At 43.0% G+C, this 72,089-nt stretch overlaps 1 protein-coding gene and 1 pseudogene across 5 annotated transcripts; one reads left to right on the top strand and one right to left on the bottom strand.

The window, feature by feature from the left end:
- Positions 1 to 17,777: 17,777 nt before the first annotated feature.
- On the top strand, positions 17,778 to 30,041 carry Arl14ep (ADP-ribosylation factor like GTPase 14 effector protein). 5 transcript variants are annotated; one of them, XR_005501868.2, is made up of 5 exons: positions 17,778 to 17,973; positions 22,115 to 22,601; positions 24,452 to 24,579; positions 24,709 to 24,805; positions 26,791 to 26,926. XR_005501868.2 is itself a non-coding variant. In XM_039104930.2 (5 exons), exons 2-5 carry the CDS (start codon positions 22,179 to 22,181, stop codon positions 27,693 to 27,695), a joined length of 924 nt encoding a protein of 307 aa, XP_038960858.1. In that variant the 5' UTR covers positions 17,778 to 17,973; positions 22,115 to 22,178; the 3' UTR covers positions 27,696 to 30,041.
- Hint1-ps4 (histidine triad nucleotide binding protein 1, pseudogene 4) lies at positions 29,020 to 57,421 on the bottom strand (annotated as a pseudogene).
- Between the last annotated feature and the right edge of the window lie 14,668 nt (positions 57,422 to 72,089).

Here is a 72,089-nt window from a genome sequence, read left to right as displayed (position 1 = left end):
AAAGTTATGAGACTGAAGAATAAAACAGCAGATTTCTATGCTGTTTAAACCTTGCACACTGAGTTATGAACTTTGTTAATTGTTGCCTGTATTCAATGCTTCCCTTTGCCATCCCCTAAAGCCCCCAATGTATTCAATATATGTTCAACCACACAATCCACCTCCTTCTCGGTACCTTTTATTGTCCTCCTGTTTTTTCCCATTTCCACATTATATTTGCCAATTTGAGGGGTTTTTTTCCTAACTCTGCCTTCCAATACTGCAGTTCTTATTTTAGCTCTGACCTACCTATTCTTTGACCATTCCATTGAATTTTAATTTCAATGACTTCATTTCAAGGAGTTCTTTTCCATTTTTTTATATTTATATATTCTGCTGCATAATATCTGACTCTCTTCTGGCAGTGTTTACCTCTTCAACTGTGGCTGTGAGGAAGCTAAGCATGGCTACCCCCAACATCTTTCAGGCTCTTCTATTTTCCTGAGCTGTTAACATTCCAGTATTCCTCCTCTCTGTCTCTTTAAGCTCTGCTTGCAAAATTGCTTTCTTCTCTGATTTATACACCTAATTGCAAGCTTTGTTTGGGAATGCCTCATTATCCTACGTTGCTGCATATGTACCTATAAAATGTTTGCTTCCAGAAGACCATAGGATGTCTTGAAAGATTGGGATCCAAACTAAAGCTCAAATAAGGATGTTCACCTAAGACTTACATTTGAATACTGAAAAATCTTAGCTCTTTCATTTCTGAGATCATTAGTTTTTAGGTTTTAGATTTGATGTTTTGTATTTTTGGTTTGTTTTTGTTGTTGTTGTTTTGTTTTGTTTTGTTTTGTTTTTTTGATTCCCTTGTCGGTTAGAGACAGCAAGTCAATGATCTAGCCTTCATACAGGACCAACTTTCTGCCTACAAGTCAAACCTTCGTCCCTCATACCTGGAGGCCTCTCTCTCCAGTCTCACCTACCCCACCTCAGACACTGAGTCATCGGGTGGTACGAGTAACTCTTTGGCTTTAGCCTTCTTTTGTTTTGTTTTGTTGGGGCGGGGGGGTTGTGTTTGTGTGTTTACTTTGGCACACTGTGTGTTATGGCTGGGATCGGGTGTTATCTTGGAATGATTGACTGTGGGTGGTATCACACTTGGGCATCTTGGAATGATCTAGAATCATCTAGGAAAAACTTCCTCTGGGAAACTCCTTTGATGGTTTACCCAGACTGGGCAACCCCTGGGCATGCCTGTAAGGGATTTTCTAGATAAAGTCAACTCAAGCAGGCACTCACCTGTAGGTGGCACTGTTCCATAGGATGGGTCCTGAGCTTAGGAAGGACAGGCAGGCTGAGCACTAGCCTTCTCTCTGTTTCCGGCTGCAGATGCAATATGACTAGTCCACTCAAGCTCCGGAGACCATGTTCAGCCATAATGAACTGTATTGTGTCCGACCCTCCTGGGCCCCCTCAGTATTTACCCCCTGTTGAGCCTTGCTGATGCATGTGAAAACCTTTGTTCTTTAGAAAGGAACATCCTGGCCTTTTCTGTTTGGCGGATGGGCTGGGCGCTAACACCCAGTCAGTTACTGTTTTTTGGTTCCTGTTTTTTCCTGAGGGTGTAAACTGTGCTTCCTGGATTTTTCCAACCTGTGGACTTGGGGTATATATTCTGTGAACCTCAGTAAAGCTTTGGCATTCTCATAACACGAATAACCAGAATCTGTGTCTTTTCTTAAATCCCCCAAGCCTATGCCCAGTTCTTGGTACCATGGCGGCCCAGGTGTCGTCAGTATTTGACAACTGTAGGCCCAAATAAGGCTCCTTCCTTCCTTGAGTTGTTTTTGTCTGGCATTTTGTTCCAACAATGAAAAATGTAACTAGTGCACTGTGACAACTGTCTCATAGTTTATAATTTTTGGTATTTTTTGTCTGTAATTTCTGTTATTCTGGAAAATAGACAAGTCTTCTGTGAATTACCCACAACAATCAGACAACTATGATATCTGCATTTTATTATAGCATGTCTTTTTTTTTTCCATTAGTGTCTTTGGAAGAACAAAAGTTTTTTTTTTCTTTTTTGCCTTTTCGATGAGATAAAATTTTTTAATGATACAGAGCACAATGAAAACCACAGAAAATAAGAACTTGCATTCCTAATGTCATGTAAAATGTTCTACTGCTTAGAGTACTGATGACAGAAGCAGTATTGGACACACAGGTTTTATTTAATTCTTTTAAAAGTCCATACATGTATACAATCTATCCTGGTCATATTTACCACACATTCCCTCCCTCCAACAACTCCCAAGTCTCCTCCAACACATCTGCTTCCCCAGTTCATGTTCTCTTTTTTATTTTTATTTTTTTATAACTCACTGGGACCAATTAATGATTTCAATATACACATGAGTATGAAATCACTCATAGGGTGTGGTTACTTATCAATGTCTAAGAAAAGGGGGGAGGACCCTTTCTCCACAGTAAACTACCAACAGCACCTCAGCTAGGCATTCGGCAATGGGGGGAGGGGGTGTCCCTTTCCCTACTTGCTATGATTTTTAACCGTCTTGACCGTCTATAACTCTTGGGTGGACAACTACAGCCCCTGGGAGTTCACCTACACGATAGACATGCAATTCAGAAGATGACATTTCATGGCACAGCTCTCCATCTTCTAGATCTTGTGTTCTCTCTGCCCCACATCTTCTGTGATGTTCCCTGAGCCTTGAGGGCAGGGTGTTGCTATAGATGCTATACAGGAAGCATCTGCAAGGACCAGCATGTGAGTGCTTCACTGCTGGGATTCTACTGTGGTAAGGCCCATGGAGACCCCCTGGATTCTACTGTGGCAAGATGGCAAGACCTACAGAAACCCTTCCCACTTGGCAAGGACCTGTGGAGAATTTGGTGTCCTCTGTGCTTATTTCCATATCGCACGTTCTACAGGTTCTCCCTGCTTTGGCTATGCTCTATACTCATAGCATTTAGTTTCACTTCATTAGTTCTGGGCAAGACCAGGATCATGCAGGCTGAAATCCCTGGGGTTGATTCTATGTTTTCCTCAATACTCTTTCGAGGAATAAAAGCTTCCTCTCCTCTTTTTACCTCTATCGATCTTCCAGATGTGACCATTAATCCTGGGAATTTGGGGACATGTAATCATAATGCCCCTAAAGAAGCAGATGCAGTCACACTGAGTAACCCTGTGGCAGCTGTGGAGGGCAGCGGGTCGGCCGTGCTTGCATAACTGCTCTGAGGAGACTATGTCTGATCCACAGAGACTGAACATGAGGAATATACGTCAGATCAACAGAGGCTTAGAAAATAGGAAATCTATGTTTGAGCAATGGAGACTTAAAAATGGTTCTTGGAATGATGACATCAGGAATTGATAGGTACCTGTCAGGAAAGGTTGCTTGGTACAATGAGCTTGTCTCTACCGGCAATTAAAAAGTGTTATGATGTAGGGGTGCTATTTGATGACCGGACTTATACCCATAAGTGTTTAATGTGTCACTCACTTTCCATAACTGTGTAACCACATTTGCTACCAGCCGGGTGTGTGCTCATGTCTACATGACATGCCTGGCTAGACATTTATTGTTGGCTTGCTGAAATTGTGCAGTTAGGGGGTGATAGGCCCAGTGGGAGCGGGGAAGGGGGAAGGGAAACTATTGGGGGCTTTTTATAATGATGGGGTTTTTATAAAGCTAATGTTATGCTTTGTTTTAATACAATGACTAATGGTGTCACTGCTCTAGCAAGCAGGACTGTGAGTGTATACATAAAGATGGCTTTGGCTCTTCTGGGCCATTTGCCTGAAAGTCCACAGGTGGTCAGTGTCTTCACTTTCTCCAACATCACACATCTGTAGTCAGGTTTGAGAACTCCGCAGGAGCTGGACTCAGGCAGATGCTCCGGCTGTAGCTTGGTACTCACTCACAGTAAATTATCCCCATCACTTTAACGAGTTTCTGCTGTAACCACCACCTTTAGAGGAAGAAGCCTGTCTCTGACCAAACTTCTACTCGTAATGAGATCCACTGTGTCTTTTTATTTTTTAAGGTTCATTTTTTTTTTTGGTTTTGTTTCCCGTTGCTATGACAAAATGTCTTTACAAAGCCAATCTAAGGAGAGAGGAGTCTGGAGGGTGTTTCCGATGGAAGAGAGACTGGCCCCTTAAGGGCTGATCTTACTCTGGACACTTCCCTCTCCCTTCACTGAGGACATTGCAACTGTCCCAGCCCCAGCTGGAAAAGGCGATGACGGATCCTAGAGCAGTTACTAGGCAGGGTCGGTCAGGAAGAAGAGGAAGTCCAGAGGAGAGAGGAGCCCTGGGATTGTGTGGGTGGGAGCCCTTTGTCTGTTCTAATAAAGTTTGCAGGTTTCACTCTACTTCCTTTTTCTTAATCCCCACTGAGGCCGGTGCTCCTCCGGTCCCTCCATAGTCTATAACTTAGTTTCACGCTGTCGGCTGCCCTCAGACCTATAACTGGGATTTTCTGGGACCCTCAAGATCACCATATTGCTCCTGGCAGGTAGTCGCTTCCTGCCACCTTGGCATCCCTCCGCACATCTGTAACTATTACTCTAGGACCCTCAGGACTTCTATTTTAACTCTCTGGGGACTGCCACTTTGGCATCTCCACCTGATCTCTAGCTGTTACTTTCTTTGGAAACTCTTCGTGGTCTTCACTCTCTCAGTCTCCAATAGCTTCCTGCTTTAGGGTTTCCTGCCATAGACAATGGCTGTCAATCTCCCAGGGGCTCCTTTCTCCTTCACTTTCCTGTCTAAGTTGGTTTTCTTTTCAGGATGTGCAGTTTTTTTTGTTCCTACTGCCAAACAAATGAACGAATGTGACCGTACTCCTAGACAACCACCCTTCACAGGACTCACTTGATTCACAATTCCAGGCTGCAGTCCATCATCGTTGGAGCACCAAAGCAGTGGGAACTTACTCGCTTAGTCTCATTCCATCCAGTCAAGGACAGAAAAGAATGAACTACTGCATGCATGCTAGTGCTGTGCTCACCTTGTCCACTCACACAAATTAAGATCCCCTGCCTAGGGAACTGTATCGCCCGCATTGGGCAAAGATTCCACCTCAATTGAAGAATTAAGATAGTATGCCACAGAACTCCCCACAGGTTATAGACCATACCTGATTAGTACTCCTTGGGCCAGATGTGGTAGCACACACCATTAACTCTAGCACTCTAGAGGCAGAGTTGGGTAAATCTCTGTGAGTCTAAGATCAACCTAGTCTATATGGTAAGTTCCTGATTAGCCAGACTCTATCTCATAAAAGACAAAAGACTCCTTTGCTAGATGATTCCAGATTATGTTAACAACATTAAGCTGATCACAGTGCTTTCTGGTCCTATCTAAGAAACCAGATTGTCTAATTTACAATCACAAAGAACAGCTTATATACTTCCTTACATCATCCTTATAGTTTAAATCTTGGGTCGTGGTTGACTTTTGACAAATATTTAACTGTTTTTGGTATTATTTTGCCAAAGTCTGTATGTGCTGCTGTAACAAGGTACTATGAATGTGTGGTTCATAAACAAACAATTATTATATCTAGAGGTGAGAGTTAAACAAATAGATTGGTATATGGAGAATATCTACTTCCTGGTTGGCAGACAGCTCACAGGGTCTGTTCAAGGTAGAAATCTTGCCTGTTTGGCTTCCTATAATCTCATTCATGAGGTTCCTACTTTCATGATCAAATCACCTCCAAAAGTCCCCAACTCCTACAGCAATCACGTGGGGCCTAGGTTTCAGGACTTGAATTTAAAGAGGATATATTCAGCCTATAGCATTTTGACCCATTAATAATCTAGGAAAATTATTAAATGACAATTTTATGGTCCAACCCACTACTTAATCTTTCCAAGCTTCCCTTCTGCCCCTGGGAAATGGGGAAAGGCATGATACACATTCTATTCAGAGGATGCTGTTAAAGGTCAGCTAAGGAGGGACAAGCAAAGTACTCAGGCTCCTGTTTCCCACACTCCTAACACAGCTTGGACTGATCTGCTGGTTCATCACTCTGCATTTACCCTTTATTAATTTAACACATTTGCACGAAATAACCACTTAATAAGTTGAACAGTAGCTGTTCACTGATGAAAGTAGATACGGCGCTTAACAGTGGTACTGTTAGGTCAGAGGAGGGGAAGACGGTTAAGCAACAATTAAAAGGCAAGTGGCCAAAAGTCACCAGTTAAACTTTGATCACATTGATAGAATAAATTTCCCATGTCCCATCTGCTTTCTCAGGGTCCAAGTGATGAACCTAGAGATGAGAAAGAGCTTGTTAAGGTGGTATGTGAGTGTGTAACTGGCTGTGTAAACACTCTAGGGCTCTTCATTTACTTTAAAGAAACTCATCTGAATGGCATCCCCTACTCCTCATCCATCAGCGCTCTCTCCCTCTCTCTCTCCCTCTCCCTCTCCCTCTCCCTCTTCCTCTCTCTCTTGTCATATTGCAGCAGAACAGAACTAATTACATTTATCTGCACATGCTATGTTGTTCCTGTCCCTGATCCTTCTCTCATGTAGCCCATGAAATGTCCTCTATCCTCCCTGGGTTTGTAGCCATTCACATCAGCTAGAATTCTTATACCTACAAAGGAAAGAAAACCATCTCAAGCTAGCTTGAGAAAACAAAATAGAAAGCTTTATTATCAGAGTACCTGATATGTTTCTCAAATAGAACAGGGAGGTGGCTGTGCTTGTACCAGAGGTAACGATGGAACGCATTCCCTGGGAAATGGCAGGGGACACATTTTCCTCACAGCTCGTCCCCCCTCCTCCCACTGTGTGTGTATTAGTCCAACTCACATTGTCTTATTATTGTTTTTCCTCTCCAAATGACCAAAACCCAAAGCAGCAAGGCAGACCCATGCTGAAAAATTCCAGAGGAAGGCAGATCAGCCCAGCACATTTCAGGCGCCTGGGTATGGGTTGAATAGTTGTAGTCCCGAAATGTAATGCTTTAATGTGCTGGGGGTCTGCGCTCGTCTCTATAACTGGACCCGTGAAGGAAGCACAAAGGAAAGCAGGAAGGGCAGGGAAGACAAAGGATCGTACTGCATAGAAGGTATTTCTCTCTCTCAACTCAGTCCAGCCTGTGCTTCATCCCCCATTAGTTATGTTCAATGCCTGTGTTGCATGCACGTTCATGCCCACTAACTTGTCTAGCACTGGATAAAAAGTTGTAATAACCTGTTTCTGTGCCTGTCTCTTACGAACTCTCTGAGGGCTAGCGCCAATCAGACTCGGTTTTTCCCTCAATTTCTGGAGATGCAAACAGCAAAACAAGCAAAAAATAATGTGAGAATGTATTGAAGACCCAAGGGGAAATGAGTAGGTGCTTTTCAAGTAACTGACACTTTATTTTTTAATTTGTGTGTATATGTGTGTGTACATGTGTACATTTGCATATGGAGGTCAAATGCCAGTGTCTGTTTTGATGGCACTGTTTTGAAGTAGGGTCTCTTCCTGAAGACGAAGCTCACTAATTCAGCCACCCTAGCTTACTAGCAAGCTCCAGAGACTTTTTTTTCCACTGTGCCTAGCACATACATGGGTGCCAGGGATCCAAACTCAGGACCTTGTGCTTTCATGGAAGGTACCTTTCCTGCTAAGTCATCTCCATAACCTCTGGTCCTAAAAACTGTAATGAGAAAAATCTAGTATTTTAAATTTTCTTTGGAGTCAGTAAACAAATGGCCAAAAAACCGCAAAGTAGTAGAGGGAAAAAAAAAAGGCAAGAAATCAAATGATTCCAAATCTTATTGTTAGTGTTACATTTTCTTAGAAGTAATTATTAAAGATGAGATGATCTATTTAAGAATTTTATTTAGGACATTGGTGGTGTCTACCTTTAATCCCAGCACTCTGGAGACAGAGGTAGGATCTCAGATACCAAGACCACTCTGATCTGTGGAACAAGTTCCAAGACAGCAGGGCTTAACAAAGAAATACTGTCAGAAAGGAAGGAAGGAAGGAAGGAAGGAAGGAAGGAAGGAAAGAAGGAAAGAAGGAAGGAAGGAAGGAAGGAGGAAAGAAGGAAGGAAGGGAGGGAGGGGGAGAGAGAGAGAGAAGAAAGAAAGAAAGAAATTTGATTTAATTCTATGTAAAAATAGATAATATTGAGAATCATTTTAACTACTTCTTTAAGAGATGTGGAGGCTCCAACCTAAGCCCTGCATATGAAAGGCAAGCGCTGTACCCACTCGACTACATCTGCAGGCCTCAAATCACTTAATTATCACAATACTATGGGGGAAAGCATGTGAAAGCATACAGACTCAAAGGGTGCTAAGGAACCATTCAAGCTAGCTTATTGACCGCTGAGTTAAATAAAACCTCCATGGTAGAAGCATTTCCTGCTCCCCCAAATTCAGGAAAGGATAATGTTCTCTTTGCCACTGTCACAGAGTTTAATAAGACCTAGGGAGAAACTATAGTAGAACCAGGACAAACTTGCCGAAAATGAAAAAGTAATGTTCTGTTCTCCCTCTGCTGGTTTTCCCATGCTATAGCCCTCCAACGTCCTGCAGAGAAGCCCAAATAAAACTCATTCCTGGAATCCCAGAGATGGTTAGAATGGTTCAGTCTTTCAGCCAAACAAGCCAGAGCGCCTGACCAACGCCACCTGCAACCTGTATCCTCACTGTTAATGATAATGTCTAACATGAGAGAAAGAGAACAAGTAGAAGTTCGTGGCTCTACTAATTATCTAAATGTGGCAAAGGGGAAATGGCTGCATTTGGAGTCAGATGACTCGAGTGTTTCCTATTAATTACCAGGTACAAGCTCTTTACACATTTGTTGTCACTTAAGTATCGGTTGTGTAACACGAGTGTTCCTGGAATGGAGTTCTATCAATCCCAAGATAAAGACACTCCATACAACAGAACTGTGGGGTCTATTTCTGTTTCTAATATTTTATAATTCCGAGTGCTGTTGAGGGATAAAATGTTAATGATTTATTTCTGCTGCTCCTTTACAGCATTCAGGTCACTCTCAGACAGAAGCCAAATGGTTGAAACCATAACTAAAATCATCCATGTCCTCCCTTGATGTAATGCCAGATACACTGTGGATGCCCAGATGAATTATAATTGATACAATAATTATTAGGGTGGCATGAAGAGCTTTGGAATTTTAATTTCAGCCAAATCCACTTGGTTATATGGCTAATATTTTGAGTAGCAGATGTGAGAAGATATGTATTTCCTTCCCCACGCCACCCCCACAACAGTCTAAAGTCTTCAAATGAGAAAAATCAAATGCTAAAAATGTAGTGCCAATTTGTCCTGCTGTCCAGCCACCAGTTAAGTCCCCTTATGTTACAGTGTTTTAAAATCAAGTAACTCCTGCCCACCTTTATTCTTTTCTATGTGTTGGGGTGGACGCCATGGGCATACACGTGCTAAACAAGTACTCTAATAAACCAACTCTGAAGCACTATGGTTAGAAATGAAGGGATAGATGAACACACACACTCATTTAGTCCCCACAACAATCCTATAATATTCTCATTTTTATGGGTAAGAACTTGGAGCTAAGAGAATGCGATGGCTGTTCTTGGTTATCAACTTGACCATATCTGGAATGAACTACAACACGCAAGATGGAGGCGACCTGTCCAAACACCTCTACTTCTCAACTTAATTGAATAACTAATATTGAAAGGTAGAAGGCCACAGTTCAAAGAACATGTGGGAGCTGGTGGTCCAGTGTTTCTAGAGTCAACTTCAGGTTCACATTCAGCAGAAATAATTACAAATACTAGCCATTGAAATCTTACTGTGGGCCCAATACTAGGCCAAATTGTTCATAAAACACTTGGAAAGGTGTCTTACACACATACATGAGCATACACACCCATTTCATTTACTCCCCGCATTAATCCTGTAAGTATTCTCACTTTTGCTAGTAACTAGTAGAGCTGAGAGAAAGTGTTGGCTGTTCTTGGTTGTCAACTTGACTATATCTGAAATGCACTGTAATCTAGAAATGAAGGGCACATCTGTGATCCAGATCTTGAGGCTGGAAGACTCAGGCTTTTGATCCAGATCTTAAGGTGGGAAGACACATCTTTCATCTAGACTGCACCTTCTGCTGGAAGCCTATCTAAGGACATGGAAGAAGGAAGGTTTTGCTCTTTGCCTGCTTGCCCTTACCGTGCTAGCACACCTATTTCTTCACTAGCGCTGGAGCCTGCTTCTTTGGGATTCTAGTATACACAGACGATGAACTGGAACATCCAGCCTTGTGGGACTGAGCAACTACTAGACTCTTGGACTTTCCATTCACAGTCAGCCATTACTGGATTCATTAGATTAAAGTTTGTAAGTCATTTCAATAAATACATGCATCTAGAAATTCATTCCATGAGTGCTGTGACTCTAGAGAACCCTGACTGACAGATACAGAGAATTACACTAATTAGCCTGGTTATCTAACTATCTCCTAGCTAGTCAGGAATGGAATCAGATTTTCTCATTCTAGTTTTGGTTTGCATCATTTAGACATTGTAGCAACTTACCTTCAGCAACTAACTACTTCCACACTGTGGTGGTTTGAATGGGTTTGGCCCCCATAGACTCATGTGTTCCAAAGTGTGGCCATAGGGAGTGGCACTTTTAGGAGGCCTTATTGGAGTAGATGTGGCCATGTTGGAGGAAGTGTGTCACTATATAGGCAGGCTTTGAGGCCACTATGCTCAAGCTCCTCCCAGTACAGAATTCCAATCCCCCTCCTGGCTGCCTGGCAAAGACAGTCTCCTCCTGGCTGCCTCAGATCAAGATGTACAATTCTTGGTTCTTCCAGCCCCACGTCTGCCTGCATGCTGCCTTGATTCTCACCGTGACAATAGTGGACTAAACCTCTGAATTGTAAGCCAGCCCCAATTAAATGTTTTCCTTTATAAGAGTTGCCTTGGTCATGGTGTCTCTTCACATCAATAAAACCCTAAGACACATACCTTTCAGAAAAACAACTGATCCAACAAAATGGTTCAGTGGGTTACACCACTTGATAAGTCTGATGACCTAAATTTGATGCCCAGAACACATACGATACAAGAAGAAAACTGACTCCCGAAAGCTGTGCCCTGACCTCTATACATAAATACACACAGTAAGTAATAAAGTAAATAAATACATAAATTTACATAAATAAATACATAGATGTTTTTAAAAAGAATACCCATAATGGGACCAGCAAGATGGCTCAGTGGGCCAAGGAGCATATCATGCAATCAAATGATCTAAGATCAATCCATCCCTTGAGCCCAGGTGAAGTTAAAAGAAACATCCATGCCATGATACACATATTTGCACACATATACATCCTGCACACACACACACACACAGAGAGAGAGAGAGAGAGAGAGAGAGACAGAAAGATTAATATTGAAATAATACAATTTGAAAAACTAAAATAACTATAATGCAAATAAACAATAACTTATATTAGGTTTGACATCAACACTTGAGTCTTGGTAAACATGTTTCAGCGAACAAATTCATTTTACAAAGAATGTGAGTTGATTTAACCACTTTGGAAAACTCTGTCAGTGTTTACTGCAATTGAACATACACACTGTCTATAAACCAAGAATCCCACTCCCCTCTACAACTCTAAATGAAAATGTGAATGAATGTATGGAAACCAAAAAGACACAGTGTGAATGGACTATGGATACACTCTTAATCTCAGGAGGCTGAAGCAGGAGAACTGTGAGCTTGAAGTCAGCCTGGCTGGGTTACGTAGTGACTTTAAGGCCAGGTTGGGCTACATAAAAAAGAAATGACTGCGGATAGAGGTAGAATTTCATAGTAGCATTGAAAGAGTTGAAAGTTGAATGAACCAATTTTTTTCTTAATCATTGGTGTGATGGTTTGTATATGCTTGGCCCAGGGAGTGGCACTATTAGGAAGTGTAGCCTTTTTAGAGTAGGTGTGTCACTGTGAGTGTGGGCTTTAATACCCTTGTCCTAGCTGCCTGGAAGTCAGTATTTTTCCTAGCAGTCTCCAGATGAAGATGTAGAACTCTCAGCTCCTCCTGCACCTTGCCTGCCTGGATGCTGCCATGTTCCTGATAGTGGACTGAACCTCTGAACCTATAAGCCAGTTTCAATTAAATGTTCTTATAGCAGTTGTCTTGGTCATGGTGTCTGTTCACAGCAGTAAAAATCTAACTAAGACAGAAATTGGTACCAGGGCCTGGGGTATTGCTGTGATAGGCCTGCTCATGCTTTTGTTTAGAAGAATGTGAATTTAGGGATTTTGGATTTGGAAATTAGTGGAATGCTTTAAGTGGGGCTTAATAATTCATCCTAGTTGGAATATGGAAAAGTTTGTTGCTGAGAGTGATTTGAACTGTTCAGACATGGTCCAAGAGGTTTCAGCAGAGAAAAATTTTATGATGTGGCCTACAGACTGTTTTTGGAGTATTTTGGCAAAGAATGTGGCTGCTCTTTGCACTTGTCTGAAGAGTCTTCCTGAGGCTAAGGTGAAGAGATTCATATTAATTACATTGTCAAAGGAAGTCTCAGAAAATCCCAGCAGAGACTTTGTTCTTCAGTTAAGACTCATGAAGAGTATTTTAAACAAGCATAGCAAGCTGAGAAAGGAAAAATATAAAATATATGGTTCAGGTATTAAAGGGGCACCAGGAAGGGAAATGGAGCTGAATCCTGTGTTCAAGGAGATTAAATGAATTAAGGGAGTGATCTTGGGGCAAGATCCAACCCAGCTCAATTTAAGTCCAGGCACGTGGTACACACCTTTAATCCCAGAACACAGGTATGCCAATCTCTTGTTCAAGGTGGGAGCAGGCAGGCTTGGTGCAGGAGGAGCTGAGAGTGAATCTTTCTCTGGAGGCAGCTAAGACAAAGGTACTCAAGCCCACACCCACAATGACACACCTACTCCAACAAGGCTACGCTTCCTAATAGTGTCACTCCCTGGGCCAAGCATCTACAAGCCATCACAATTAGTGAAATTCTTAGAATAAAATTTTACCAAGAAATACAAGGAAGTGTCAGTACATACATTATGAGTAAATTTTGGAAATAAGTTTTAAGCACAAGAAGCCAAGTCCGGAAAACCACATGTCATACAGTTGCAAAGTTCAAATAACGGCCAAATTAGTCTATGGTAAATGGCGTTAGAGTAGTGGTTACCTGGGTAACAAGGAATGGTAACTGGGGTGCAGTGTCATGTAAGTGTTGGGGACACTGATGATTTCTGGACCTTGAACTATAGCAAGGAATTTGATTCTATATTGGGTAATATAGAATCAAGAATTCATAAAGTCATAGATAGGCAGGCCTCAAACTCTTCTCTGTGATCTGTAAAAATTCAATAGGAAAGTTTACAAAACTGAAACACAATGAACTAAATTGACCCCTTTTATCTGTCCATGGATCCTTCCAAGGCCATCTCTCTCTAAGCCTTTGCCCCATGTCTGCCCTGACCTCAGTTCCTTTCCACATCCTTAGATGAAGAGGATCTTAGTCAGGTCTTACAGAAAACTGTTCCACCTGCCAATACCTTAATCCCCGGCTGTGCTCTGAACACACGTGTGTATTCCCACCGTGATCCTGACACTAAACACAGCAAATGGGCCTAAAGGTGTTCTGTGTGTGCCTGTCACCTCTGTGTGTGGTTTTTGTTTTGTTTGTTTAAATCTGGCTTCACTGAAGGGGAGAGCAACCCCATAGGAAGACCATCAGTCTCAACTAACCCAGACCCCAGGGAGCTCCCAGAGATGAGACACCAACCAGGAATATACATGGGTCAGTCTGAGGCCCCTGGCACAAATAGAGCAGAGGACTGCCTGGTCAGGCCTTGGTGGGAGAAAATGAGCTTAATTCTCAAGAGACTTGAGGCCTCAGGGAAGGGGGAAGCTGGGGATGGGGAGGGGAAGTGAGGGAGGGGGCCCTCTCAGAAGCAAGGGGGAGGAGGTCTGGGATGAGGAGCTGTGGGAGGGGGCACTGAAAAAGGGTCAAGACAGGAAAGTAAATAAATAAAATAATAACAATTGAAAAAATCTGGCTTTAATTCCCATCACTTCTCGAGAAGGGTCTTATCGTACCTGCTATGAAGGCCTCATCACCACAGTGAGGGCTTGTATCATTTACTTTGTTCTTTGTAGTTTCTTTTCTCCCCAGTTTCCTCCTTCTTCTGCATTTACACTTCTGCAGCGGTGCTGATTTGTTTGGCTCCTGAAATGTGTCTAGCACAAACTGGCAAATGTTCAAGGTATAAAACATTAGATTTTCAGGTATTAATGCGAAGGAAAAACAGCACACCTCACATATTTATGTTAAGTACTTCATAAAATGCTTCAGATAGGTTGGGTTGAACAATATGTATCTTTTCTCCTTGAGCGTTTTGTTTGGTTTGGCTTGGTGTGTCTGGGGGATGCTTTATTTTGTTTTTCTCACAGCCTCTCACATTGTATCTTAAGTTACCCTAAGATGTGCAACAATCCTTCTGTCCAGGTCTCTGGGTTGCAGAAATTACAGACGTGACCCCACCACGCCTGTAAACAATAAAGTTCTAAAGTTAATTTTGCTGCTTCTTTTCACCTTTGCACATCACTGCTAGAAAACGTGAGATTCCGTACTGACTCCCACTATACCTGTGAATATTATGAGATGGTCAGTTCTGCCTGCAGCAGCTATTTCTGCCTTGCTCGCGGTGCTCTCCTGGGGGTTGTGGGAACTCTGCCTTTGTAGTTTTCTTGTTGCCTCACTGCCTGCTCCTTCTCAGACAGCTCTTCTAATACCACCATCTATTGTTCTCAAACTTCATTATGCTTCAAAACCACAGAAGGGTGTTTGCAGCACATCATATTCCTGGGCCTTTTATGTAGATTCTGATTTAGGAAAACAAATGAGGGCCTAGAATTCCAGCCTCCTTTTCAGCGCTGTTTCTCAGTTTATACCATGCATTCATTGGCTAGCTTGTTTCTGCCCTTACTCACCTCATCCTTGCATCCCGAAGGATGTAGCAGTAATGACAGACTGGCATTTCCACAACCCTCATCTTACAGCTTAGAGTCCTCTCATCCTGACGCTCTCCGACCTGTGCTTCTTCACCTGCTGCCACAAACACAGTTCCTGCAACCCCGGAGGCCTTCGCTGCACTCAATCTTTCTGGCTTACTCTTCCATCTGCACTCCAGCTGTGCAAGCCAAAACCATCTTCCTCTTCCCACTGTCGCCATTAATCAGCTAGAAAATCCCAGTGCTTCTTCTTGACCAGCCCTTGACCAGACTGTGCCCTCCTCATCCTTTTAGGTTAGGGTTTTAAACGCTTGAAATATTGAGTCAGTCGGTGATTGCAGGGACCATCTTGTAGTTATAGGTTCCTCAGCAGTTTCCAATCCTGACTCTCCTAAGGACCAGTTAGTACCCCCTAGAGGAGAGAACCCAAGGCCTCAGGATGTTTAGGTTGTGGAACCAGGAGGAAGGAAGCTCTCTTACCACAGCCCCATTAACCCCATAGAGACACAGCCTTATTTGAGGCACTGACATCAGCCTAAGAGATTCTGGGTCATGATTCGTCCTTTATTCCACACTCCTTTTTAAAAAGTTCTACAGTTTTCATCAGGATAAAACACTGTAGCTAATCCAGCATGAAAAGGACACCATTTGTCTCCTCTCTAACGATGCTGAGTGCCTTTGCAGCTTAATTAAGGATGGATGAAATTCATCAGAAGTGGTAACTGTAGCCAGTAAGTATGCGAGTAGCTTAGGAGATAAATGCAAAGCCCGTGGGATGTTTTAAATTTAGGATATGAGTAAGTGTGCACTTTGTGAAACATAGGCAGAATTGTGTTAAATATATGTAGTAAGTTAGTAAACTCTAAGGCATGCCAAAGTTAAAATAAATAGAAAAAATGGTGGGACCGAGGGTCACTTGCAGTCAAAAACAGAAGAGAAAAACTGTTATGAAAAATCACTGTATGTCTAAACTGACAATTTTGTCAGCCCTAATTCAGTCACATTTCTGGAGACACCTAAAATAGTCTCATATGTTTTCTACCCTGTGCCAGGTATGAGTTCCCCCTCTTCAGTTTGTTGGCCAGAACGTGGAGGCGGGGTGGAGCACCTTATAGATTTCCAAACCAACAAACCCATTTGGAATGCAGGGTGCAGTAAAACCATTGGACTGCACCACTCTACAAGGTAGTTGACATTTGGGTAAGGGAGGTTCCTGACTTTAGGCTTCTATGCACCTGGCCAGGGTCATTCTGTTTAGAACACTGTCATCAGCACCGCCTTTTCGAGGGGCCACATTGGACCTAACAGAGAGTTTCCCATGAAATGCCACTTTTAGATGAGGAGCTTTTATGTTTGATAGCTATTGGTGAAGAGTCCGTTTTCTTCACTGAAGTGTCTCCTGATTTCCTTCCATGAATAGCCTCACACAGTAAATACTGACAGCACTGAATGTACCTGACTTTGGGTGGGAGGAACAGTGGGGAGAATTGGAGATAAGGGAGTGGAGTCTGTGTCTAGCTGTGGGCATGCCTTCTCTTAAGGTCTAATTCAATGGGGCAGGTCTGAGGCTAGCTGGGAGACCTCTACTAGGAAGGCAGACTCAGCTTAAGAACATGTTTTCTCTTCCCAGACTCCTAAAGCCCTGTGCAGTCCTAAGAGCAGAACCTTGGTTAGGTTTGGCTGGCCTGGCTGGGTCTGATGTGCTTTCTGAGGCCTGACTCAAAACTGTGTAACTATTTATTGTTCTTTTCCCTCTTTCTTCTTCAAATGCTAGCCAGAGCTCCCTAACTTAGTGTTAGACTTCCTTAGTCTTTTTCAGAAGCTCTACCTTCTGCCCTAAGGCTGCCTGCCCATGGTGGCTGACGTGTTTATAGTCTCCATCTTCCTCTTCGGGGCAACTTTGAGATTAACAAATTGCCTGCCCTAGGTTTTTCTTCTTAAACTCTAATAAGTTCTCCTTGAGTTTCTGTTTGAGTTTATTCTTTTATTAATAAAACTAAGATCCCCAGGAAGGGACTCAAAATCTTAGGTTATTACATGTTGACTCTGCAGGGACACCCCAAATCGTTGGGTAATGCTTGCCTCCTTTCTAATTCTTTAGCTGACAAAGAGAATGAACCCATTCCTGCACTCCTAGATGGCATCAGTGGAGGTGGAGTTGATCCAAACACATCAGATGCATCAAATTCTCAAAAACAAGAAACCATTGCATTCATAGCCTCGTGGACTACATGTACAGTTCTAGGGTCCAGCCTCAACTACCTGGCTGAAACTTTGTCCCCAAAACAAAAACTCACCGCACCTCAAAACCACAATGTTTGTGTCTCTTCTTTCCACCCCAAAAATGTAAAAGTTCGTTTCCTGGGGCCTTCTTTTACTCAAAGAACTAGCCATCTTTATAATGTATAATAGAAGAAAGGGTTTCAGAATATATTTAGTTGAAATGAAGCAAAAAATAAGGTGTGAGACTTTAAATACGGTCCATTCCTTGAGTTGCATTTAACTCACTCTTCTCCAGGATGAACGATATCTAGGTGCATTCGTTTGGTAGGACAACAAACAGAACAGATTTGCAAACGAAGTAAAGGAAACTTAGGTTCGCTAAGGCCCTCCAGGAGCCTCCCAATTCCACAACCTAGGGACAGTATACATTCCCCAGGGCGGGCAAGCATCTGAAGTAACTCTTGCTTTGGATTGAGTCATCCCCTCTTCCCCTCCCCCAGTCTTTCCGCCTCCGGAGGCCTCCCGGCTGGCTTCCGCTCTAGGCACCTCCAGGCTCCTCTTTATGGTGCACGCGGTCTCTCTAGCCGCATTCGCCGTCCTCTCGGTGTCTACGCGGGGCAGGCGATAGTGTGGAGTACCGAGCTTGGCCTGTGCAGATACAGTGCTTCCGGAGCCCGACTGAGAACCGTAGCAGCTCAGGTGGACCGGGCCGCACGGCTGTGAGTGGACTCTGCGGATGACACTTGAATGTGGGAGGCCGCGGAGGGGCCGGGAGGGTTAGGAGGGGAGGCATGCACGGCGGAGGGGGCTTGCTGCTTGCAGCAGCCTGGCACCAGGCTCTACCTTGACCATAGTAGGTCCGCCACCGCATCAGGGTCACAGGCTGCAAGTTTTTAGTTTGCAGTAGAAAGATTTGAACCCAGGGCTTCGCCATTGCCGAGCTTCATCCCCAGCTTCTTTGTGGGGACTCGCTAAGCTACCCCCCAACCCACCACCTCCCTGATTAGCTCAGATTACAGAAATGAGGAACCAGGCCTGGGTCTTTAGTTTTGTTGGTTTGGTTGTTTTTTGTTTGTTTGTTTGTTTTTGATTTTGTTTGTGGTTTTTGTTTTTGGAGACATTTCTGTTTTTGAGACAGTTTCTCTGTGTAGTATTGGCTGACCTGGAATTCTTTATGTAGCCGGGGCTAGTCTAGAACTCAGAGATCTACCTGCCTCTGCCTCCCAAGGCCAACTTTAAAAACATTTTTTTATTACTTCATTTTGTATGGATGGATGTTTTGCCAGCATGTATGTGCCACCAGTGCGTGACTGGTGCCCAGAGAGAAAAGAACTGGGCGTCGAATTTCCTTGAAACTGGGCTTACAGGATATTACAAGTCACCGCATGGGTGCTGGGAATTGAACTCCAGGTCTTCTGGAAGAGTAGCCTCTGAACCGTCTCTCCAGCCCGTATTTAAAATTCACAATCTTTTCAGCTCTGGCTGTGTGATTTTAGTTAAGCACTTTGGTGGGTTGAGGGTTTTGTTGTTTGTTTCATTTTCTTTTAATTTTTTTTTCTACCGTTGTGCCATGTGCATAGTAGGTGTTTGTTGGATCTGATGATTTGAATCATACTGATGTAGCAGAGAGTAGGGGCATTAGTGAGTGAATACCATACAGGGTTGTGGGAATCATGGCAGAGAAGTGAGATCTGATCACATCAATTTCAAGGAGAGCTTGCTATTGGGGATTCTAGGAATTTCTGAATATGTGTTTATTCAAAAAGTTCTTAAGAATAAAGTGCCAGCATTTGCTAATTAGAGAAGCCATGGCTGTTCGGTAATCAGGTAATTCCTTACCCTGGGATCTTGGTATATAATAGATTAACAAGTAACAAAGTACTATGTTTCTGTAAAGCAGAAAGCCTTGAAGTTACTCTTTTACATAGGTTGATGGAAACTTACCTCTGAGCTGAAGGAGGAAATAGTGATGCTGGAAGAACTGATATGAACAAGTGGGGTGTACAGGTGGTTGGGGAGCATGTAACCCTAGAGCCACCATACTTGACCACTGATTGTCTAGATTTGGTGGGCCTAGAGACATTGGGACTTAAAGTCGGATTAAGAAATACTCTGTTCCAGTTGATCAGTGCGGAAGAGCAGTTCAGTAAATTATTGATAAATGTATAAACAAAATGGACACTGGAAATCCTGGACTTCCTCTTGGATGAAATCCCCAGGAATTCAGTTAATGGCTGTTTAAAACATAAAAACCACCACCAATAACAACAACAAAAGAAAAAGCAAAATAAAACCTGGAGTAAGTCCTTTAGTTAAATACTTGTCAGAGGTATTTTTGCTGGTTGGAAAACAAAACAGATGCATATACAATGCTACACATATACAAGAAGGGCCTGCAGACCCACTGATTCATTCAGGTGTCAAAGTATAGTGTATTGGGTATTACTATTTGTCAATAAGAATGCCTAGCTGACCAGCAAGCCCCAGAGAGCCTCCTGCCTCCTTTTCCCAGCACTGGGATAACAGATGGGCACCCGAACACTTGGCTTTTTTGCCTCTGTGGGTTCAAGGGATAACACCTGGGTCCTTATGCTTACGTGGTGAGCACTTTACTAACTGAGCCATCTCATCTGTTGCCAACAATCTTGTCTGGAAAAGAAGCACCAACCTTCAGGTAGGAAATTTAAACTGAGCAGTTCCTCTAAGTTGTTATTCGGAAAATCAGTCTTAGCTCAAATAAAAAAGAGCTAGAGCTGAAGAAGGCTCTGCTTACTAAAAGGCTCTGAAAATGGAAGTGCCGCATTTAGCAGATAAAGGTGCATGACTGTCCACTTAGATGGGGTTAACTTTTTAGCAATATGTAGGACATAACTGATAATCCATTATCTAAAGCACAGATGTGCATATGCAGCTAATTCTGTATCTGGCAACAACTGTAGACAGTTCTACTTTAACAGTAACACCAGAGAGATCCTTACTTAAAAAAAAAAAAAATATGCAGTGACTGGGACTGAAGAGATGGGTCAGCAGTAAAGAGCACTGGCTGCTTTTCCCAAAGACCTAGGTGGAATCCCAGCACCCACATAGCAGAACAACTGTAACTCCAGTTCCATGGCGTCTGATGCTGTACTTTCTAGGTTCCCAGCCCTGCAGAACACAGACATCCATGCAGGCCAAGCACCGATACATGTATTGCTCTTTTGGTTTTGTTTGTTTTAAATGCAGTGATTAGACAGGCAGTTTAATTTTCTACAATTAACCCATCAAAGATTATACTGCTTTAGCGACTTGGATTTCTAAAAATAAACTTCCTGAGTTCCAGGATGACCTTTCCCCTCTTTCGAGACAGTTTCTAGCCCAGACTGGCCTCCAGGGATGTGGCTGAGGATGACCTTGAATTTGTCATCAGTCAGCCTCCCAGAAGCTAAGATTTTAGGAGTGTTCTTCACTTTTTCTACAATGCTGGGACTTGAACCCAGGACTTTCCGTCTGCTTCAGGGAGTTCAGGGCAGAGTATAATGACAGTTTCCTGCTCCAGGCCATCTGCAGAAAGAATTGTGGATTTTCTTTCTCCTGTATTGAGGATCAGTTCTACCTTGTTTTCGCCTTCAGTACTCTATCAGATTCTTTCCTTGGGTTCCAAGTTTTTGGGTCCCTATAAGAAATGGCAGCCAGCACCTCCATCTCGTTCTCTCTTTCATCCAGATCACCCACCAAGTTGGGTGTCTTATAATAGCTGCCATCATGAGCTGCTAGCAGTCTCATCCCACACATGCCGTTCAAGGACTACAGTGTATTCGCTTGTTCCCTCATAGTATTTGCACAGCAGGCCCCACAGTTCCTTGCATTAACTTTCCCTGTTTACCACAGCTGGGGCACCAGCCACAAACCTAAACAATGATCCCACCAAAATAACCGCTGGTGGACCAGGGAGTTTATTTGGCTTATGGTATAGAGTATTGATGAGATTATTTACAGGAATATGGGTAACCCCCTCATGAATAACAGTCTCCTGGAAGTTGCATCCTTGAGTCCTTCCTGCGGTTATCCTGCCACTTCATTTTGTGTGAAGTGCTTACCGTTCCTTTGCCATTCTAGTCTCGATGTATCAGTTAGTTGCTATGGTTACCAGATCATGTAATCTCTCCGCCAGGATGCTGTGGGGTGATTTCCCTGTGTCTAGAGGTAGAAGACATTTGCGGTAAGGCAACCTTCTAAAGGTCTGTAAAGCCAGGAAGCCTTTTCACTTTGGTTTACAATGCTATTTACCACAGTACCAGATCATACTGCAAACCCCTCAGTCTGTTTGTCTGTACTACAGTGATCCTGTAGTGTCTTTAATTATCTTTCTAGTAAATCAGCCATTCTTTTCTTTCATGCAGTCAGCTTTCAAACTCCAGCAGCATGGCAGTGGGGGATTTCCAATTGTCTTTTGATTGAAATAGTTCTGAACTTGTAGAGTTCCACAAAGGTCTTTTGTATCTTTTGTAACATTCTTATATTTTATAAAGCATACAGTGTTTTGGTTTCCAGCATCCTTTTTAAATCCCCTACAAGTTCTAAGCAGTTTTCTATTGAAAGTCTAATAGTTCTCATGTGAATATTTGTTTCTTCTATTTCTCTCCTTAAACCCTGTAATGCGATCTTAACATTGTAGCTGTGATCTCAAGTATTTTGGTGTAAATCTGACCTGACATTCTGTGATTAAATACATTCTTATTGTAAGCCTTTGGTCTTTCCCACTACTCAATGTTTGCTGTGTTTTGCTTTTGTTTTCTAAAGAAGCTGCGTTGTACTAACTTTTTACAGTTTTCCAAATAAGAATTTTCAGAACCAATCTGTCTTTAATGTTTCCTCTAGGTTGACCTACCAAAGAGATTTCTAGACAAAATAAAAGAGGGGAAACGTGGTAGATTCAAGGGTGATGGATCCGTGCTCGGTCGGAGTCCAGCTTCGCACCACACATGACTGCCATAAAACCTTCTACACTCGGCACACGGGCTTCAAGACATTGAAAGAATTGTCATCAAATGACATGCTTTTACTTCAGCTTAGAACTGGAATGACACTTTCTGGGAATAATACGATTTGTCTCCATCATGTAAAAATTTATATTGAAAGATTTGAAGAGTTACAGAAGTCATGTTGTGACCCATTTAACATACACAAAAAGCTAGCCAAAAAGAATCTACATGTAATTGACTTAGATGATGCCACTTTTCTGAGTGCAAAGTTTGGAAGGCAGCTCGTACCTGGTTGGAAGCTTTGCCCAAAATGTACCCAGATCATCAATGGAAGCGTGGATGTTGATTCAGATGACCGCCAGAGACGGAAACCCGAGTCAGATGTATGTATAGATGCCATTAACTTTTCTGCAGTGTGGGACTTTAGATGTATGGAGTAGCTATAAGAAATCATGTCATATTTCTGTCACATTCATTAGCATATAACAGATTTAAAGTTGAGGTGAAATAGTGATGTTTTAAAATGTTTCCATATACTCACAGTCCAGAATGAGCAGTAAACAAGGGCTTAGGACAAAAGAACATAATGTCTCCAAGATTTCAATGCTACAACTTCTGTTCTTAGACTTTAGGAAGGAGAGTTTAGGCATGGCCTTTAGAACATTGGCAAAGGCCAGCTTAGGGAACTTATATCCTTTTCTGTTACTGAAGTAGCTAACAATGTTTTACCTACTGGAGACTACACACCAGGAAGGATGTCAGACTTGGTCTAGGACTAAAGCATTGCTTTAAGAAAAAGAATCAAGGAAGTGGGTTATTACTGATTTTTATTTTGATTTTGAGGCGAGGGCTTGCTCTGTAGCAGACTGTCCTGGAACTCTCCATGTGGTCAAGACCAGCATTGTTCTCAAGACAGTGAGTGATTCCCCTTCTGCTCCCTGAGCTGGAGTCTCCAGGCATGAGGCATAATGCCCAGTAGTCAGTGAATAGAACTTCAGTTTTTCTCCTTTGAAGATGTTTGGTTTGGGACCCTAGGATAAGAGACTGAGGTGCATATTTTACATACCAAAGTAGACCTGGCCTCCAAGGCAGGTTTACTGGGAAATTGTTCTCAGGTGATCGAGTTCACTGGCCCCCAAGGACCAAAGCTAGGGAAGTCTCATGGGGAAACGGCAGGGGGAGGAGGGTGCACACCTCAGCCCCTTGTCCCTGGGTCCAAAACCAAACTATCCCATTCTTATTTGAAAGTTTTAAATAGTTGTGGCCCTTCATAATGCTTCTGCCTCTACGCTCTGAATATAGTTAAGGTTAACTTTAGGGCCTCCTGTGCTCAAAGAACACATGGTTTTTACGTTGTAAAGTATGAAATATTTTATGCCTTTTCCCCAGGTCTCATACCTGTACGCAGGTCACTTATATCAGAAAAGTGAGATCCGTGAAGCTGTCTTTACCCCCTCAGGAACACTTCTCAGAGTTTCTCTTTTTCAGTGTTCTATAATGCTTGCTGCTGGCATATTTTCTCAGTTTTCTCCTTTTTGTTGTATTAATAAACCAGATTAAAATTTTAAGTTGTGTGTTGTGTTCCTCTCAGGCACATCTCCAGGACCCAGCATTATGTGAAGTTCGTTCATCATAGATACTCGATGATCTAGACTTGGATGTCTTCACCTCATCTCTTCATTGTTCTTATATGGCTGGCTTCTTTACCACCCAATCTTGACTTTGGGTGTATGAAAACATTTTGAAAGATCACTTATTGCCTCCCCAAAATAACAGACTTAAAATTTTCTCACCAAACTCTTGAATTACCAGAACCTACATATATATGTATATGCATATATACATGCAGCATGTGCATATATACATATATATACATGGCTTGAACGTGAAGCCACTGTACTACTGTCCTCTTAAAAGTTAGAAGTTCTGAAGGACAGAAAATTGTTATTTGTAACCTCAGTTCTGTGCCGTTGTCTTTAGCTGCCTTCTCTCCTGAGGTGACAGCCATTGCTGTCCTCAGTGTGCCAGCTCCTGCATGTGCTAAGAGACTAAAGTAGCAAAAATAGTACACAAATTTGAATATAGACTAGAAGAGTGGGTTTTCCCACCTTCCTCTGTGTGTGTGTGCTCCAAACTGCATTCCAGATTGGGGGGTACCCTGGGCTAATGCTAAGTAAAGTCCTACTGTTTTGAGCTCACGATTTTAATTTATAGTTTTTGTATTTTTATTCAGGGAAGGACTGCTAAAGCTCTGAGGTCACTACAGTTTACAAACCCAGGAAAGCAAACTGAATTTGCTCCAGAAAGTGGTAAAAGGGAGAAAAGGAAGCTCACCAAAAATGCAAGCGCTAGTTCTGACAGGTGGGCAGCCAGTTCCGGCCTGTCGGTTCTTTGTTACGTTACTGCCACACATCTGCATTATTCTTGTATTTTTTTTCTTAATTTTCAGCTTTCTGACTGTTAATCATTTTAAATTGTATTCTGAATTAGTTAAACCTGAAAGCCTTGGCTGTTACTCGTAGGAAAGTAAAGCATCCGTTGGAACTCTAGAAGCTTCTTTCTGAGAAGGTAGCATGAAGTGAACAAGGTAATATTTTGGAGTGAGGGTTAAAATAATTGAAGAAAATCTTAGAGCTCGCCAGTTTCTAAGATGTTTGCAGTTTACAAAATTTGATATTGATGCTCTCTTCTTGATGTGTCTGCTTTCTGTGTACAGCTGACAGAAAGGCCATTGCATTTATGAGAACTCGAGTGCTTTCGATTTTGCACAGGTCCGAAGTAGACACACAGTTAGTACACAAGTGAAGGAACAGGAGCTAAGTCATTTAAAATATATATGCTAGCACTGAGTATGTTTAAAAGATATTAACAGTATGCACTCATTGATAAGTGGCTATTAGCCCAAATGCTTGAATTACCCTAGATCCCTAGAACAAACGAAACTCAAGACGGATGATCAAAATGTGAATGCTTCACTCCTTCTTTAAATGAGGAAAAAGAATACCCTTGGCAGGGAAGGGAGAGGCAAAGATTAAAACAGAGACTGAAGGAACACCCATTCAGAGCCTGCCCCACATGTGGCCCATACATATACAGCCACCCAATTAGACAAGATGGATGAAGCAAAGAAGTGCAGGCCGACAGGAGCCGGATGTAGATCGCTCCTGAGAGACACAGCCATAATACAGCAAATACAGAGGCGAATGCCAGCAGCAAACCACTGAACTGAGAATAGGTCCCCCGTTGAAGGAATCAGAGAAAGAACTGGAAGAGCTTGAAGGGGCTCGAGACCCCAAAAGTACAACAATGTCAAGCAACCAGAGCTTCCAGGGACTAAGCCACTACCTAAAGACTATACATGGACTGACCCTGGACTCTGACCCCATAGGTAGCAATGAATATCCTAGTAAGAGCACCAGTGGAAGGGGAAGCCCTGGGTCCTGCTAAGACTGAACCCCCAGTGAACTAGACTATGGGGGGAGGGCGGCAATGGGGGGAGGGTTGGGAGGGGGACACCCATAAGGAAGGGGAGGGGGGAGGGGGATTTTGCCCGGAAACCGGGAAAGGGAATAACACTTGAAATGTATATAAGAAATACTCAAGTTAATTAAAAAAAAAAAAAGATATTAACAAATTTACAACAGGTCAGGCTGTTTTCTTACTGGAATCGACATTTTTACCTTTTTCCAACTGTGAAGTTTTCCATTGAGTGATTTAAAATATTTTCAGACTAGATTTAATAGAAGTCATTAAGAAAAGAAACAGGGCTGGAGAAATGGCTCAGAGGTTGAGAGCACTGACTGCTCTTCTAGAGGTCCTGAGTTCAATTCCCAGCACCCACATAGTGGCTTACAACCATCTGTAATGGGATCCAATACCCTCTTTGACATACAGGCAGAACACTGTATAATAGATAGATAGATAGATAGATAGATAGATAGATAGATAGATAGATAGATAGATAGATAGATAGATAGATAGATATAGATAAAAAATAAATACATCTTTTTTTTTTTTTAAAGAAGAAAGAAACAAGTAACATTGCTTAGAGTGTCCGCCCTCTAGAGGAAGGGATGTCCTATGTTCACAGCAGTATGATTTGGTAACCAATGAGACAAATCACTGAGGTCTACTAATCCTGTGATGGTTTGTGTAAAGCCATTTGGGGGCACATTTCCTTACTGAATTCTTAGTTACAGATAGTATTTGTGTGAGTGCATATCATGCCAGGGGTATAGGAGATCAAGAGGAAAACCAAAGTTCGTTTTTGCCTCTGGCCTTGAGTCCAGCCCCTCAGTTCCCACACTTGTACACTGAGCATCCTGGCCATCTGAGCCACCTCACCAGCCCTGGGTTAACATCTGTTTGACTTCAGTGTCCTTTTTATTTTCATCACTTGGTCGGGTCACTTCTCCCCATCTAGAACTCTCCTAAGAAGAGCACAGTAAGCCAGTTTAGTAGACTGCATCTCTACATAGAAATATTTTACCTCCATTTTCTTCATTATCTTATTTTCAACTAAACATTCAAACGTAGTGTGTATAAAATGCAGCTCACTCTTTTGTTTTACAGACAAATTATTCCAGCAAAGAGTAAGGTGTATGACAGCCAGGGCCTGCTGATATTCAGCGGCATGGACCTCTGCGACTGCCTGGACGAGGACTGCTTGGGATGCTTCTACGCCTGCCCCACCTGTGGCTCCACCAAATGTGGGGCGGAGTGCCGCTGCGACCGCAAGTGGCTGTATGAGCAGATAGAGATTGAAGGAGGCGAGATAATCCATAATAAACACGCTGGGTAATTGATAGTGTCACACTACGGGTCTAAGACTCTCTCTCTCTCTGTCTCTCTTGCTCTCGCTTTCTCTAAACCCTGTTGCTTTTAGATGCAAGGATGGCCTAACTGTTGATAAATAAGTATGAATTTGGTTGCATTTAGTCTTTAGTTGATGTAAATTTAGATGGGTTGTTTCTCCAGAGTTGGCTCTAAGCCTGTCTGGGCCAGTCTAACAAGTGTAGATAGTTTGCAGTTTTTAGGGTTCCCATATGAACACATTTCAGTAATGATGACTTAGTTGAGTCGTCCCCATGCCATAGCAGCCTAGTACAGATTTGAGTTTCCCTCAGTTTACTGTTGCCTGCATGGAGTCGTAACTTCCCAGTGCAGAAGTCAGGATGTGCTTAGCTGCTGTGCCTCGTGGTCTGTGCCAGTCGTGAGCTGCTTTTCCCTTCTGCCCATGATTGCTGTCTGTACACCTGTTATTTGATTCACTTACAGCAAAGCATATGGTCTGTTATCTCCCTGTCACCCATATGATATTTTACAAAAGTGATCGCCAAATATTGATCAGCAAAGATGAAAACGCGGCAAAGACACGAACAATGACCTTTCTGGAAGTGAAATTTGGATCAGTCATAAATGGAATTGTGGATGCCACCGCTGGTCATGGGAGTGTTGATTACCGCTGCTGTCGTTGAGACGTGTGCATCAGAGGAACCTGGTGAGGGAACTGACACACATTGCCGAGAGAAGCAGCTGGGATGAGCAAGAAGACTGTCCCAGACAAAGTTACGGTAAAAACTTAACATAAAGGCTGTTTACTGTAAATAGATTCGTCACAGCATTGAAACGGTCAGAAAGGTTCCTGTCACTGTTACTAACACACCAGTCAGAGGCTATTCAGACGACTTTAGGCAATACAATAAAACTCTTAATTCTCAATACATAAACTTTAATTTTCTTGTCCATTTATAGCTATAAGTTTTTAATATTTTGATGGATATTTAAAGGTCATACAGCAATCCTCTTTCCCCTTGATTATTAGCATTTCTTTAGTGCATCGCCTCACAGTGCTGTACAAATAGATAGGCCCAGCCCTTAGCTGGGAGCAGCACCTGTGACACAGAAAACTGATTTTCATGCAACACAGTAAGTGGCTATTTTGAAAATAAACTAGATACCTAAGTGCTGAAACACAGTTCTTTTTCCTCCATCTGGAGAGGAACACAGTGTTCATTGCACCTTCAGCGTCTCAGTTCTTAATCTATGCATTCGTGGTAAAGATTTGTACTTGAAGAAAACTCCGTTCCTCTTTTTCCATATAAAGCATGAGTGTGTACTACATAAATGGCTGCACCTTTGTCTCGGTCACTGTTCTGTGCTGTGAGGAGACACCATGGCCAAGGCAACGCTAGTAAAGAAGAGCATATTGAGGGTTTACAGTTTCAGAGGGTTACCCGTTACCATCATGGTTGGGGAGCATGGTGGCCTGCAGACAGATGTGTCAGTATCAGATCTTTATGTCCTTACCCACAGTCAAAGAGAGACTTAGCCAGACATGGCTTTTGAAACCTCCATGCTCACCACCAGTGGCACACGTTTCCAACAAGGCCGCCCTTCCTAATTCTTATCAAATAGTGCCACTTCGTGGTGAGTAAGCATTCGAGTGTATGACCCTGTGGGGGCCCCTGATTCAAATCATCACAGCAGTATTTCTGTGCTGTTAAAACTGGATAGATGTGAGGGTTGAGATTTCTAAAAATGTCCCTTAAGAGAGTGATGAAAACATGGAGAAGCTGGAACGTGTGGAATAGAAGTAAGGTTTCCGCGTCCTGACGGAGTCTTGCTGAGAAGTCAGAATGGGGGTCTGTGGGTCAAGGGAGCATCTCCAGCACTTCTTACCAACTAAAGCCTTTCGAAGGTTCTTGTTCCTGAGTCTTTAGCAGCTTAAAATACTTTGAAGCATGGAAGCCAGTTTGAGTTTTCCAGTACACTAGCATTTTTGTTCAGTTGGTCATCTCTGTACTACACTTGATTGCTTTTCTTTGATAAAATGCTGTTTCATTTCCAACTTGGAATTAAATGTGCTGTCACTTAGGGTTTCTCTCTCTCTCTCTCTCTTTTTTTTTTTTTTTTTTTTTCTTTTTTTCAGAGCTGGGGACCGAACCCAGGGCCTTGCGCTTGCTAGGCCAGCGCTCTACCACTGAGCTAAATCCCCAACCCCTAGGGTTTCTCTTTGACTCAAGTGTCAGAAGCCTAGTGAGCAAGTCATTAAATCCGAATGTCAGAGAGGAGTCAAAACGTTTTTAACTATTTTTAATTTAAAAGGTATAATTATTTACTTTTTCTAAATTAAGGAAATGTTTTGCAGGGCCACAGATAGACTCCGGTTTTATCTGAACCCTTGGAATCATTTGGTTTTAGTCATTTTTTGTTTCCTTTTTTGTTCCCAAGTGTGAGTTAGGGCTGCACATTGCTCATGCTTTTCAGAGGAAACTTGTGCGTGCATGTGCGTGTGTGTGTGTGTGTGTGTGTGTGTGTCTGTGTGTGTGTGTGTGTGTGTGTGTTTTCCATTCTGTTTTCCTTGGAGCAGGCAGGGCCTTACACTGTAACCCAGACTGGCCCTGGACCTCTGCAGCGCTCGTAGCACAGCCTTTTTCATGCTGGGGTGACATGTATGTGTTATCATGCTGCTAAAACTGAAGATTTGGACATTTATTTTTACTTACAATGGGAGTATATTTCTAATGGGGAAAAGACTATATAAAAATGGCTATATTTAATCATTCCTTAGAGCAGAACTGTTCCTTTTATGAAGAGAATAGTAACTTTTTTCAAGGGGAAGTTTTCTCAACAGTTTTGTTGTTTGTTTTTGTGTGTGTTTGGGGACTAAACATACTGTAGAGTTATAGACAAAAGTATATCTGATCTTAAGTAAACTAATAAAAACTGTATTTTAGAAATAAGCAATGCAGGCTTACTGTTTAATTTTTAAGTATGTGTGAGAGAGATCTTAAACTAATAAAGACTATTTTAGAAATAAACAATGCAGATCTATTGTTTATTATTTTTAAGTGTGTGATCTTGAGTAAGTTAATAAAGACAATATTTTGGCAACAATGCAAGCTTACTCTTTATTATTTTTAAGTGTGTGCATGTGTCCGTGGTCACCTGTGTGGACACGTGTGCAGTGCGTATGTGTAGATGTGGAGGCTCAAGGTTGATTTGGTTGTATCCTCAATTGCTTGCCACTGTATTTGCTGATGTTGTGTGACTCCGTGGCCCTGGAGCCCGCTGCTAGAACTGTTCTAGCTAGCCAGCTTGCCAGGGGATCCAGTCTGCCCTCTGCTCTGTGATTACAGGTAAGCCACCACACCCACGGGCTTTCAATGGGTGCTGGGAATCCAAACCCATCCTCACTTGAGCAGCAAGCACTTCATCCCTCTCTGTTACTTGGTGTGGATTTTTGTTGGATGGTTGTTTAATAAGAACATCGAGTATTTGAAAAGGTTTTTATTCATGAATCCATATCCAGTCTATGATCACACTTGTCTGACCTTCAAAAAGGTAACTAAAGTTGGTTGGCAGTGTAGAACAAGGATGTGTGTCCTACCCAGACTGGCCTTTCTGTGAAGCTTTGCACTTGACTTCTGGCCACCTGGGAAAAGCTTACAGTGTTTATTGGAGATTCATATGACACTTTAGTTTTTGCTGACATCTGCTGGTGTCTCTGTGAAAATAAACACCACAGACCTAACACCTTACAAACCTGGGAGCCAAACAACCCTTTTTTCGTAAAGTGGTTGTATTAGGTATTGTCACAGTGATGCAAATAAATAAATAAATAAATAAATAAATAAATAAATAAATAAATAAATAAAAACTAGTTTTTAGAATGTATTATTTTGTGAGTAGGGCCCTGGGATGGAGGTCAGAGGACACCTGGGTCCCCTTTTCTCCTTCCACCTTTCCATGAACCCTGTGGATCCAACTTAGTTCACCAGGCTCTTGCCAGATGAGCCATCTTCTACTTCTTTCTTTTGTGGTTGATAACATTGCCGGAGTCTTTCTGGAATAAGCACCCCAGCACCAGTGAGGGGAGAAAGATGTTACAGGGGAGTGGGAGCCAGGATTGCTCCTGAAAGGCCTAGGTGTTGGGTCCAGGTTACAATACTCTAAAACCGTGAATGGGGCAGACAGGCAAGATCTTACAGAAGCAGACGTAGCAGTTAGACGCTGTTCTGGTCAGCAGCGCATTGTCAGTCACTTCTCCAGGACATTCTGGTTTAGGTGGCAAGTGAAGGTTCGCTCGGCAGAAAGGCAGTAGGAGCAATGTTTAGATCACTAAGTAGATAGTAAATAAACAGCTAATAGTTGGTCTTTGCCTTATACTACTTCAGTAAGGGTTACTAATGTTATATGGGGACATCTAGTAAAGTGGATTATATAAAACACGATTGGATCTGCTCCCTGGGAACAGTAGCTGGTAACAGTAGCCCAATTAACATCTATCCCAAAGTAGTTCCTAGTAAGACCCTAGCTTAAAATGTAAGTAAAAACAAACCCTTACTAGATTTTCTTTTACACAATTGTGTAGGAAGCACAGCCTAGAGTTAGCATTAGGAGGAATCAGGGCTGGTAAACTCAAGCCTGCTTCCTCCTGGCTGTCTGGAGTGCTGAAGTGGAAGCAGTCAAAAACAACAACTGATCCTTTGTACCCTACTGGGAGCCAGCCTCCACCAGCTCCCCAAAAATGCAGAGCAGTGTTCAGGCCCTAAACCTGGACTTTGTCAGTGAATCAGACTCATCCCAATGGAAAGATCCATCCTCCATCCTTAGAACCCATCCTTACGCTCATTACAAATTCCTCTCTAGGCCCTAGCCCTGAGCAGTTTCCCAGTCACTATATCTCATCCTTACGACTAAGGTCTTAGGCGTGTTGATGGAAACATTTTGACTCCATTCTCTTTTCAGGGATTCCAGCCAAGTCCCTACATCTCACCCTCTTTAACTTGAATAATGTGGGGAAACGCCTTTTAGCGTACTGGTCAAAAGAGGAAAGACTTGACCTACATGTCCTGGCTTGAAAATCATTCCCTGCTGCAAAAATCAATTTCTCAAAATGCCCACCAGGTGGGGCTGGAGCTCTGGCTCAGCGCTTAAGGAACACTGGTTATTCCTGAGGACTGGGATGGTGTTTCCATCACCCACATGGCTGCTAGGCTCACAACTGTAACTCAAATTTTAGGGGTCCAGAAGAGAACATCAGATCCCCAGGAACTGGAGTTAGAGATAATTGTGAGTTGCCATGTGGGTGTTGGAAACCCTGACTCTTTGGAATAGCAACAAATGATCTTAATTGCCCCAACCCTATAGGTCTTAACTTTATCTTGAGCACATCAACTGTAGTTCCATAGTGGTTTCCAAGCCCTGTGTCAATCCCCTTCCTTGTTAACTCTTTCTTCTGTCCTTGAGAAGCCATGAGTGATTCCACTCTCAACCCGTAGGGCTCAGATGGGTTCCCTTTAGTCCATGCATTTAGCATGCATTACAAGGCCTGGCCCTGGGAGGGTGAAACACCAAACACGACTTGAAGCCATGTCGAACTTTCTAAAAGTGAGCTCGTGACTGGCCAGGCTGTTCAGAGTCTTCCAACTAAGACTCTTTCCAGAGGATCGTTCAGCTTCCACGGGACTGGGCCCTGCATTGGCTAAAACTCAGTTCTAAGTCAGGTGAGCAGTGATGTTTTAACAGCTTGGACCAATTAGTTTCTTGGACAGTTGAAAGCACATCGTTTGCTCCAGCTTGTGATTTATAACACAGTTTTAGAAAATTCCATTTAAGCATCGACAGCTCATGGTCCTCCCTCGGTCCTTGCCACATCTCCCTGAAATAACACAAATGAAAGCAGCGGGTGCAAGACAGACAAGAGGGCCAGGGGTTGCGTGTGTGAGTCCAGCTGTCTGAAGCTAAACCCTGGCACTGCCGGGTAGCTCACTCATTCTCTCCTTTCCACCTTGGCCATCCAGCATTTGAATACAAGATACTGACAAGGAAAGTCGATTCTAAGAATTCCCATCAAGCTCAAGGGTCGAGTGACCTGGTTCAGACCCACACCCTCCTGAGGCCTTCAGAGACTTTAGGAAAGCGAACAGCTGCGCCTTTCCACCCCAGCCTTCACTCTGACCCTAAATCTTGGCCATATCTTCTCCAGTTCAATCTTATTTTGACCTCCTTTATGCAAATGGAGTGTGGCCTCCAGCCTTTCACCCTGAGTGTAATGCAGCAACAACGTTTAAGACACCTGCAATCAAGGTAATGTATTTTCGGTGTTTTGTTGGCCTTGCTTCTACAGCACTGGGCACGTCTGAAATTGTTTGCATACTCACCGCGTTCCCTCCACAACCCTGTGCTTCAGCTGAAGCTCAGTCCTAAGCCCAGTGAGCAGGAATGTTTAATGGCCAGGTCTGAATTAATTAACTTCTCAGGAAACGAACCGTGTATCACGGACCCAAGCTTGTGATTTATGATCCAAGGCCAGCAAAATTAATGTCAGCCCTATCAGCTCACATTCCTCTCGCCTCTGTCCCTACAGCTGCTTAGGTCCGTGACACTGACAATGGCAATCTGAAGCTGTGGATCTCACCAAACCAAAGGGAACTCTGCCAAGTGCAACGTTTTATATGTCATTTCCAGTAGTAATACTGCCCAAGTCAAACGTGTGGTTTGTGGCGTCTTAGCCAGCAGGCCATACTTAATATCCACGGTAGGGATAGTTATATGCTTTAGTCTTCTAGGATTCTGATGTGCTTTTACTCCACCCCACCCTGCCCCCATTCCAGTTTTGAGATTAAAGTAACAGCATAGACACAATTCTCATCCCAAAGGGAGTAAGGATGGATGACCATGACCCAGGAACTCAGATTCAAATCACCCCAAATGCCAGGTTTGAACAGTTTTGTGAAGTTTTTATAGGTACCAACAAAATCATAAACCAAACTGCTTTTCAAATACATTGGTAGAAACATCAGAAGTCGTTTACACCGAAGTTGGGGAGCCTCTCCAGGCTTCAGATGAGATCCTATGGCAATCCTAGCCTCTGGGTTGGGCTGACTGTAGCATCTGTTCGTACATTCCAATGCACTTCCCTAATCCTCACAAGGATGTCAGGTCTCACACACAGGTAGGCAGTAAGTCACTAAGGGACTAAGACAGCCCAAGACAGTTTGGCTCTGCTCCAGCAACATTCCTTCCTCCCCAACTTTCCGCAGTCTCGGACGCTCTCTCTACTCATTCAGCCTTGTACAATGTTTAATGTGAGCACAGCTCTTCAGAAACAACAGCTAAGAGTGGACTACCTTCAGCAGGAATTTCATAACCTCACATAGATCTGCAGTTTCTCTTCCAAAACAACTTTGGGAAGATGTCATTGCAAGGCAGTAGCTGGGTAATCAGCTCTGTTGCCATAGTTGATTAAATCTGTTCTTAACTCCCCAGCAGCAGAGGCTGCCTCCCTCACCACCTGCCCAATGTTCTGGATTCTCCAGTGAAACACACACATGTGCAACCTTATAATAAAAATGCCTTAAACAGCTCAATGGCTGGGCCACTTCAATCCTCCACTTGGCTAGTACAGTCTTCCCTCTGATGTTCCTGAATTATTACTAAAATCTACATTCCATCTTCGCTACCTTAGACCCAATTGGGGAGTCCCCCTGGGACCACTCTTTGTGGCTGTATGCTTTCTCTCCTACAGCTCTCAAGCCTGATCCTCCAGCATTCCTGGCAATCATGAAAAACATAATTAGAAATAAGGCAGGGGAGTTCAGAAAAATAATGTCTTAGACTATCCAGGCTGCTATAACAAAGTGTCTTGGACCAAGAAGCACAGAAACAAAGTTTCTTTCTCCAAGTTCAAGAGTCTGGTGAACTCAAGAATAGAAGGCCGGTAGGGTCCAGGAGGCATTCTTCTGAGGCATATATAGCTAGCTCTGTTTTTGGTATAGTTTTCAGAGTGGAAGGTGTCAAGGGGTATCTAGAAAGACTTTTTAATAGGTCCGTAATCCCGTTGGAGAGGACCTCGCCTTTTGATATCGCCATGGGAGATCAGGCTTCAACACATGAAATTAAGGGGAAGCCTAACATTCAATCCATGATGCTTCTATTCAGTGGACTTGTATGCCTCAAGATATAATTTGTTTTTGTAGACCTAATACCGAAGTACCAGTTCATACATACGGAATCTAATGTAGCCATATAGCACCTTTTATAAATACTTAATTTATTTGGTCCACTATAGCAAAAGCAAATGTCTATGCCATAGATTGACCTGCTTATAAATAACTGAAATTGTTGCTCACTCTTCTGGAGACCGGGATGTCCGAGGTCAAGGCACCAGCGGATTCCGTGTGTGATGGAGGACCACAGATTTCATGTGTGGTGGTGGACCACGGCCCCTGTCGGTCATTGTCTTCTTAGTGCATAATGGGAGTGGAGCAAGCATTACAGAGACACAAGTCCATTCATGAGTTGTCACCTCCCAAATGCAGAATTTCCCCTTGTGAGTCTGAGGAGGGACGTGAGCATACAGCGAAGCAGCCGATCCTAGCCATTTCATCTCTCTCAGTGCCTACTAACCTAACAGGTTTTCAGATGGGGAAACCAAGGCTCACAGAGGTGAGAGAGCCAAAGAGTCAGTAAAAGTGCTCGCCATGTAAACGTGAGGGCCTGAATTTGATACTCAGAGCCCACATCAAGTAAGTAAACGAATAAATGCCAGTGTAGTGCTGCCCACTTCTAACCCCAGAGTTGGGGAGGAGACAGATATGGACGGTGCTGCCAGTCAGCCCGGCGTGTTTCGGTTCCAAGCCAAGCAAGAGACTGTCAAAACCAAAGTAGATGGCATCTGAGGAACTAGAGGTTGATCTCTGACTTCATGCTCTCTCTCTCTCTCTCTCTCTCTCTCTCTCTCTCTCTCTCTCTCTCTCTTTCTCTCTCTCACACACACACACACACACACACACACACACACAGGAGTGGGGGGAGAGAGAGAGAGAGAGTTATTAGATAACTTGCCAAGAGCCATCTGGCTTGCAGTTTAAAAAGAAGGCAATCAAACAAGGTTCGTTTTGCCCCACAGCACCCCTGTTCGCCAGCACAGGCTGCGTTCTTTCTTCACTCACCTCGTCCGTGCAAGTTCTTTGTATTCGCTGGAGCTATTTCATTCTGATGATTTAGGTATTCCCAAGGTAGGGTTACTTCTGGTTAACACAGCTTCTGCCTATCCTCATCATTTATCCACAGCCAATCGGAAAGTTATGTTTCTCTGCTCATCCCAAGGACTCACACTAAAGAATACATGGTAGTGGCTATTCAGCATGGACTGAACATCTTTTTATTTTTGTTCTGCTTTAAAACCTATCACCGTTGCAGAGTGCCATCCTGTCCAGAGGAGGGCGATGTTTTGTTACAAACCTGCACCGCTTTGGCAAAGTACAGATTTAGAAAAGGTTTATTACGGGGAGTCAGAATGTCATTTCCTTTAAATGCTTTAGAGGGAACGGCGTTCTTTCTAAATATTATGTGGAAAGAAGAAGGGCCCTTTTTTCTCACCTACATAATTTCTATATGAGCTGTTCTTTCAACTGGAAAAGCCAAATATTCAACTGAAGCCCGAACCAATTCATTGTTTAAGGTACCCTCTGGGACAGCAGTTCTCAACCTGTGGGTTGTGACTTTTGGCACACTTCTATCTGCAGAAAATAGTTACATTGCTATTCATAACTAGAAAAATTACAGGTATAAAGTAGCAACGAAAATTATTTTATGCTGGGGGGTGGGGTCACCACTATATGAGGAACTATTAAAGGGTTGAAGCACTAGGAAGGCTGAGAACCACTGCCCTGGAGGACAGAGCCTAAGTTTGAATACTGTATCTACAACTCTGGGCTTCCACTTCAGACAACTTACTTGGTTTCCAGAGGTCTCAAATTTCTTGCTTGCAAAAATGTAACTAGCAATCATTTCACTGCAGAGACTGTGTGGAGGGGAAATGTATTCCATTAGGGAACAAAAGCAGATAGATACCCTGTAAACTAGAAATTCTTCTTCAGTGGAAATAGCATTTCCAGGTTAAATACAGAGCCCTCAGTTAAATGTTAAATGTGAATTTTATTAATAATAGAATTTTTTAGTACCTCTCTCTCTCTCTCTCTGTCTCTCTCTCTCTCTCTGTCTCTCTCTCTGTGTGTGTGTGTGTGTGTGTGTGTGTGTGTGTGTGTGTGTGTGTGTGTGTGTGTGTGTGTTAGAGAGAGAGCATGAGGTCAGAGATCAACCTCTAGTTCCTCAGATGCCATCTACTTTGGTTTTGACATACAGTCTCTTGCTTGGCTTAGAACTCACCGAAACATGCTGGCCTGGCTGGCAGCACCGTCCATATCTGTCTCCTCCCCAACACTGGGATTGGGAGTGGGCAACACTGCACTGGCATTTATTTGTTCACTTTTTAGATTCACACACAATGATAAAGACAAGAAAGTTATGCTTATCTGAAATTCAAAGTTACCTGGCTATCAAGTTTTCTAAATTGACAGCCTTATACAGAGAACACAAAAGGGGTAAAAGTCACTTCGCTTTTTTTAAAACCCTAGAGACTTCACTCCGAGTATTTTAGAATGTCATTACTTAAGTTTGGTGTTTCTGTTATCTGGGAAAATTAATATAGGCGATATTTTAAAGTTTTGAATGTGAAGCCATCCTAAGCAAAGTTAAATAGCATTGTCCTTGGTGAGTCTTGGTCACTTCACTGCCCACGACAGTGAACGTAATGTTGGCCATGTAAGTGTGCATCTCATCCATTATGTTGAGTGAAAACCTTTAAAAGTGTTATACTCAGTTTTAGGAGAGAGAGAAAAAAAATGATACCAGAGATGAACCAGACAGTGGGATCTGGTGGGTACCTATTCACACCTCCTCTCTCTTTTCTCCCTTCCCCCAACCCCATCCCTAATAAAGAAGTTGACTCCTTCCTTTGAGTAGGAAAAGTGGGTTTGTGAATGTGGATTGGGGAAACAAAGAAAATAAAAAGGAAGGTCTACAGTGCTCTTTTGTTTTCTCTAGCAGATGGGATGTCTGCCCTGCAGCTCACTGCAGCCTTAGGAAGGGCAGTGTCCCCTGCAGCCTGGGTCCTGCCGGGGCAGAAAGGAAAGTGGGTGCCTCTCTCTGTGCAGCCAAGACAGTTTTCTTAGAAGTGGGGTGTGCATGCCTTCCTTCTGCTTCCTGCAGCCTGCTTTCTGGAAGGGGGCGGAAGAGCCGAAGCTCTGTATGGAAGCCAGCCCTTTCCAAAGGGGAACAGCTATGGTGTTCCTCACCTCTTACTGTGCTGCCTTAACTTCAGTCTGAGATCCACACACCAGGCCCCACTAACACCCATGAGACCCACACACCAGGCCCCACTAACACACCCATGAGACCCACACACCAGGCCCCACTAACACACCCATGAGACCCACACACCAGGCCCCGCTAACACACCCATGAGACCCACACACCAGGCCCCACTAACACCCATGAGACCCACACACCAGGCCCCACTAACACACCCATGAGATCCACATACTAGGCCCCGCTAACACCCATGAGACCCAGATACTAGTTAGCAGCTTTGTTGGGGAGCCCTCAATCAACATATAAAAAATTATTTTTGGCTGAAAATATAAACATGAACAAGTCTGGGGTTTACCTTCGATCTAAGTTTGGGAGTAAAAATAAACATAATAAGTATGTATACGATGGTCATCTCTGCGCGTTACCTGGGAGTCAGCAGCTTCTTGGCAAAGAGAATCTCCATGAGCTAGCTCAGTCTGTCTCACTCCTCTGCAGGCCTACCAGCCCTCTGGCTGGCGTTTAGTAGGTGCTTGGTACATACCTGTTGACTGAGTGAACGAATTTGGGTGGTATGCAGAGACCACACCCAGGCTTTTGCATGCACACATGCCCAGATTTAGGTGGGAATGCACAGGTAGTGTGCAGGCCAGCCTGTTTCCTGAGCCTCAGTTCTCTACCTCCAGTCACCCATTTGTCACCTAGGAAACTGACCCTGCTTGTCAGACTTGCTGCCTTGGAGGCACTTGGAGGGCGTGTCCTTGGAAATAAAGACATGAGATGATGTCCTAGGGTCAATGTTAAGATAGCACCAACACTCCGAAGATCCACTGGTTTAGCAATCCCACTACTTAGCTGTCAAAAGCTGAACATGTCTCTATCATGAGTTTCTGTCATAGGAAGGGTAAATTAGCATCTACTTACCCCAAATCCCTAGATTACAGGCAAATGTATTTCTAGCATCACTTCAGCAATTGTTCAAGGACACTGACAGTCTCTTACTGTCATCTTAGTTGATGAGGTGTCCTCTAAGAAATTATCGAGACTAGGTCTTGAGACTCGAAGTGCAATGTGTGTACCGTCTCAGCTTTGTCTCTTTGAAGGGACCTGGTTGCTGATGGTTCTCTGTGCGATGACACCAAGCGAGCTGTGTTGGGTGAAAAGGCTCACTAGCTGGAGGACTTAAAAGGCATGACGGATTGCTTCAACCTGGGCGGCTGGAGGGTGTGACGGAGAGTCTGTATCTCTACTGGTCCACACAGGATGGGGCTGAAGGAGTGGGAGGCTCTAGGAGCAGAGATTGTAAACTCTGAATGGAGTCCTGGTTCTGTCAGTTGATGGGCAAGAGACCCACAGCAAAGAACACTCAATCTGTCTAGGTCAGTTTGTCATATAAAGGATGACCAGAGACATACCTGCCTTCAGAAAGGTGTTGGGGGACGCAGGCAGCAAAGATTGCCTGGTAAGGCCTCCCTGCAGGCATTAGAGTAATAATGCCCCAGTGACCACCAGGACTGAATGAGTGTTACACTCGTGGGTGAGGAAGGCCTACCAGAACTTACTGTGATTTTTCAAAGCCTCTGGAAGAATAAGTGTACACATTGATAAACCGCTGTTTTAAAATAAGCTACGCATAATCAATGTTCCTCTGCCTCCGTGACAAGTAGTCCAATCAAAGGACATGCACCACCTGCAGATAGATCCCGGTTCAGCTGTGTGACTTTGGGGAAGGGACTACATCTGTGCTCTGGTTTGTGAAAAGTGTTGCTGTGCATATCCGGTGGTGACGCAGGCAGTCGGGTGCACCAGTTTGCCGTCATCCTCTTTCCCCGACTCTCAAGGACCTTTTTGTCTAGAAGGATGGAATAAAACACTTATGAACAGAGATCAAGACACGGTGTAGTGAGTATAGTAGGAAATGAAGACGGTCGGTCCTAGGACCAAAGGGTATCAAAGTCACACTTTCTTGAAGGATCAGGGAAGGTTTCAAAATGGACACACAAGGGGTTGGGGATTTAGCTCAGCGGTAGAGCGCTTGCCTAGGGAGCGCAAGGCCCTGGGTTCGGTCCCCAGCTCCGGGAAAAAAAAATGGACACACATCAGTTTTCCAAAAACCAAACCTACTAGGTTGGAAAAAGAAACCAGGAATAACATTGAAAGTTAGACTTGGTTGGAATTACGCAACAAAAGTCTCCACTTAGAGACTGAAGGGAAAGTAGGGGATGAATCAGAAAAGCAGGTTGGGGTCATGATGTGATGGATATGGAGTGCCCGGATAAGGCCGTAGCAGGCCATGGGCAGAAGACCAGATGGGTTTTAGGAAGTACAGAGTCAGAAGGAGAGCATGGGGCTGGAGGAAACAGCCAGAAGCACTAAGGAGGTGTCTTTGGTCCCACTCCTCCTCGATCTCCTGGTCTGGATGCTACTTACACCAATGCTGGATGGGCATCGCTTCCCTAAGTCCGAAGAAGGAACTGTCAGTTTGTAACATACTTTTGTCCCTATTCATATCAGTAGCTAATGGCATCTCTACCCAGGTTAGCATGTGGCACTAGCCCCTCTCCCTAGTCACTCCCCTGTTCTCCTAGTATCTCAGCAACGGAGGAGAAGAGCTTCGCTACTGCACCCTTTGTCCCATGTACTTTCACAGAACTGATGGGCTGTAAGACTTCTCCTTCGGCCACCCTCTGGGGTGTGCTTCCTTCAAGGCACACTATGTTTCCGTCATATCTGGCACCATAGTTTTATCCCCAGCCAGGTAGAAAACTTCCGTGGCACCAGAAAACTGCACAACTTAGTTAGGGCATAGCTACAGAGGACAGTTCTGAGGGCTCCTCTAGGAAAGAACATTCTTAGAGGGTTCTTGGCTTCAGCTGTTCCGTGAACTGGTATGGAAGCTAAGTTTGACCATTTAATATCATTCCTTGGGATGATCAGATCTGAAACTGAGCAGAGGGCCAAGCTCTACTTGTTGGCAGGAGTGACAAATCCCAATGCTGGGGGACCAGGTAGAAGCCGGCTTCACTGCATGGAAAGAAAGGCAGTCTCCAAATAAATGAGGTGCATTAGTAACTTTCCTCACTGCAACAAAGATAAAATAGTTGCCACTGACAACTTAGTAGAGGAGTGAGGGCTTCCTTGAATAGGTTCAGAGGGAAGAGTTCATTGTGGTAGGAAGATAGAGCGCCAGGAGTGTGAGGCAAGAACATGGCAGAAGCATGTGGCAGAGCTATTCCCATGGTGCATTGGGAAGCAGACCATCAGAGCCAGAGGATAACACCCTGTCCCCATGTTCCCACTGCTGTTAGTAGTCCACAGATGCAAAGTTTACAGAACCTCCCAAAATATGGCCACTGGCTGGGGACTAAATGTTCAGACAGGTGAGCCTCTGAGGGACATTTTGCATCCCAATTCTAACAGAAGTCTTGGTTGAATCTGACCCTTGCTCTTTTCTCTGAAAACTGGCACTACCCTCACTCTGTCAAGGTCATGTAAGATGCTCTCTTATCCCCTTTGCTTGCTCCTAAGCTATTTAATGCTGGATTTCAGTCCATATGCCCATGTTCTCCCCTGGACTCACCAACCAAACTCCCTCAACCGGCCCACTTCTCAGTGTCTCAGGTTTGAGCAGATAACCTCATCCCTGCTCACTACTGCAGTAAGCACATACAGTCTGCTCTTCCATTTTTAACATGTTTTTTTGATTGTCATTTTGAATGATTCATATCAAAAGGCAAGATAGCCAGGCATATCTAACTTAATATTTAAAGAATAGAAAATTTGGGCGCAGATAGCCTAACGAATTTGACCAAATACCTTTAGCTATTTCCTGCCAAAGCCTGGACTGACAGAATTTGCTCCAACTGACACCATTTGCTTCTAAATTCTGTGTTCTTTTTATGAAACCTCCTTGCATTGGGAAGAAACCCAATGCTTATAAAGTGGGATACTGAAAAAGACAGTACAGAAGATAATGACGCCAAGGGTCCCTCACATGGTCCTCAGAACTCCAGGTAAGCAGCTGTCTTCCACCAATGATGAAGGGCACCATTCTTGTGTTTACTGAGGTCAGTGGCTATAACACGGGGCCAAAGCTAGAGTGAAGAGGTGAAGTGCTAAGGGTTGGGCAAATCAAGGGAACACTGCCACTCAAGACAGTATAGGGCTTATTTTGGCCACAGAATGTGGTCAGAGCTGAAACATTCACACCCCTAGGTGTGACATACTTCCTAAAGTCAACACACGTCCTCTAGGTTATGTTGGGTAAGAAATCTGAGGATAAACAGGTCCATGTGGTCCATTCTATCAGACCTGGCATCTAGATGTCTGTCCAGTGTCTGTCTGTCCAATGCCTTCATGTATAATTGGTTTCATTGACTAACCATGCTTTCAAGAAACTATTTTTTGCTTTCACTCAGACATGAATATCTCCTTAAAAGTAGACTCAGGCACAAGAAAATTCTATTGGAAACCTAGTAAGAGCTAATCATATACAATAATAATAAGATAGGCAGACAGACAAACAAACGAAAACCAATGTTTTGCAACCAAAAGCAGATAGGAGAGATGATCCATTTCATGTTGGATTCCTGTCACTTTTGACCAAAGGTCCCAATTACTGTACCCTCGCTCCTAGGCTACTCTCATCAATCAAAACATATCCGTCCTGTTTCCATTCCTTTTGGTGTCTAAAGGTTTATTGGATCAGAAAATAGAAACTGATGGAACTGGGCTAACTCTCTCAAGGTCGTACGGCTCATGGATAAACAGCCTGGGCTAGAATGCAGGCTTCACAGACATTCACTGCCCATTCCACCTCACACAGTGACCCACACCAAAATGAAACATTTCCATCTTGGCTATGAAGAAGTTTTAACATGAATGCATGAAACGTTGGGCATTTGTGAGTATGCTTGCACCTACAACTTTAATATTCACTCAACAAATGTCATGAGTAGAGTGCACATATCATTGAGATAAAACAATGAGGCATAGAAAATTGAGTAAATTGTATCTATAGTCAAGATAGTAAGGCCTAGAAAGGTTGTGGCTTACATGAAGAAACACACTCAGAGTGTTCATAGTGCATTGTTCTCCATTCCCACTCTCATGAGAATGTCCTTTAGACCATAATACTCAGATTAAAAGGAGCACCCATGAAGCTAACAATAGCATCTCAAATCTTCCTGCTGAACAACACTACAGGCACACACCACTGATTAAAAAAATAAGCAATAGATGAAAGTTTGACTAAATCATACAATCGAGGATTGTTAAACTTGGTGCCAACCACTGGAGTCAAATGATAAACCCAAATTCTTATAATCCCCATCACTAAGTATTTGGAAGAATAAATAAAAATAAAAATTTGCTCCTATTGTTCCTCTTTTCCCCACTGTCTTAGTTAGGGTTTCATTGCTATGAAGACACACCATGACCACAGCAACTCATTTGGAGAGGAAAACATTTAATTGGGGCTGGCTTACAGTTTCAGAGGTTTAGTCCATTAGCATCATGGTGGAAAGCATAGCAATGTTCAGGCAGACATGTGCTCATCACTATCGCCCCAATTCTCTGGATTCTTGAATGAAACACACACACACACACACACACACACACACACACACACACACACACACAAACACACACGAGAGAGAGACAGAGAGAGAGACAGAGAGACAGACAGAGAGACAGAGAGACAGAGAAAGACAGAGAGACAGAGAGAGACAGAGAGAGAGACACACACACACACACAGAGAGAGAGAGAGAGAGAGAGAGAGAGAGAGAGAGAGAGAGAGAGAGAGTTATTTTTAATATGCCCTAAGAAGCTCACCGGCTGGGCCACTCCCAAACTTCCATGTTGCTAATGCTTCCCCTCTGACACTCCTGAATTATTACTTACTAAAATTTATATTCCACCTCTGCTCCCCTGGACCCAGTTGGAAAGGGGCCCCTTGGGGTCACTCTTCCCCAGCTCTTACATGATTGTTATTCTGTCTTCTACAGCTCTCCTGCCTGATCCTCCTGCTTCCCAGGTATAACATTTCTGAAACCTTCTTCCCGAGGTCCTTCGCCTGGGGAAACTTTAAGTCCTGCCTCTGTCTCCCTGCCCAGCCATTTGCCACCAGCAACTTTATTAATTGAAGCCAACTGGGGGCAAGGAACCATGGTGTCTTACATGTAGACATGCGAATTCCTGTGTAATTTTGGAACCGAATTGACATAAGCAATAAACCAAAAGACACTGTGTACCACACTTCACAGAGCTTGACAGGGTGCCATTCCTATTCAAACCACCATACCTACCAGATAGCCTGACAGGACAAATACATCTAGACTTAGCTCTCTGTCTGTATTGTTTATCTATTGCTATTAACAAGTAACCTCAAGACTTACCAGCTCTAAGCAGCATCCATTGTCCCCTTGGTTTCTGGGTTTTGGGAATCTGGGTGCTACTTGGCTGAGTGCCACTGGTTTAAGAGCTCTCATGCAGTTCCAGTCAGAGATCCACTGAGCCTGTGAGGTTGTTTGAAGGTCCAGCAAAAGGATGGTGACTTCCACCATGTTAGCAAGATTGTGAGTTAATGTATTGAGTCCCTTCATTCTTCCTTGGCTGTTGGAAAGAAACCTCTCTGTTACCACGTGGTCTCACCAAAGAGCATCTTCCAACATGGCAGCTGGCGTCCTGAACAGCAAGCCTATGAGAGAGATGGACAGGAAAGTGGGCAGCAGAAGCCACAGCACTTTGTGTAACCTAATCTTCCAAGTGACACACCATTACGTTTGCCATGTTCTGTTCATTAGAAGAGAGTCAAAAGGTCCAGTCCACAAAGGGAAGGAATTGCAGAAGGATATAGCAGGAGATGGGAATCAGAGGGGCCACTTTCAGGGCCACATAATATATGTTCTAGATTAAAATTACACCTTCCAGATGCTAAAGGTGAACTCAAGTTAAGTTTGTGATCTTTCCCTTTTGAAGGAAAAACATTTTTATTGTAAGCACAAAGAGATGTTTATCCAAAAATTAGAGCTGGCGGCTGACTTCATTCTTGAAGCCACTGTGCGAAGTGGACATGTATCCCAAAGGGATAGACCCACAATTCTGCTATCCGTCTCTCCCTGCTCTCAGAGCATGCTAATTTCATAGTTTGATTTTTCTCTTTCTATCTGAACTGAAGGTCTTGGCTTCCAGACAACGCCAGTGAATGACACTGCCTGCATGTCAGAAATTGCTACTGACATTTCAATTTTGCTTAATTTTTTTTCTTTCTTTGATAGTATTATGGAGAAAATTTACATTTGAATAAAAAGCAAATAGTGCATGTCAGACGAAGCATCGGGGAATGTCAAATTGTTTTTTTTTCCAATTACAACTCTATTTCAAATAGAGTAATGCAATTAAAGGATAATTACTAGAAGCACAAAGCCAAGGTTACGATCAGAAATGGTTACCCTTTCGCTTTAAGTCCTGTCTTGCTAAATAAAATATTCCTGAGGGGCAAGTTAGTGTTTGAAAATAGAATACACTCATCCAGGAGCAACCAAACACTTGGCAGTGTTGGCCGTAACAAGTATTGTGCATAAATACAAGTACCTAAATGGGATGGGGAGACACTAAAGGTGAGCTGTGTTTTCCATGGCTTTATCACTCTGATTAATTATGTGATAAATTAGCTGTAGGATGCAATATTAATTAACAGAATATTAGTTGCATTTTATTGCCAATAACCTAACAAGCCCTGAAATAGTAACCGGACTAACCTGCTGACTCGTGCTTTTCTGCAAACTGAGCTGTAGTTTGATTTCTCATTTGTCCAAGCGAAACATCAGCGACTGAGTAAAACCAATTACCTCGAAACCCACCAAGCCCTCGGCAGCAACTAAGCACAGCCGAGCTTTGCCCAAATGTTATTACTTTCAAATTAGAGCTTGGTCTGAGATGTGGCATTAAAGAATTTCTACTGTTGAAAATAATTCAACATGGCAGTCCAGTGGCATAACTTTTTGCAGGGCCAAAGAAAAGGCGAAGCACCCCCCTCCCCCCTCCCCCCCCGCTGCGCCCCCCCCCCCTCCGAGACATCTCTCTGAGCTATTCGCTCTAGGGAGGTAAGGTTGGGAGAGCAGAGTGAATGAGAGAAGAGTGGCATTTGACTCCTTCAAGCCAAAGCTTTATGTGACTTCCAGAAGGGTGCTTTACTTCTGAGATGAAGTCTTTGGTTTCAGATGTAAAGCCCCCTTAGGGAAAAAGAACAGGAAGTCAAACAGGGAAGGCACTAAAGAGGTGCCTATTGGAAACTGTACTACTTGGCTGTGTAGTAAGAAACCCTCTAGCATGAGTACTGGGTATGCTTCACACACATTATATGTTTGTATAAACATGACTATCTGTGAATCTTCTACTATGCACATCAGTGGAGGGAGAATGGAAAATCATTTAGAAAAAAATTATGTGTTTTCTAGAAAAATAAATAAATACAGAAAAACTCTCATTAAGGAAGGGGGTTACTTAAATAATTACACGGCCAGAAGAACTAAAGCAAAGCGGAAGTCATGATGGGTACTTGCACAAGGGTTAGGTAATCCATGATGGTTCAAAGTTTGAGTATATGCTGGCCCACCATAGGAGGAAGCCATGCTAGCGGTATATTGCTGTAACAAAGAAGAGATAAGAACGCTTCCTTTCTCTGTTTTACTCCAAGATCCGAGCCTGCTGTCTACATTTAGAGTGGGTCTCCCACCTCCACAAACCTAATCAAGATAATCCCTCACAGTCATCCCCACATGTTTGTCCCCATGGTGATTCTAAATGCCACCAAGGTGAAAATAAAAGTAAACATCATCTCCATTCATATTTATTTATTTATTTACTTCTCTCTTTGACTTCTCCCTCTCTCTCTCCCCCTACCCACCTCTCTCTGCCTCATCCACCAGCATTTATCACTATACAAAAATCATATTTTGGAAAGTTTACTCATCTCTCGTCCTAGTTCTCTATTATCCTCACTCGGTCATCAACTGCCAAGTTAGGGCTGCGTTTTGCATGGTGGAGCAGTTTCTGGCCTGCAATAGGCAGAACACTAGCAAAAGCAAAGAGCAAATCCATTCACAGCCTTGCCTTACCAAGTACAGCGAGTTCAAAACAAAGCTGATCACAGCTACCATTCACTGTTGGGACTTCAGAAGCTAAAAGGCCTGCATATAGCAAGCCTTTCTAAAAAATCTTTTTTATTTAAATCGCTCAACCCACAGCCCAGAGAAACATTCTTATTTTATTTCATTTCTATTTTTCTTTCCTTCTCCTTTCTTTTCTTTTCCCTCTCCTTTCTCCCTTCCTTCCTTTCACCCTTTCGTTTTGAACGTAAGTTTAAATACTCAGAGACTGAAATGGTGTGCTTGGCTATAACTTTATGCATAGTCACGGTCATAGACGAATGAGGCACACAGGCCTTTAGCCCTCCCACAAACCCTCGAGGGCCACAGTTTAGGTGTGCAGCATCTTTACCACAGAGCTCCCTCTTCATCTTCAAAGCCCAGTAGAATAATCTGGCACTGGAGCCTGGACAGATGGAGATGGGACATCTGCCCTGGTGGGAATTAGAGGAATGTGCTCCTCCTGGTAGGCGGTGGGGAGGGGTGGGGTGGAGTGAAGGGATAGACTGGGTGTCCCTGCTCTGGGCCTTCAGCTGAGCTCAGATTCTTCTGTGGAGTTTTGCTGGAGCAGTGGCGCCTCATATCCCCAGTTCCAGACCCACATGTGAGCCTAGCAGCTGTCGGGGATCCTATTTACTTTTTATAAATCTAACAAATGAACAATAAATAAATGATGACTCTTCTGCCTCACAGAATCCAGCAAGGGCAGGACCCAGCCAGGTACAAGGGAAGCTCAACTCCCCTCAGCACTCAGAAATGAATTCTAAACAGCCAACACCAAACTCCGAGTTCTTCGAGCCCATGAAGTTTCTGCATGCTTTACACTATTCCTCATGCTAGTCTTCTGGAGTAAAAGAAAATTCCTCTGCCTACTCATTCCACAAATTAAAATAAAAAAGCATCTTTCCCCTGAAAGGTCTTGTTTCTTACAATGCTATCTGTGTCCTTTGACCAGGAAGAGTTAGAGAAAAACTTGAGGATTGATCGGAGGGCCACAGAGCCCAGGTTCCATTAAAGTGTATTAATGCCAAGGTCTGTGCAATTAGTGAGAAGTCAATCCCCATTACTAGTTAACACTATTGAATATCTGCTTTCTTTAATAAAAAGCCATGTCCAGGACAAAGAGAATAAATCAATAGGTTGGCTGCACTTAGATCTCTTCTACCTTCTGCTAAAATGTGCAGAGAGCTCCCTGTCAGAGTTGCCCTGTGTATCTGCCAAGCTCAGCCTGAACTGGCAGCCCGCCCTGACTTGTTTGCCTGGGATCTTCCATTAGTACCCAAGCTCAGCCCCCAGTCTTCCCATCCAGAAAGTTGAGTTTTACTTTGTGCCTAAAATTCCTTCATTCTAGCTTAATCCCAGTTTGCCTCTGCTTAGTTCAAAAAACAAACACCAGAGCTACTACAGCCATACTTTGGACCCCAGGGTGGGCCAGGTATCAGGCCTTCCTTGTAGATAGAAAATGTCAGGGATGAAATTGCTGCTTAGAAGGGACAAACTGCCAGGGACTAGGCCACTACCTAAAGACTATACATGGACTGACCCTGGACTCTGACCTCATAGGTAGCAATGAATATCCTAGTACCAGTGGAAGGGGAAGTCCTGGGTCCTGCTAAGACTGAACACCCAGTGAACGTGATTGTTGGGGGGAGGGCGGCAATGGGAGGAGGATTGGGAGGGGAACACCTATAAAGAAGGGGAGGGGGAGGGGTTAGGGGGATGTCTGCCTGGAAACCGGGAAAGGGAATAACATTCGAAATGTAAATAAGAAATACTCAAGTTAATAATAATAATAAAAAAAAGAAGGGACAAACTGCTACAGCTTGAAAGAATCCCCCAGAAACACCCTGCACTTTTGTACCTGGCTACTCTCCTTGATACTGGTTTTTGGAAGCACCTGGAATATTCCAGATTCTCCCAGACCCACAAGACACCTGTGTTGCTATGGAGGCCATGACTGCATCTAAGCTGTCTTTGCAGCTAAGTCTTCCACAAGACGGGGAGCACGAGTTTGGCAGTATCCTTATTACACTGCCTGGCGGATTAAAGAGTAAGAGGGTATTGGACGTGTATTACTCTGGAATTGGAAAGTGGCATTTCTACTAAAGTAAGTTACTTTCCTCAATTCACTGTATGTATAAGGATGCTCCGTCTTTCACAGAGGAAACAAAAAGATCATTAATGTAAATTTACCTGCTCTGAGAGCCTAGATGGTGGGCTGGATCATGGTATCTGTGCAGTGGGAGGTAGAATTGTATTCCTGTTTGAATTTAGTAGATTGGTATAGATTTTTCTAGTTTCTTTTTCAGTCATTTCAAGTCTAACATCTTTCCTCCCACGCAAGTAGATATATCTAAGCAAACAATGCTAAACCCATTTCTGCTTATGGCTGCTTCTAGATTCTTCCATGCCATGTTCCATGACTGTGTCTAGTTTGTAGCCAATTGTGATCGCAAAGCAGATTCTGCACTGTGAAACCAACACGTGATCCCCATTCTGTTGTGGACATTTCCCAGAGCCATCAAGATCATCCACTGGGTCCAGAGAATTGGGTGGCAGGGGAGAGGTATGGTGGGAAGGGGAGTCTGTCCGCTTCAGTTTATGAAGGTCCCCTTTTGGCCAACAGCAGTGACTAAACCCCCGTTTAGAAATGGGGCTCACTGAAGGGGCTTGCAACCCCATAAGAACAACAATGCCAACCAACCAGAGCTCCAGGGACTAAACCACTACCCGAAGACTGTACATGGACTGACCCTGGGCTCCAGCTGCACATGTAGCAGAGGATGGCCTTGTTGGGCACCAATGGAAGGAGAAGCCCTTGGTCCTGCCAAGGTTGGACGCCCAGTGTAGGGGAATGTGTGTGGTGGGGAACAGCCTTATAGAAGAAGGGGAGGGGAGATGGGGTAGGAGGCTTAAGTCGGGGAAAATGGGAAAAGGAATAACATTTGAAATGTAAATAAAAAATCAAATTAAAAAAAAAGATAAATGGGGCTCACAAACAAAGTGCTCCCACACTCAAGAAGAAAGCCCAAGATAAAGTGCAATGAAGAGTCCCAGGAAATAAACAAACACCGCCTCAAGCAATCTGCCTGTGGGATGTTTACATAGAGAAACCGCCTTTGAGAGGGTTGGTGGATGCCTGTGGTCTTCTAACAAATCCTGCTGCGTATCTCTAAAATGAATAGCAGGAGGCAGAAATGGATGAATCATATTTTCAAAACATAAAGAGGTGTTTTGAAACCTTGAAATTAAAAAAAAATCATTTCAAAAGCTGCGAATCTTAAACACTACGATGCAGCCACTCCCTCTCACCTTTCAAGGCACAGTGGGAAATTTTCCTCCGCAGGGGCTCCAGGGAAACCAAGCTTTACTGGAGAGCCAGGTTGCCAAGCCCGAGTAGTAGAACAGAATGCGCTGCACCCTCATCTTTGAATTTAAGTGCATGTTAAAATTTTTATATAAAATTGAATTTGATCATCAAGTTGTCCTGAGGGAGGAAAGCACTCCAATACCTACACTTGTTGACAGCTTACTAGACACGCCTGAAATCTGAGCTGTCAACTGTTAGGAAAGACTACTTAGAAGACCGTCTTTAGAGCCTCAGCAAAGACAGTCAACATTGGGATTGCCCAGAAGAAAGAGAAACTTGGTTCAGTGAATTCTCTCTCTCCATTGGCACAAGCTTTGAGATAGCCCTCAAGCCTACTGGAACTTCTGATCTTAGGAACTATCCTAGTTTCTCTCCCTCTAATAGTTTTTTCCAGTCGTTCACAGGAGAAAGAGTAAAGGTCCTACCTTGCGTAGGTGCTGGCCCAGAGAAGGGAGAGGGGCTTGATTTCCATGTCTGTAAAGGGAGGTAACCTCACATGGCTTTGACAAGTGTGGTGGTGAGGCTAGGAATGGTTCCAAAGGCTCAAATATTTGAAGGCTTGGACTTTAGAGAGTGGTGCTACATGACAGGGACTAGGAGGGTTAGGGGCAGAGTTAAGATGAAGGAAGGGTATCAGCGGGGGTGGGCTTTGGAGTTTCAAATACTCAAATGGAGCCTAGTGACTCTCTGTTCCCACTGCCTGTGAATCCAAGATGTGAAACAGCTCCCTCTCCAGCACGATGTCTGCCTGTGCGCTGCCATGCTTCCTGCCACGATGATAATGAACCAAACTTCTGAAACCGTAAGTAAGCCCCAATGAAGTGATTTCCTTTATGGGGATTGTTCTGGTCATGGTGTCTCTTCACAGCATAGGACACTGACTAAGACAAAAGTTGGGGGCGGGGGGTACTACTGATCATGCTTCTTGCTGGCAGAATGTGGACTTTGGATTAGGAAAGCAGTTCAACACTTTAAGTGGGACTTAATGGGCCATACTTGTAAGAGCCGGGAAGGCATTGGTGCTGAGAGCAGCGCAGATTCTAACAAGAGGTTTCGGAAGAGAAGAGTATTAGTAACTAGCCTAGAGATCTTTCTTGTGATATTTGGCCAAAGATATGGCTTGTTTTTGCCCCTGTCCAAAAGTCTGCCTGAGGCTAAATGGAAGAATTTTAGATTAACAGCTTTGGCAGAGAAAATTTTAAAACAGAATGGAATTGACTGTGTCACACGGTTATTAGTGGGCAGTTTTATACAGATCTATGGTGAAAAGGAGTGAGTTGAGCAAGAAAAAAGTACAATATATTCAGTTTAAGGAGAAAGGGGGCCCCAGGAAGTGTAACGGAGCTAACTAAGTCCTTTGCTCAAGGAGATAAACAAATTAAAGAAAAGCCTGATGCTAAATGAAAGAAAGAGAGTGGTGATCTCAGGGCAAGACCCACCCAGCTAAGCTTCCAACTTGTGATAAAAATTAAAGAAATCCTAACCAGTGAAGGAAACCATCAACAACCAAAAGCTGACGTAGATGTAATGGAATGAGGGGGCCAGTGTCAGCCCCAGCAAGAAGCAAAGCTTGGCATTTCAGCCTTGTGGTTCTGGCTTTAGGGTGGAGGATACAAGAAAAGACTTAGGGAATCTCCCTCAATTAAGGAAAGCTTTTAAAGTCAGGTATGTGTCAGGGGTGTCCCAGCAGGAAGGCTAAGCAAGGCCACTGCATGAAGTTTTGCGGTAAAGAGACTTTGAACTCTGGCCTTTTAAGCAGTGTTGAGACTGGTAGCATATGGGAACTTTTGGAGTTAGATGAATGTATTTTTGCATTATGATATGGCTATGGGTACCAGGGTGTGGAATGTGGTGGTCTGAATAGGAATGGCCTCCATAGGCTCATATATTTGAATGCGTTCTTATTAAGGAGTGTTGCTACTTGACAAAGATTAGGAAGTGTGACCGTCTTAGGTTAGGGGTGGCCTTGCTGGAGGAAGTATAAACTGGAGATGGGCTTTGGGGTTTCAATTGCTCAAGGCAGGCCTGGCGTCTATTTCTGTTTCTTGTGGATCCAGGTAAACTCTCAGCTGCTCCAGTGTGGGTTGAAGGAACTGGGGAATAAGGTCTCTGGCGCACCGGGAGACTGTGTCAGAGAACAGCTCTTTTATCGAAATGACAGAGCTAGTTTATGTAGCTGGAGTCATGGGGTGGGAAGAAAAAGGACAGGGAGAATATGCACCTAATTTGCATATGCAGACCTGATTGAAGTCAGGCAAATGTTATTGATGCACCAATGAAAATACCAAAGCTGGAGGGAGGAGACAAGAAAATTTCCAAGTTAATCAATTAGATTAGCAGACTGCTAGTCACATGATCTCTAAGAAGCCAATTCTCTGGAGGTGGAACAGAAACTTGACTCTGTCCTGACAGGGTATGACCTTTGACTTCAAGGCTGACTTGGGGAAGGGGTGGCCCCATTCCTGATGTGCTCTCTGAGAGCTGTCTGGGCTATGGACAATGCTCTACCAACCCTCAACTGGCTTGGAAAGCCACACTCCAGCACCATGTCTGCCTGTGTGCCACCATACTTTTTTGCCATGCTGGTGATAAACCAAACTGAACTGTAAGCAAGCCCCAATTAAATGTTTTCCTTTGTAAGAGTTCCTGTGGTCATGGTGTCTCTTCTCAGCAACACTGACTAAAATAACAAGTTATATTTAGAAATATATGTGTCTATACAAATACATATATGCAAGCAATAACAATAAAAGAAGCCACATAACAACAAGAGAAGAGGCCAAGGATTTAAAAGATACAGGGGAGGGGTATATGTGAGGGTTTGGAGGAAGAAAAGGGAATGGGGGAAAATGGAATTAATACAATCTCAAAAGGAAACAAAGTAAGAAACAAAAACCACAAACAGGAGGAAAAAGAAGTGGTTTAACGGGGACAATGGCTGACCCCCATGCACAAAAGGTAAAAAGCCAGCCCATCTTCTTCAGCTGTGGTAATGCTCACCCCTGTCGTCAGCTCTTTCCCTCTTTATTAAGCCTGAACTTTTACCCTCGGCAGCATCAGAACTCTAATCAAGAACATGGTAAGATTCTCTAATGAGAACGATTTGGAGAGACCCTCAATAAGCCCCTAGTGTGACAAGAAAAAAATATCCATAGGCAGTGACCAGAAACTCTAAGATTTAGACACTATCTTAATTGCTTTTCTATTGGGATAAAACAGTATGACCAAGGCAATTTATTTAAAAAAGAAAGAAAGAAAGAAAGAAAGAAGAAAGAAAGGAGGAAGAAAGAAAGAAAGAGAGAGAGAGAGGAAGAAAGAAAGAAGGAAGGAAAGAAAGACATTTAACTTAATATTCACAACTCCAGAGGGTTCGAGTTCATAACCATCAAGGCAAGGAGCATGGCAGTAGAGGTATGGCACCTAAGCATAGCTGAGAGCTTATGTCTTGATCCACAAATATGAGACAGAAACAGAGAGAACACTAAGTGGGAATGCCAGGAGCTTTTGAAAAGTCAAAAATGGCCCTCAGTGATGTACCTCTTCCAACAAGACCATACCTCCCAAGTCCTCTCATACAGTTCTACCAACTGGGGACCAAGTGTTCAAACCCAGGAGCCTACTGAGGTAGGGTTGAGGAGTTCTCATTCAAACCAACACACACCCTCATGTGTCCTGTCATTAAAAATCACTTTAAAATGAGCGGAACGATTATGTCTGATGCCTTCTTATCTCATTCGAAGTAGAAGTAGAGTCTTTACAAAGCTCTTCTCACTGGGGCAGCAGCCAAGTCCCTCACCCACTGCTCCATTCTTCCCCCTCCTCTTTCAGACATAGTGTCTGTTCATTCCTCAGACGTTTCAGGTACACTCTTTTTTCAAACCCTTTGCACCTGTTTTTTGGATTGCTTTCTGTAGTGCCCACATGGAAATAGTACATCTTGAAGTCACTTTTACCATAAACTTCCTGAGATAGCTTACTGAAGTTTAGCCCCTACAACCCCTTAAACTCCCTTTTTCTAACATATATAACTTACTAAGCAAATATAATTTACTGTTCCTCCCCATTTCCATGTAAACTCTACAAGGATGGTTTTCTGCCCAGTGACATCCCCTTACTGCCTAGGAAAATGCAGTCATGATTCCCTCAATACTAACTGAATAAATGGATGATGACTTTGGTTTACCAGATCATTCATATATAAAGGCTAGGGCACCTTAGAGTTGCTAGAACCATTGCCACGGTGGTGGTTTGAATAAAAATGTCTCAAATGGGCCCACAGTGTGTGGCATTATTGGGAGATGTGGCCTTGTTAGAGGAAGCATGTCACTAGGGTATGGGGTTTGAGGTCTTAGAAACTCAAGCCAGGCCTAACGGTTCAGTCTTTTGATGTTGCCCATAGATCAAGATAAAGAACACTCATCTTCTTCAGCACCATATTTATCTACATGCCACCATGCTTCCCATCATGCTGATAATGGACTAAACCTCTGAACTGTAAGCTAGATCCAATTAAACTTTTTGTCTTATAAGAATTGCCATGGTCATGTCTCTTCACAGAAATAAAACACTTAGCAGAAGTTAGTACCAGGAGTGGGGCATTGTTGTGATGGGTCTGACCATGCTTTTGTTTAAAGGAATATGGACTTTGCTACTTTTGATTAGAAAAGCAGTTGAATACTGTAAGTGCGGCTTAACAGGCCATAATAGTAGGAACACAGAAGGCAGTGGTGCTGAGGGTGATTTGAACTGTGGAAGCCTGGCTCAAGAGATTTCAGAGAAGAATATTTGTATATGGTCTGGAGACCATTCTTGTGATATTTTGGCTAAGAATGTGGCTGCTCTTTGTCCTTGTTTGAAAAATCTGCCTGAGGCTAAACTGAAGAATTTTGGATTAATTGCTTTGACAGAGGAAATCTCAAAACAGCTTAATATTAACTCTGTCTTGTGGTTATTAGTGGTGACTCTTACACAGATCCATATTAAAATGCTGACCAAGGAAAAATACAAAATGTACAATTTGAGGTAAAAGGGGGCAGCAGGAAGTGGAATGGAGCTAAGTCTTGTGTTCAAGGAGATGGATAGTTTGAAGAGAATCCTGATGTAACATGAGATAAGGAAGTGGTGTCGGGTGTGGCGGTGCACACCTTCCACTCTAGCACTGGAGTCAGAGGCAGCTGCATCTCTGAGTCTGAGGTGCAGATTGAGTTTCAGGACAGCCAAGCTCAGACCGTGAAGGGAACCATTGAAAACAGAAAGCTGGTGAAGAAGCAACTGAACCAGAACCATGTTCTAACCCCAGCAAGTAGTTCTCTGGCAGCAGGTATCCCGTGGCATCTCCAACATCTGAGGGTCTCCAAGGTAATCCAGGCCTCGCCTTCACCGATTCATGCAACGGCTACTTCAGGCTTCCATACAGCTCTAATGCATGCCTGGCCTCGGCAGCTTTCCTGAGTCACAGAGGGAGATTCCACAACCTCTTCCTTCTCTCCTTGACTAACGCCAGAAAAACTCGGCCAAAGCTGCCAAGTTCTGCTGCTTTCTAATATCTCCATTGCAAAGAAAGTAATCTCTTCCCACATGCCGCCTTCCACTCAACATCTCGTTTGCTTCTCACAACTAATCCTCCGAGTGCCATGTGGCCAGTTTATTATTAAATCATGACGCAGTTAGGATTTCTATTGCGGTGATAAAACACCTTGATTGACTAAAAACTACTAGGGGAGGAATGAGTTGTTGTTGTTGTTGTTGCTGCTGCTGCTGTTGTTGTTTTTATTTGTCACTTCCACATCACTGTCCATAACTGAGAGAAGTCAGAGCAGGAACTCAAGGCTGAAACCTGGAGGTGGGAACTGAAGCAAACACCATGGAGGAATGCTGCTTGCTGACTTGCTCTTCCCAAACTGCTTAGGTTGCTCGCTCTCTCTCTCTCTCTCTCTCTCTCTCTCTCTCTCTCTCTCTCTCTCTCTGTAACAATGTCTTTTATTAGGCACAGAATTTTAAATGATCTCTTCAATTTCTCCAAACACAGGCAAAACTATGTGTGCCATTGAAATTACTGGAGCTTGCCAACTACCTAGAGAAGGATACTTATCCCCAACCTGCTTAACCAGGAGGCCAGTTCATCTGCTGACCTCCAAGGACGTGGAGGTGAACATGACTGCCCCCCATCTGCACCTTCATTCACCACCATCCGATACCCCTGCTTCAGGCCCAGATCCACAGCACATTTCTTGCCAACAATCATTAAATGTCCTAGAAGACTTTCATCATCATCATCTGCCACAGAAATCTGGGATATGTGCTTCTTGGATATCACCAGAAAGTGTGTTGGTGCTTGAGGGAAATGTCATGAAAAGCAAGACACCGATCGTCCTCGAAAATGATCTTAGCCGGGATTTCTTTGCGGATGATCTTGCCGAAGATCGTGTCACCACCGGGGTGGGCCACTTGACCCTTGGCAATCTCTTCAGCCATCGCGGCCGGTCTCTGTCCTTCCCGCGCCGCGGCCACGGTGGGGAGAGGAACCGCCGGAGCGCGCGGGGACTGCGGGCTCGCTTAGGTTGCTCTCTTATACAGCTCTGGGCTGCCAGCCCAGGGATAGCACCTCTCACAGTAGGCTTGACCCCTCCTACATGGATCATTAATCAAGAAAATATCCCATAGCTTTGCTTACAGGCCAATCATACAGAGGCGTCTTCTCCATTGAGATTCTGCCTTCTCTGATGACTCTAGCTTGTGTTGGATTGGGGGATGAGGGGGGGTGAGGACTAGCCAGCAGGGAGATGAAGCAGACTGTCTACCATGGTGTACCACGGTATACTGGTATGTGGCAGAACTCAGAAACATGTAAAAGTTCCTCTGACATAGCGAATCTCTGTTAGCTATAATTTTGCCCCCACAACATCTGGAAGCAGATGACATTGTCCCAGCTGTGGCTGTGATGGGATTCTAGAGGGCAAACTAGGAATGCTACTAACCATCCTTGTAAAGGATCAAGCAGCCCACCAGGTAGATGGCACTGAGGCTGGGAATCATGTCTGGACTCCCAATCAATGAGCCTTGGTCCCTTAGTCACCATCGGCAATGCAGACATCCTCCTCTCTCTTAGAGAGCAGCATGGCTATATTTCTTTAGAAGGTTCAGTGTTTTCATGCCTTTGACATGCTCATGGTACTTCTAGGAATCACTGGTCATTCATTATTTGTAATAACAAAAACCCTAAAACCCAGTTAATGTCTAACAACAGAGGAATTGTTAGATAAACACTGGAATACTTACTTGTTGGTACGTTAAACAGACATTAAAATTAAATTTATTGAGACTATAACAAAATGGGGAAATACTAGCATAAAATGTTAAGTTCTAAAAATGAGGTTCCAAAATGATGCAAGTCAGATCACTGTTAAACAACCAACAAAAGTTGCATGCTCGAAAGGCATGAAACAGAATCACATGTATCCCACAATCATCTCCCAGTACTCCACTGCGTACCTGAGGATCGATCGCTTTAAGGACGCTTACTCTTTTGAATTTTCTTTTCCTCCCTCCCTCCCTCCCTCCCTCCCTCCCTCCCTCCCTCCCTCCCTCCCTCCCTCCCTCCCTTCTTTCCTCATATCTTGGGCAGCATGAGAGAACGATGGGTAATCCATTTCTTTCTTTAATTTTTCAGAAGTTCTAAATTGCTCTGTAACCGTGGTATGCTCATTTCTGTTTTTTCTCTTTTAAAAAGAAAGAAGGCAAATATACGCAGGACCCTTATTTTCATCCCCGGCACTGTAGAAACAAGGAAGGAAGTAAAAGAAAAGATGAGATGTAGAAGGAAAAGGAAGGAGTAAAGGACAGAGGGAGGGAAGGAGGGAGGGAGGGAGGGGGTGGAGTATTTATGGTGATACATATGTGATCTTATTAACAGGGTTTAATTAGTGTTTATTATGATCCCTTGATCATAACAAAGACCCACTCTCTTTGTTACAAGAAATGCAAACCTCTTAGCTATTTCACAGTCGCTGGAGCTACCCCCATCTTTGCCTGTTTCCAATAATTATGAACAATGTTTTACACACTCGAACATTTTTATAATGCTTTGCAAGCCTCTGATTCCATTAGAGCAAAGCACTCTCCTATTGGGAATGAGGCTTGCCACCGGGGTTGGAGGGCGTGTGATGACTAACCTGCTGTGGCAGTCCTATGCTGGACCCTTTGTGTCTAGTGACTGAGACTGTGGCCTGCAGACTCACACAGTCCTTGGTTTACACCACAGCTCCACGTCCATAAATGTCCTGAGGGACTTTTTAGCCCCTTGGTGCCTTCTTTGAATTCCAGGTTTAAAATCATCATGAAATGTTGTCAACGCCTATGGGATGACACCAAGATATGGTTTCTTGTCATGAGAACAGGCTAAGGAAACCTGACTGCAACCAAATCAGACATCACTTTCCAGGTCTCTCCATCTCAGAAAATCTCGAAGTTTGGTCACAAAAGTTGATGCTGCCTCTGGAAGCATTGCCTGACATATCCTGTCTTCTGACTTTGTTTTAAATTAAACTCATCACTTCCTCTGGGCTGATTGAGAGAGCAGAGAGACTCGGTCAACCTTGAGAGCAGCCCAGCTCAGAAAGCAGCTCCCACAGCATCTTCACTCAGGCATATACTACCTGGGAAATGGAAGAATGGTGAGCTGGTGATTTTAATTAACCCTCGGAGTCTCTGAAATGAAAACATTTTCTCTGTAAAACTCAGTCCTCTCTTGTGTCCAAACCATCAGGTCTCTATTTCTGCCTCTCCTGTTTCTGTGCTCTTGAACCCCCTGTAATACATTGTTAGATGACTTGTTTGCACAGAGGGACACCCTCCCTCCAATCCTGGAGGTGTTAGAAATTCTGCCCCTTATCAATTTTCCACGGGCTGGCTCTATTCCCTAATGGCACTACCTCGGTACACACCACAGACATTGGATGGGAAACAAAAGGGAAAGCAAGAGATAGAGATTCATACAGCCACTCCTTCTTGTCTATTCCCCGTGTGTCCCACTGACAATGCTATGTGGAAGGGAAATTGTTCTATCAGTGACTGTGTTAGATTCATGACCCCACCTCAACCTTGAATTGGCCTTTAGTTGTCGCTGATGGGAACTGAAGAACAGCGCCTGTCGACGTGATTGCCACTCTCCAATGAATCAGAACATACAGGGCAAGGAACAGCACATTAAAACAGCACCAGAAATATATCACTGTGCTTTTATATAGATGTATTGCTTTTGCCAGGGCATATAAATGATTGGGCTAGCCACTTATTTTTTTCCAATGACTATAAATTAAAAATAAGCCGAGAGTTTTAAAATTATGTTCTATGTGGAAAAAATAGTCAAGGCAATAGTCTTATGTGGATATTTCAGCTGTTGCAATTAAAGGAGCATGGGTCTTGCCACCTGAGGGTCATGTGACTTAACTCTTGGGCATGTGATTTATCCTAGTTGTCACTTGCTAATTAATCTTTTTTTTTTCCTCCAAAAAGTGACTGTTTTCCGTTCCTGTCTGCCTAACAAAGAGAATACAATTCACAAAATCATGTTGTGATTAAGATAGCCCAGGGTGAGGTGCTTGGAAAAGCAGGTTGTTCTGGGAAAGATAAAAGAAAGATCAATGAATCTTAAATCTGGAGGTTCTAGGACCCCCTGGAGAACATGTTAAAGTAGTTGGGCCCTCTGCCCCACAAGCACACATGCACACACCAGCCTTTATCAGAAAGTTTCTCTTTCACTTCAAGGATTCACAGATTCTCTGAAGCCCTATCATGGAGCCCACAGGGAGGTCCCTTGTTTTTAAGGTTCCTTTTTATAACCTTATGAAGTTGCATTACACTGGGATGTGGGAATCAGCCATATTGGACGTGTCCAAGGAATGATTACTAGTAATAGGTCATCCGTGGGTGCTCCTGAGTGGTTTGCTCTTCAGATGTGTGCATATTTGAAATGCTTCAGGGGTTTCCAATCACAGTCTCACTCCCAGACTCTGTGGCCCCGCCTCTGCTCACTTCCTTGATGCCTGTCACTTTTTCAAAAATTGTTTTTCTTCCGACTTGAAGGTTACACATACATGGCCCCACTGGTACTTCGTTCCTCAAGCTATTTAAGTCCAGGGTGATGTTCTAGGCATAGTTCAAGCTGGACCACAGACCCGTGTCTTCTGGAGCTTGTGTTTTATGGAGAGAAAGAAGTCAACAACATATATATATATATATATATATATATATATATATATATATATATATGTTTAATTATTTCAAATTTTATGAAAAAATATGACGGGACAATGCGCTGAGCTTGAGAGTGAATGTCATCCTCTTTTGAGAGATCTCAGCTGGGATGGAAGATATGAGAAACACTTACATATGCATATATTAAAAATACCACATAAATGCCCTCGATTGTGTTATCTTAAAATTGTTGAATGTGTAAGATGAAAATCTTAATTATCTTGGTTTGATCACTACACACTGCACGATTGTATCAAATTATCACAATTACTTCATACATATGTATAAGGAAAATATTTGACAAAGGAAAGAGATAGCTGCATGTCGAAAGGAAGCGTCTCCTGGCAAGCAGCAATGAGCGCAAATGCCCCGAGGCCAGTGGGAACTTGGCAGGTTGGAAGGTCAGAATGTAAGCTACTTGGCATCTGACGCACTCTCTCAGAGAGAAACTTAAATTATCCATGCAGCTGTCCAGCTTACTGATATGCTCTGAGCAACCCGAGAGATTACAAATTAAATGTTTCATTTCCCTGCAATAATTTTGATTTTTTTTGGTCAAAATCTAGGCACGCACATAAAATAATTCAAGACCTGGGATTTGCAGGAGTCCCAGAGAGGTAGAGTGGTTTGCCCAAGGATCCAGTGCTGGTTAATAAGTTAGTATAGTGGAAACATCCAAGGAAAGCTTGTATCTGTTAGGTGATATGCTTACACTAAGCTACTGCCCCATCCTCTCCCAGTAGCCAACAAATGCCACTTTGATTTGAATCCCAGTCTGGTGTCAGGTTCCATATAGAATTATGGTCCAGAGACTTAACATCATGTTATGGTTTCCAACTTCTAGGAAGTTTTGATGAAATACTAGCTGAGGTCTCCAGGTTTCTTCAGAGATTGACATAGTCCCAGGTCAACTAAGAGTCCCTTTGTTCTCCATGAAAGTTATCCAGTGATTATGGAGGTTCCAGAGACTGTCACAGCTCCTCCTCCATCACCTCTGGTGATGCCAGCAGTTGGGAAACATGGATGTCCGTGGCAAGAGGGAGGACATTGCCAGCCCAAGTTGATCCAGTTCTTACAGTCTTCTGGTCCCCAAACTGAAAGATTAGCAAACAATAACTTTGATTAATCCTAGGAATTCTTTGATCTAAAGGAATCTAGTGTTTCTAAGCTTTAGGGAAAAGTTAAAGTTGGGCGAATGAAATACTTTTAGTAAGACAGTGAATTCTACCATTACTATACAACTATCACTTAACTGTATGAGTACTGAACTCTCTCATTGAAAATTCTAAGAAAGAAAAGTTTCTAGCCTAGCCCCACATTGAAATGTTCTTTTAATAAACATCTTCATGAAGATGAACACACCCTGTTCTGTACCACCCCTGACAAAACATACAACAGGTGGTACTCTCTCTTTCGGTAATCTCTCAGCATCCGAAGGCAATGTCTCTAGCCATAGTTCTTTCCTTTCATTCCTTTCATTTCATGTTAATAAGTAGTTTCGTCATGGCCACACATTCACTATTGAGTATCCAGGAACACGAAAACCTCAGTGGTCTTTGAACAACAATTGCACTTCTAAGATTTGGTCATAAGGAAATCAAATGTTTGTAAGGGTACAAGCCAGTCAGCATGATTTTAAATATTGAAAATGACCTAAAAGAGATGAAATCCCTCAAAATGTGTTCTGTAAACTATTCCAATAATATTTTTCAACCATACACAAGCACACACGTACATACCAGTTTGATTTCAGGCTTGTATCATCAAATAGGTTTGGGATACACAAACCCAGCCTGAAGTGGCATGACTGTCATTCCATGCATATGGCCGAACAGTAGCCAGTAGAGCATGTAGGTGTATGTGTGTGAAAGAGAGACTGAGAGAGACAGAGATAGAGCCCTGTACATGGAGGATACATAGAACCACAACCCCTTAATAGCAAGGAACATATAAAACCTGGTGTCCAACAGCATGTTCTATGGGCAAGGCTGTGGAGAAATACCCATTTTCCTATGATGCTGATGAAACCTTAAGACCTTAACCTGGTACACTATTTGGAAATGTAATTTGGCCATGGTTGACTAAGTATAATTTGAACATGAGATGTGCGTGAATGTGTGTGTGTGTGTGTGTGTGTGTGTGTGTGTGTGTGTGTGTGTGTGTGTGGTGTATCTGTGCTGGCCCATGTCTGCTTCTCCCTTAGGGTAGCCAGGCCTGTTTTACACCAAGCTGGACAGGAGGGAGGGAAGCTTAGACAGGCATGGGTGGGTGCTGTGCAGGATCTCAGCCAGCAGTGAGTGTGCATGCAAAGGGCACACACCCAGAAACAGCTTTGGAGAACTGGTTCACTTTATTGGCAGGGTGGGGAACAAAGGTGATTTAAACCTTTAGGGATAAGTAGATGTTATCTGGGTGAGTATACATCATTGCCCAGGGCCAGGGTGCTGGGAATTTCTAACTTTTGCATGAGGAGGAATTCCAGGTGCTGCTGGTTGTGAGCTTATAAGAGAAAGGAAATTTAATCTGACTACCAGCTATGTGATCACCTCCGGTGAGGCAAAAAGGGAGCAATGGGCTTTATGTGCCAGGACATACAGGCCCAGGGCAGTGGAGAGCGATCCTACTCCTGCTGATCTCAGGATTATATTTCCAGGGTTTGGACATACCTTGACCCGACTATTGCTCCAGATCGGTTGCTCCTGGTGCCCACTGGTCCCATTGTACACATATGTAAAGATATGGAAACATATATACATACATACACACACACACTGGAGGTGACCATCAATTATATACAAACACATATGTAAAGGATGATTCAGTATTTCAGCGCCTGTTGCAAATACCAAATATTAGAAAGAACTTTAATGCTCATAGATAAGGCCCTTGTGGAATAAGCCATAGCACGGTCATTTAGTAGTACACTGCATCAGTGTTAAAAGAGAAGCATAGGTGTCTAGTATATGCTGTTCCATGAAAAGAAAAAGTAAAGTTCAAGGTGGCCAATAGTACAATGTCATACATGAAAAAGAAGAAAAATATAGCAATACCCTCTCATTTACATAAAAGAAATAAAAAAGATAAATTAGAATTACTGGGGACAGTTACTGAATGGGGAGGAAGGGAGTTGTAGAGAATGAGGAATGGGAGTAGGGTATCAGAATGAGGGGGTGATCCTTTTCTGAGTTATCAGATTAAGTATATGGCCCCAGTTCTTATTGTATTTAGTGTAACCCCAAACTTAACTTTAAAAGTTAGCATTGACCAGTATGTGAAGATAAGCAATAATAGTAACCTTACTCTATGACATACGTATGTATATATGTATGTGTGTGTATGTATGTGTGTATATATATGCATATGCATATATATTTGAAAATGAGAGAAGAAGTTCAAGCAATTTTGGGAGATACTATTTTTACTGAATGTTGCTAGATTAAAGTGAGACAATTCTACACAGACACTTTATTTAAGTCAGCAAATTAAATGTGTTCTTCACAAGGTATGGACCTCTGTGGAATCTGAAACTCTCTGTATATTCCGAAATTGAAATATATATATATATATATATATATGTGTGTGTGTGTGTGTGTGTGTGTGTGTGTGTATTTTGCTAATGAAATCCAGATCTCCCAGTGTGGAAGAAAAATGTTGCTGGTAAGGAAAGGCGGAAGGCAAGGGAGAACAGTGCAGAGTTGAGTGTAACCAGAAGCATCAGATGAAGTCATCGTCATGGATGGATGGATGGATGGATGGACAGACAGATGGATAGACAGACATACAGAGAGATAGACTGATGGACAGAGTGAGAGATAGAGGGATAAGTAGAGTAATGGCTTTTTTCTTTTCATATCAACTTAACTAAACCATAGTTGCCTAGATCCTTGGCTGAGCGTTTTTAGAGTGTGTAGAAGGATGTTTCTGGGGGAGCAGCATAGCTAAAGTAGTGGGTTACTTTACATTTACCTCTTAATGATTAGCAGTTTGAAACTTTTTTGTATGTTGAGTTTTTTTTTAATTGTGTGTGTTTTGGGGTACTATTCATGTCTTTACATTTTTTATTAAAATTCCAGTAAAAATTTCTGAGTTCCTTTTGTAATAAGTAGACTGTTCCTCTGCCTGTGGCGTATACTGCAAATACCCCGCCTTAGTTCTGATTACCTTTCAATATTCTTTGAATGCTGTTTCTTAACCTGCAAATCTGTATTCATTTTTTATAGTCAAATTAATCAAACTTTCTTTTGCTTCTGAGTTTTATTTATATTTTTGAACATGTGTTTAATCACTCAAAGACTCAAAGACTTAGATACTACGTTAGAAAACAGGAGAACTAATTTAATGATAATTTTAACCTGGGAGGGAGGGTGGTAGAGAAAGGAGAGGAGGGGTGTGGGGCGGGGGCGGGGGCGGGGTCTGGGGCAGGGCGGGGGCGGGGGCGGAAGTAGAGAGAAGGGGGGAAGAGAGAGAAACAGAGACAGAGACACACACACACACAGAGAGAGAGAGAGAGAGAGAGAGAGAGAGAGAGAGAGAGAGAGAGAGAGAATTTAGAAGGGGCTCTGTTGTTAGGTGCTTTCTATTCCCACCTCGATTCAGCCACTTCTTTTTTTTAATAATTAATTAATTAATTTTATTATTATTTTGTCTTTTTCTTTCAGAGCTGAGGACCAACCCAGGGCCTTGAGCTTGCTAGGCAAGCGCTCTACCACTGAGCTAAATACGTCCCCCCCCCCCAGCCACTTCTTTTGCCTGTGAGCCTCTGCGTTGCCAAAGCAGTTAGCCTCCAGCAGCTGAGCTCCTCTCATCTATGAAACAAGAGTTTAAAGCTCGCTTTGCACTCCTATGAGGATCTGACATGCAGCTTTCGAGCTTGCACTGAGGAGATATTTGTTGTTCTTGTATTCATAGTGAGCCTAATGCTAAGCAGTAACGAGGTGTAAACCCTGAGACGAACCAGTTCCCTTTTCCTCCCTATTAACTGCTTCAAGACACCGCTGCCACTTCTATAACTGCAAAGAACCTGAGAACTTTTCACCGGTTCATCTGGATGTTCTTCAAAACCCTTTGCCCATTGAAACTTTATCTTTTGAAATATCCTCAGGTCTCTGTTCTAAAAGGAATCAGAGGAGAATGATGAGGATAAAGGGGTTAACATCCATCGCTCCAGTGAGCTGGCTGATAGCAGGAGCGTCAAAGGCTACACTAAACTGCACTGGGCCGCTGGAAGGCACATTGAAGTGCATTCCAGAATGACCTAGGTGATTATCTTCTCTTTCTAGGGCTCTTTTCTCGCCCCAGGCCCAAGCTCAAAATCTTGTAGCGATTCTTAAGGGAAATAGTTTCTTAGAATCTGGAATCTTCCACCGGCACTGGCTCTTCTCAGAGGTACCTGAGTATTTGCAAGAATTCTGGTGGCCCAGTGTGTTCTTCTTGCCACCGGCTACCCCCTTTCTGGTTTCCCAATAAACACAAAGCAAATCCTGTAGAGACCGATATTACTTTTATTTTCAATGACATCTTAAACACAAGCAAGATTATTGCCTTTTTACAGCTGCCTTGAATTTATTTGGGTATGATGAAATTGCCATCTATCAATAAGTTAATTTAATCTCTCACCGATATTTGTTGTTCCCATTGACTTACCTTTCAGTGATTTGGAAACAGATGCCCTATGTCTTGTGGCAGGTTACACTTCAATAAAACTATTGCTATGTATTAATTAAAAAATGTATTTGGTATACCTAATTAAATGATCATCCTTCCTGAGAATATGTGAAGCTATTGCTGTTGTTGTTGTATAAAAAACTGAAGGTCCTAGTTGCTTTCTATAACTGTAATAAAACATTATGACCAAAAGAAACTTGGGGAGGAAAGGATTTCTCATGCCCTACTCACATGCCCATGTCACAGTCAATCAGCAAAATCAAAGCTGGAATTCCAGGAGAAACCTAGAGGCAGGAACTGGCACATGAGCTAGGGAGGAATGTTGCCTGCTGACTTGTTCTTTGTGGCTTGCTCAGCTTGCCTTCTAGGATCACTTACCTAGGGATGGCACCACTCACAGTGGGCTAATCCCCTTCACATCAATCATTAATCAACAAAATGCCCCACAAAGTTGCCTTTAGGCCAATTTGATGTGGACATTTTCTCATTTGAGGTTACTTCTTTATAAGTGACTCTAACTTGTGTCAAGTTGACAAAAACCAAAACAACCAAACCCCAACCAACACATTAAGGGACTGAGGGGATGGCTCAGCAGTTAAGAGTACTTGCTGTTCTTGTAGAGGACCCAAATTTAGTTCATGATGAACAGTTCACAATTTATCACCTATAACTCTAGCTCTAGGAGTTCAAGTCCTTGCCTTGTCTCCATTGGCTGCCTGCACTCATGTGCTCCTAGATCCAGACAGACATATACATACATAAAAGATAAAATAAATCTTAAAAGTATAATAAAATGAAAATAGAACATTACTAGCATTGATAGGGTGGTATTCCATAAATTAAAAAATTAGCATTTGTATCCAATTTCCTGACAGAACTTCTGACACTCTTGGAATCTCAGGTGTGCAAACCAAGTTCTGTAAGCAAATGGGGTGATTCCTGTGATGAGGGGGCTAGACAGACTCAGACCAGATGCTCAGGAAGATCAAAGTTGTCTCATTGATTGAGCTTCAGGTTTCTATGGAAACCCCTTAGCTATTAGGTGTGGATAATTTTCTTGCTAGTGATCACGTCTGTGAGCTAGCAGTCGACATGCTTACTCAGAGAGGACATGGGAGCTCTACGTTCCTTAAACTTCACTGAGCTTCCTAAACCCTTACTTGTGATCCTAGCTCTTTAAGGGGCTACTGGCTTCAGTGTTCTCTTCTCTTCCTCTTTTCTTCTCTTCCTCTTCCCTTCAGCCTCCTAGTTTTTGCCCACCCTCTTTATTTTCTTAGTGTTTTCTCAAGGTCTGATCACTTATTTGTTACTCTTCCAGTCTTATTTTTTACCGAACTTAGAAGTAGCAGCTCTCTCAGCAAGGACAGCCTACGTACATCTCTTGGCAATCTGTTCCTGGCATTTGTCTTTGGCTTCCTTCATTCTCTTGGCCAAAGTTTTAGTACATTCTGCAGCGTCCTCCTCGTTTTCCCTAGTGTTTCTAAGAAATTCATCAGAGTTTGTGCTGCAGAATGCACGGAGTAACAGGCCACTGAATCTTGGGTGCTTTGTCCCAAGTCTTCTACCTTCTTTGTTTTAGGGGGTTTTGACAACATGTTAGAAAGACCGAGAAACTTTCAGATTATGCTAGCTCTTTTGGACCCCAACAATGAGGGATACTAGTATCTGTCAGCCCAGGAATACTACCCCACCCACAACACAAACATACATTTTTTTATACAATAAGCACGTTGAGAGCTCTAAGACTGACATCCATGGTGCATCTCTGAACAGGCTCACGTTTCCTTCTTCTGAGACAAGGTCTTAGAGAGCCCAGGAAGGCCTCTAACTCAATATGGGCCTGGAGATGACCCTGACCTTCGGATCCCTGCATTCTACTTCCTGAAAGTTGGAATTTCAGGCATTCACCACATTACCCATTCTGTGCTGTATTAAGGATTAAACCTAGCCTTGCCTGTGGGTACCCTAAGCAAGCATTTTAGCGACTGAGTTACATTCTAGGTACCAGAAGTAAATATGAATTATGCTTTGCATTTATATACACATAGCTTAGCCAGGAAGCAAATATTATATAAACTGAGCAAAATCTGTACTTCATATTTTCCTCTGTATCACTTTGGCTGCTAATATAATGCTGTTTTCATCTGTAGTTGGTCCCGTCTTGTAATTGGAAAATAATGTGGGTGCAAACCCCAGACCACTTCCTTATAGCATCTTGTGTAGCTGCCCCTGAGCATTTATAAACTATTTTATTATAATGCTTTTCCTTTTAAATCTGCTTTAAATCATATGAAGAGTCAGTGTGATGAATTTTTACTATATGTACTTATAGGTTATATTATTTGCAAATTTTTATTTCTGAACAATAAAAGTTTAAGTATTTGCATAATAATAATGATAATGATAATGATAATAATAATAATAATAATAATTTGTTTCTAAAGGTTTGAGCTCCGCTGTATTATTTCATCAGTTCCTCATAATGACTTTAATGGGAATGCTTATAAATCTGATTTGATAAATTCAGGAACTGCAGCCCCCTGCAAATCGTTTGCCCAAACTCACACAGCTGGTTAGTGGGAAAGCCAAGATTCTAAGCTATGCTCACAAAGAACTGAACTCGATAGAAGCAACACAACAAAAGATAGAAGGTTGAATTAAGCAAGAAGGATAAAGAAAGAAATTAGATGAGAAGAGTATAAGAGAGAGAGAAAAAAAGCTATTAGTTCAGATTTCCAGTAAATGCTTATTGCACCAAATCCAAAACCACAGCCACCACAGGGCAAGTGGGTGGCCTCCTGAGCCCATTCAGGGCTGAGGCTTTCTAACTCCTCCTGGCCCCAAATCCTATCTTCAGGGAAACCAGAGCCTGACAGTGTAAGAGAAGGAGTTTCCTTCTGAGGCCTCACAGGCAAAGGCTAGTGAAGTTCGAGGTTGTGAGACTCTCATTTACACAGCAGATCTTGTCTTCATCAAGGAACAAGGCTGCCAGTGTGTAGTAGACATGGCCATTGATTTGGAGATTTGCAGAAGAACATCATTGTCATGGGGATTGGTTTAAACCACTGTTTCTTTCCCCACCAGCTCAGTTTCCTTCATGTGTCAGGGAATATTAGTGTGGTCCTAGGTGTGGTCAATTCCAGCTAAATGGAACATAAGTTAGGGACATTTTAGTTTGAGTGCAGCTTGCGTTCACTGTTGTACAGCTAAGGATGTCTAGCTATCCTGGGGTAAAAATGGCTTCCAGGAATATTTCTCTCCCTGACTGTGCTGTCTCTTCCAACACAGATCATGTCTTGAAGACCAAAGGCTAGGGCTGTGTGTACAGAAGTGCCACATAATACTTGACATCTGAGGTTTACAGTAACACAGACAAACAACATGTGAAATGTTAAGGACTAAACAGTTTTCTACAGAAAATTCTTCCAAATCTTAAAGTTCATTAAAAACAAAACAAAAACCCAAACAAACAAACAACAACAAAATCACTTAAAAAAGCTTCCCCAAATTTCATAAAACTCCTAATAATAATTTATTGATAATACCTTTTCAACTCATACAGTTGAAAAATAATATTTAAATTTAAAAAGTAAAAGATGACTTTGGATGATAAAGAGAAGATGGAGAGATAGTAAGATAGCCTAGAGGTTATAAAAGCACCTGTCGCCAAGCCTGCTGGCTTTGTGTTCGAAGGAGAGAACCGACTCCTAAAATGTGTCCTCTGAACTCCACGTGTGTGCTGTGGTACATACATGCAGTGATCACTCCCCAAACACGCAAGTCAATAAGTAAACACAATTTTCAACAGAGTGAATTTTTTCTTTTTTCTTTTTTTAGAAAAACATAGTAACAAATCATTTCCAAATGAACATTTTGAACCAAAGGATGTAAGAAATAAGGAAGTAATAAAGACACATTCCGGATCACTCATTGATAAAGTGATTATTATTGTTTTAGATTGTGTGATGCTTGGGTTGTCAGCTTTTAAAAAAATGTTTGATTTATTTTCTTTGTCAGATCTTAACTTTGAGGTTAAGTTTGTTTTAGAATTTTGTGTCAATTTTTTACGGAGAGCCTCTCAAGTTCTGTGAACTTAGGTTCTATAGAACCTGGGTTCAGTTCATTGGGGGAGGCATGGGTTAGCTTTTTCAGAGGGGTTTCGTAAAGAGGTAGTTAGATTTGTTTCTTGTGGCACCATAAGACCTCATCTATAACTACCAATGGAAGTTGCAAAATAACAAATTTCAGGTCAACTTAAGAAAAATAATCATATTCTGAGCCTTCCAAACAGGGAGAAGTTGGGGTGAACAGTGAGGTCCAGGGTAGTAGACCTGTAACAGTAAGAACTCTGGGGCTACATCACCAGTCACAAGGCTGTCACTTGCAGGGCCATGGGGTGTATATGAGCTACAGATGTATTATGATGTAGTCTCTGCTTCTCCCTGTGTGTTAAGATTTGAGCTTTTCTCAATGGTACAACTTCGCTCCTGCAGTAGACTTTAAGAGAGGGGCTTGAGGGAATGGGAAAAATAAGGACAGAAAACAAGGACAGCCAACTTTTCTTCAAGAGGAGCTGACGGCTCAGGAGACTGGTTGCATGGTATCTTCTGCAGTGAAGCACAAACCCACAGCAGACGCTGAGTAGAAAGACCTCCGCACACTTTGCCAAGACCCAATCACATCCTGAGACTCAGCCTCCACTAACGCTTTGATATTAACCTTTCCAGGGGTCACTTCCACAGGGTAAACCCAATACGCCACCCGGAAAATGTAACCGAGCGTCAGTTTTACTCTTGCCTAACTGTTTTAAATGCCCTTGAACTGCGTTTTCTCCACCAGGCGTAATTTTATGGATTGTGGATTACACTTACTGCTCAGCACTTCTTGCTCAACCCCAGACAATTGCAAACCTACTGAGTTGTTAACTCACATGGTCAGCATTAATGTCCGAGACTAGTTACACCCAATGACTGTAGCACACTGTGATTAACACCTGCCCTCTGAGCTTCCCAGCGAAATCAGCACTCTGCTCTTGCTTTTCACCCAGCAAAACCCCAGGAGGAATGGCGGGATAATGACTTGTGCTAACTGTGCTTGTCTTTGGAACAGTTCACATTGCTATCCCAATCTGACTACCTCCCTCTGACTACCCTCCTTGATCAGGCTAGGTTTTTTGTTTTTTGTTTTTTGTTTTTGTCAACTTGACACAAATGGAAATCACAGAGAGATATCCTTAAGATATGTCTGCAGGCAAGCCTGTAGGGTATATTCA

Source organism: Rattus norvegicus, chromosome 3, assembly GCF_036323735.1.
Source record: "Rattus norvegicus strain BN/NHsdMcwi chromosome 3, GRCr8, whole genome shotgun sequence".
Classification (NCBI taxonomy): domain Eukaryota; kingdom Metazoa; phylum Chordata; class Mammalia; order Rodentia; family Muridae; genus Rattus; species Rattus norvegicus.
Note: the sequence above shows the minus strand (reverse complement) of the source record. Positions and strands in the feature narration are given on the sequence as shown.

What these genes read in the sequence shown, in the direction of transcription:
- Arl14ep (XM_039104930.2), top strand. Translation starts at nt 22,179, where the DNA reads ATGGATCCGTGCTCGGTCGGAGTCCAGCTTCGCACCACACATGACTGC. An exon ending in GACGGAAACCCGAGTCAGAT is followed by an intron (nt 22,602 to 24,451) that starts GTATGTATAGAT and finishes ATTTTTATTCAG; the next exon opens with GGAAGGACTGCTAAAGCTCT. An exon ending in ATCCATAATAAACACGCTGG is followed by an intron (nt 27,016 to 27,547) that starts GTAATTGATAGT and finishes ATTTTACAAAAG; the next exon opens with TGATCGCCAAATATTGATCA.